Source organism: Musca vetustissima, unplaced genomic scaffold (genome assembly GCF_032173495.1).
Source record: "Musca vetustissima isolate MV318-11 ecotype Yass unplaced genomic scaffold, APGP_CSIRO_Mvet_v1 utg37208, whole genome shotgun sequence".
Classification (NCBI taxonomy): Eukaryota; Metazoa; Arthropoda; class Insecta; order Diptera; family Muscidae; genus Musca; species Musca vetustissima.
Window position 1 is genome coordinate 32,992 of NW_026880722.1, and position 72,089 is coordinate 105,080.

General features: G+C 35.5%; 1 pseudogene; it reads right to left on the reverse strand.

Moving 5' to 3' along the window:
* Positions 1-5,741: 5,741 nt before the first annotated feature.
* On the reverse strand, positions 5,742-40,991 carry LOC133326508 (atrial natriuretic peptide receptor 1-like; annotated as a pseudogene).
* Positions 40,992-72,089: the final 31,098 nt, after the last annotated feature.

The window sequence follows — 72,089 nt, forward strand, 5'->3', positions numbered from 1 at the left end:
AAGAAGGCCTTACTTACTTACTTAGCTGGCTTGTGACAGATCATTCGTTCCATAAGCCGAGCTTAGAAAAGATTTCCAGGCGCGTTTTTCCAATTTGAAAGACTATATTCGGCAATGTTGTCTTCGACTTGATCTTTCCATCGTATCCTTGGCCTTCTGCGGGAACCATCAGCTGTTTCGCTTTTATATGCCTTCTGGGCTGGGGAATCTTCATCCATTCTCACAACATGACCTAACCAACCTAGTCGCTACAGCTCAATACGTCTAACAATGTCGATGTCCAAGAATAGCTGGTACAACTCATGGTTCATTCGACGGCGATATTCACCGTCAACGCAGATCGGCCCATAGATCTTTCGGAGATTTTTTCTCTCAAACAATCTAAGAGCTGCCTCATCTGCTTGCGTAAGTACCCATGCTTCAGACCCATATAACAGCACGGGTAGTATCAGCGTCTTGTAGACTTTGAGTTTGGTCTGCCGGGAGGTGGCCGTGCTTTTGAGTTGTTGCTCAGACCATAGTAGCATCTGTTGGCAATCACTATCCTTCTCCGAATTTCAAAACTGATGTCATTCGTTTTGTTTTTGGCGGTACCAAGGTATATAAAATCTTTGTCTACCTCGAAGCTGTAGTTCTCAAGTTCCACAGTTGGTCCGAGTCTACTGGACGTGTTGCGCGTTGATACCATCAGCTTGGTCTTTTCGCCGTTTACTGCCAGACTCACTTTGGCAGACCCTTCTCGATTTGTTCAAAGATGGTTGTTACCGCTCTCAGTGTTCGTCCCATTATGTCGATGTCATCGGCGTAGGCGGGTAACATGTGTTGTTTGGTGTACACGACAAACTTTTACCTTATCTGAATCCTCGTTCGGTTTTAAAGGGCTCCTAGAAGTCCCTTCCGACTTGAATTGCTGATCTTGTGTAAGTTAATGTTATCCTGCATAGCCGAATTAATTTTGCAGGAATGCCAAACGCAGACATGGCCTCAAACACCTCTGAAAGAATAGGGCTGCCGAAAGCGGCTTTGTAGTCGACAAATAGGCCTTCAAATGTTCTAAAAAACGACTTTTTAGAAATTCTTCTCTACATAGAAAAAACCTTATAGGCGGTCACAATTTCTCGTTCAAAGGAATCAATTCTTGGCCTTTATAAAAAGAAATTTTTTCCATGAAGACTTCCTCGGGGTTTCTAAGAAGTCTTTCCGGTATTCTGGAAAAAGAAATGTTTCTCTTCTATTAGAATAAATTCTGTTATTCTATAAAGAACTAATTTTGGTATTCTATAAAAACCCTTTTGGTCATCTATGAAGAAAACATCCAGGTCTGATAAGAATAATACTTTCTGATGAAATGATGAAGAAATAGTTTTTGTCTTCTTCGGAAAAGGATCGTGTTCGAAAACGTGGATTTTGAAGGAAAAGGAAGGTACTGGGAAGCGTTGAGTTTTTAGAAAATTATTAATTATAGAAGGATTGAATTTTGAAGGAATATTTCATTCGACGACCTACAAGGCATGAGTTTTTATACCCTACACAACTATGTTCTAAGGGTACTATAGCTGTGTCTGGCCCCAAGGGTTTGTAACGCCGCGAAAAATTCGGCCGGTAGTAGAAAATAAAAAAAATCGCTGTTGCAAACATAGGTTTACTGTGAAAAAATTTCCGGGGGTAGACCACTTCCCACCCCCCCCCCTCCCTCTGCGTACGTCCCTGGAAAGCATGTACTTTAAAGAAATATTATTTCATGAATTTATAAGGTGTATTTTTTTGAGAAATATTTTCTGGAGAGTGGATTTTTAAGAAGTGTTTTTTTCGAGATTCAACAGGGTGTGGGTTTTTAAAGAATACTTTCTCGAGGTCCTGGAAAGCCTTGATTTTGAACTAATCAAGAACCTTTTCGAGGTCATATTTTTTACAAACTACATTTTTTTGAGAACATGGATGTCGTGGATTTAAAAAAAAAATATATATATTTTCTCGAGGTCCTAGAAGGTTTGGTTTTTAAAGTAATAATTTCTCGAAGTCCAAGAAGGTGTTGATTATCAAGGAATATTTTCTCGAGGTCCAAGAAGGTGTGGATTTATAAACTCGAGGTCCAAGAAGGCGTGGTTTTCTAAGGCATATTTCGAGGTCCTAGGAGGAATAGATATCCAAGGCATATTTTCTCGAGCTTCAAGAAGGAGTATATTCTCGAAGGAATATATTCTCGAAGTCCAGATTTTTAAAGAAATATTTTCTCGAGGTCCAAGAAGGCGTGGATTTTTAAAGAAATATTTTTTGTTGGACCTACAAGGTGTGGATTTATAAACTATAATTTTTTGGACGACCTACAATGTGTGTTTTTTATACCCTACACCACACTGTGGTACAGGGTATTATGTCTTTGTGCATATGTTTGTAACAGGCAAAAGGAAACGAGATAGGCATATTTGAGAATATGCATAGAATCACTTTCTGAGTCGATTTACGCATATCCGTCTGTCCGTCCGTCAAAGTATTTTTTAACAAAGTACAGGTCGCATTTATGATCCGATTTGGCATAGGTCACTTATTTGGCCAAAGGATCAAAAAATCGGTTCAGATTTAGATATAGCTCCCATATATATTTTCGTCCGATTTAATGTAAATGGTGCACCAAAGTTCCTATATACTCTCGATTTGCACGAAATTCGGCACAGCGTAATGAATTAGGTCTACAATGAAGTGTGTTAAGTTTCCTGAAAATCGGTTCAGATTTAGATATAGCTCTCATATATATTTTCGTCCGATTTAATGCAAATGGTGCACCAATGTCCCTATATATCGTTTGATTTGCACGAAATTTGGCACAGCGGCATACTACATTAAGTCTGAAGTGGTGCGTGTTAAGTTTCGTGAAAATCGGTTGAGATTTAGATATAGCTCCCATAAATGGTGCGCCAAAGTCCCTAAATATCTTTCGATCTGCACGAAATTTGGCACAACGTAATTAATTAGGTCTACAATGATGTGTGTTAAGTTTTCTGAAAATCGGTTCAGATTTAGATATAGCTCCCATATATATTTTCGTCCGATTTGAGGTAAATGGTGCATCAAAGTCCCTATATATCTTTCGATTTGCACGAAATTTGGCACAGCGTAATGAATTAGGTCTAGAATGATGTGTGTTAAGTTTTCTGAAAATCGGTTCAGATTTAGATATAGCTCCCATATATATTTTCGTTTTTAAATATTTTTTTTTCCGCGCTGCTAAAAGCAATATTTTTTGAGGGCCTTAAGGCCTTGTTTTTTGAGAAATATTTCTTCGAGAAACTAGAAATAGTAAATTTTACACCCTCTATAATAAGGTGAAGTATAAATTAATTTTATCATTCCGTTTGCAACACCTCGAAATATTCGTTGCGGACCCCATAAAGTATACGTATGAAGATCCCGTCCCATTTCCGTGATTTATAATATTTTAGACAAATTTTCCAACAGAAGAGCTTTTAATTTTACATTGTTTTTGCAAAATAGTCAGGCTGAATCCCAGTTTGTTGTTTTTATAAAAAAAAAACTATTTATTAGTGGGAAATGTATGGCATTGTTTGCCGAGGGGTAAGGCAGGGAAGACTATAGTTTTGGATCACGCCACTGATCCTCATCAGTTCCCTTAGTTTTTTGTTGGGATATTCTCCCCAGAAGCTATTGCTTCTATACAAAAAACCTTTCATACCCAAATGTCTCTTGTAACAAAGCGAAATACTTAGCTGACCAACGACATAAACTGCATGAGAATTTCGCTGGAGCCTCACTTCGAGGTTAACAAGGCATTTACAAACAATACCACACCTTTCCCACTGTTGTGTGTTGTCACATCGCGACAAATGCACACAACGACTTTGTTGGTGTTGCTAGTGTACAGCAACAAACCAAACAGTTTAACCGTGCCTGCGTCTACAACTTCAGTAGTGTTGGCGGTTTATTTGGGATACCATTTGTATTTTGTTTTTGCAAAATAGTCAGGCTGAATCCCAGTTTGTTGTTTTTATAAAAAAAAAAAAAGGTTCCGCCTCATTTTCAATATTTTGTATGTTTTAGAGGAAGTCTTTTTCAATCTAAAAAGAGATTAAATTTGACATTCCGTTTTTCTGGCTGGTTAAGAATTTCTTCACAGAAAATTGTCATCAATATACTGATATTGAAGTGGGCGCTTTATATAGTTCTCTATGTTGAAGGCCCGCCCAAATTTAGGTCCTAAGGCTATACTTCAACCGAAATGCCCTTATTTTGGCATTCGTGAAGGGTGAAATATTTTTGCAGGAAATGTCCAATATAAGTCTATGATTCCTATATACATACATATTTCTTATATACAGGTCAAGCGCCTAATTCCGGGTTCTTCTAGGATGAAACCTATTTTTTTCCGAAAATATATAAAGTTTTCCGTTTTCGGTATTTTGTAAATTTTAGTCATATTTTTTCAAAAATGGAATTTTAAATGGAAACCTTTCGTTATTGTTTTAGAGTATCTTCTGTTCTTTTATTATATTTCTAGGAAGAACCTAACCTTCAGCTCTTCTATAAAGAAGGAGACTTTAAGCTCTTCTATGAAGGACAAAAATTTATTAAAATTTTCTTTGAGCCAAAATAAGATCTTCAGATTTTCTATGAAGGCTTCTATCACTTCTATGACGATTACCTTTACATCTTTTGGGACAAAGACCTGCAGCCTTATGTTCTTCTAGGAAGAAAATCTATGATTCTATGAAGAAGACAATCTTCAGCTCTTCCATGCAGAAGACTTTCTGCTCTTCATTGAAGAAGAAGCAGGCCTTCGGCTCTTCTTTGTAGATACATACCTTCATCTTTTCTATTAAAAATAAAACTTTTAGTTATTTTATGAAGAAGCAGACATTCAGCTCTCATATGAAGAGGAACTTCCGCTCTTCAACAAAGCTCTTTCTATAAAGAAGCAGACCTTCAGCCCTTATATGAAGGAGTCGACCTTCAGCCCTTATATGAAGTAGCCGACCTTCAGCTTTTCTATGAAACGAAGAAGGCCCTCAGCTCTTGTATAAAGAAGACGAAGTCCTTCAGCCATTCTATGAAGACAAAAACGTTCTGTATATCTATAAAGAAGAAGACATTCAGCTCTTCGAAGAAGAAGAAGTCCTTTCAATGCAGAAATAGACCTTCAGCTCATCTATGACGTATCAAACCTTCAACTTTTCTATGAAGAATACCTCCAGAATGTTTCATATATAAGTAAACTTTTTAAATTTTTTATTTTAACTCTTAATTAAAACACTGAACTTGTTTTTCATGTTATACATTTAACATTAAGATTTATTTCAAAAAATATACATTCAAAAATTTTGCCATATAAAATTAAATTAGCCTCTCTCCGCTTGTCCGTCTTTTTTATTTTTGCATAAAAAATATGTCTTACAACTATCGATCTAACTGCACAGTGGATTAAAAGCATCCATTATCCACTTTGCATTTTTCGGCAATACATATAAAATCCTCTAGCCTAACATTTCAGTTTATTTGTCCGATTCCTACACTTACACTTATCGTAAACTTAGACGAATACTCAAACATATCACTTCGTAGTTTATTTGTGGAAGAGAATTCGTTCGAAATCGTTACTGAGCATTTTGTTTAACTATAATTGAACTACAGTGGGATAAAGCATTTTGTTTTCTTTTTTAGATTTTTTTGTATATAAGCAAACATAGAGGTTAGATAAATAAATATTTGTTTTTTGGTCCTCGGTTTTTTTATTTTCCAATAGCCGGAAATAGAATAGGAAAGGGGACGTCATCATTATTATTTTTGTGTGGTGTTGGTGGTCGCGGATCTGGTTCAGAGCAGCCAACAAGCCAATATGTCGTCACGGTACCCTTACCCTTAACTTCAACTTCACCGCGTAGCTCCATTTCGAAGGTACCGAATTTATCGAAAATCACCTTTGCCGCCGAAGAGACATGGATGCGCAAAGCTAAATTAAATAGAAGAAATGTAGAGGAGAAACGTTAGAAAATAAAAATAAAAGTTAGAAGATTATCATGTCTAATGAGGCTATATTTTTATTGGGAGATTTCCAGGACTTCTGGAGAAGTAGAGGACCTTCTATGAAGATGGAGACTTTCACCTCTTCTATGAGGCAGATTTTAAACTCTTCTCTGAAGAAAGACCTTAAGCTCTTCCATGAGAAAACCTTCAGCTTTTCTATGAAGAAGCTGACCTTCAGTTCTTCTATAAAGAAGAAGCTGACCTTCAGCTCTTCTATAAAGAATAAGCTGACCTTCAGCTCTTCTATAAAGAATAAGCTGACCTTCAGCTCTTCTATAAAGAAGAAGCTGACCTTCAGCTCTTCTATGAAGAAGAAGCTGACCTTCAGCTCTTCTATGAAGAAGAAGCTGACCTTCAGCTCTTCTATGAAGAAGAAGCTGACCTTCGGCTCTTCTATGAAGAAGAAGCTGACCTTCAGTTCTTCTATGAAGAAGAAGCTGACCTTCAGCTCTTCTATGAAGAAGAAGCTGACCTTCAGCTCTTCTATGAAGAAGAAGCTGACCTTCAGCTCTTCTATGAAGAAGAAGCTGACCTTCAGCTCTTCTATGAAGAAGAAGCTGACCTTCAGCTCTTCTATGAAGAAGAAGCTGACCTTCAGCTCTTCTATAAAGAAGAAGCTGACCTTCAGCTCTTCTATAAAGAAGAAGCTGACCTTCAGCTCTTCTATAAAGAAGAAGCTGACCTTCAGCTCTTCTATGAAGAAGAAGCTGACCTTCAGCTCTTCTATGAAGAAGAAGCTGACATTCAGCTCTTCTATGAAGAAGAAGCTGACCTTCAGCTCTTCTATGAAGAAGAAGCTGACCTTCAGCTCTTCTATGAAGAAGAAGTTGACCTTCAGCTCTTCTATGAAGAAGAAGCTGACCTTCAGCTCTTCTATGAAGAAGAAGCTGACCTTCAGCTCTTCTATGAAGAAGAAGCTGACCTTCAGCTCATCTATGAAGAAGGAGAAGACCTTCTATGAAGAAGAAGCTGACCTTCATCTCTTATGAAGAAGAAGCTGACATTCAGCTCTTCTATGAAGAAGAAGCTGACCTTCAGCTCTTCTATGAAGAAGAAGTTGACCTTCAGCTCTTCTATGAAGAAGAAGCTGACCTTCAGCTCTTCTATGAAGAAGAAGCTGACCTTCAGCTCTTCTATGAAGAAGAAGCTGAACTTCAGCTCTTCCATGAAGAAGAAGCTGACCTTCAGCTCTTTCATGAAGAAGAAGCTGACCTTCAGCTCTTCCATGAAGAAGAAGCTGACCTTCAGCTCTTCCATGAAGAAGGAGCTGACATTCAGCTCTTCTATGAAGAAGAAGCTGGCCTTCAGCTCTTCTATGAAGAAGAAGCTGACCTTCCGCTCTTCTATGAAGAAGAAGCTGACCTTCAGCTCTTCTATGAAGAAGAAGCTGACCTTCAGCTCTTCTATGAAGAAGAAGCTGACCTTCAGCTCTTCTATGAAGAAGAAGCTGACCTTCAGCTCTTCTATGAAGAAGAAGCTGACCTTCAGCTCTTCTATGAAGAAGAAGCTGACCTTCAGCTCTTCTACGAAGAAGCTGACCTTCAGCTCTTCTATGAAGAAGAAGCTGACCTTCAGCACGTCTATGAAGAAGAAGTTGACCTTCAGCTCTTCTATGAAGAAGAAGTTGACCTTCAGCTCTTCTATGAAGACGAAGACCACTAGCCCGTCTATTAGGAATACCTTCAGCTCTCCTAAAAAGAAGATGAAGACCTTCAGATTTTCTATGAAGAAGATGACATTCAGCTCTTATATGAACAAGGCCTTCTGATCTTCTAAGAAGAATCTGTTCGCCGAAGAAAATCAGCTATTTTATTAAATTAATTTTAAAGTGTACCCAACTTACGCATTCCAGTCGACTCCATACGCGATGCCGTATTAACCGTATCTCCAAACAGACAATAGTGTGGCATTTTTTGACCCACCACCCCGGCACACACAGGACCTGAATGTATACCAATTCGGATTTTCAATTGATATTCAGGTTTGTGTTTTATGCTAAAACTTTTCACCGCATCCAAAATGGCCAAAGCCATTAGACCAATTTCTCGGGCATGATTGTCCCCATTACGCTCGGGTAGGCCCGATACCACCATATATGCATCGCCTATTGTTTCCACCTGAATATAGATAATTATCATTAAGATTAATATAAATGAAGACCTTCTTCCATCCCTACCTTGTAGACATCATAGAAACCAATGATACGATCAAAAGTACTGTACAAATCGTTGAGAAAATCGACCACTTCCATGGGTCCACTTTGAGCGCAGAGGGCGGTAAAGCCAACAATATCACTAAAATAAATGGTTACACATTCGAATTGTTCGGGTTGTACCATTTCGCCGGCCAGCAATTGGGTGGCCACGGGTCGTGGCAGAACCTGATACAGTAGCTCTTCGGTACGTTTCTTTTCAATGCTCAGTTGTTCGGTTTTCTCCTCAACCAAACTTTCCAAATTGTTGGCATATTGTTCCATGCGTCGCAATAAGTCGTCCATGAGATTCTCACAGAAGCCTCTGAAAGAGAAAAATTAAAAAAGATTAAAATTAAAAGCTGAGCTGAATTCGACAGTCCATGTTGGACTTATTTCTTTCCATCAGGATGGGTGTATACACCAAACTTTAAGGCGTCCTAATGATTTCAAAAATACTCACTTCATAATCAGTCGCACTGTGGAACGAATCGCACCAAATGCTGGCCTATCATCCGGATGGTCAGCCCAACATTTTTCCATTAAATCCAACACATCGGGGGGACAATCACGCTGACCGACAAATGGACGAAACGGTGGACTTTCATGTGACTCTACACGATTCAATATAGTTTGGATATCCATAAATTGTCTTGCCGTTTCATAGGGACCACCTCGTACCACGATTTCCTCCAAAATAATGGCAAACGAATAGACATCACCCTTTTGGGTGGCGGGATTACCAGGAAACACGGTTAACGGCAGTAACTCAGGGGCAATCCACATGAATTCTACAATAAACCAAACTTTTTATTATTACATCTGATTTTCTCCCCCACTCACCCCCAGAGGTGCTAACACCCCTCCTTTCCATTCTACACTTACTATTAAAATAATTTTGATCCTTAACAAATTCCGAAGGCGTTGTCAATGTCCTCAAACCAAAATCGGAAATTTTCAATACAAATCGGCCGTCAATGAGACAATTACAGGAACGCAATTTACCATGGACCTGAACATCACTGTTATGCAAATACGCCATACCCTTGACAATATCGTGGATCAAAGACATTCGGAAATTCCAATCCAATTGTATGGCTTCATTTTCGAGTACATCTTTGAGGCTTCCCTTGGGACAATATTCGGTTAAAATCAACACAGTTGGCCTGGGTAAATCTATGCAGGCACCCACGAAGCGTACTGTATTCTCATGGCTAACATCACGAGCCTGTTTTATTTCCCACAAAAGGGTGGAGGTTATGTCCACTTTCTTTTTGTGGATTTTCTTAATCGCGACACGTTCACCTTTGAAGATGCCAATGGTGGTAAAGACCTGGGTCAAGGGCAGCGATGTACAGCTGGCAATTGAGGCTCGACCCGAATGTATGCCATATTGTTGCAAAGAGAAATTCTGCAAAGAGTAAAATAATAAATTAACTTCGAAAAAAATAACCATAAGTTCTCCTTACCTCTGCATTCAATTTCTGCAAGCCCACCTTACTGCCATACAAACGTCCCACTTCTAGAAGAACATCATCAGGTCGCACCCTCCACGACATGTTATTCAGTTCATTATTCAATTTCATTTGCCTGGAAGATAGAGATTTTTTTAAATAGCCATAAAGAAATGGGTCTTAGAGCTTCTTACTTGCACATAAGATATACGACCAAGAATGTAAACCCCAGGAAAATAATCAAGGCGAACATGGCATAGACGATAATTAATTCTGTATTTTAAATTTTAGTTTAATTCGATATATATATTTACTGAAAATTGTTGTTGTTTACTTACCATTACCATGACATTTTGGTGAGTTACCCAGAAATCCACATTTTGGTATGTCAGGTGGAGGACCCTCCTTACCACCAGGCCAATGGATTTTCTTGCCATGTACACCGGAATAATTTCTAAAATCGAGAAAAAGATAATATATTTGTATAAATATAGGCTACAATTATAACCCGAACATCACGAAATTTTACACAGTGAATGGATCCTGACCATACAATTAGCATGACTGTTTTAATGAAAATCTGTCAATATTTAGCGGGTCAAATAGACCCAGACTTTTATGTGAATAATGCTAAAATTTGCATACAATGGCTAATATATATTTACTCCTGAAGGACATAGACCCGAGAAGTTCATAATATATCCAAGAGGAGTGCTTGACCTTTACATTGATACCATTTATATTGTTGTATGTAAACGGATGTGGGAGTTATACTAAGAAAAACACAGGTCTTTACGTATTTTGATTTGATTATGAAATTGGCTATGAAATTATACACAAATTTCGGTGATGATTAGATGATATTTAGGAGATAGAATGGACCAACAACTTTTTCTGTATGGTTTCCTAGTCTCTTTAGAACCCACTTTTGTAAGCCCGGAAAACATTATTCGGAAAATATACGAGGGTAAGGAAAAGTACCTCCCGACCTCTCTATAATCGATTAAGAGGATGCAAATACCACGAAGTATCGCCCAGTCACGGAATTTGATGAATATGATATCTTATTGAAGGTCCTGCAGTATTGGATGTTTATACTTAATTTGATGATCTGAAGCATACGAAGTCTACTGCATATATATTTGGAACATTTAATAATAAACGTGGTTTCAATATTTTCCTAAGTATTCTTATAGTACGTTTACCTTTAACCGGATAAATCCTCAAATAGTAGGTTAACCCGGTAAAAAGTAATGTATATGCCGGTTTACGCATGATTTATAAACATTTTCATGCTTTGGGGTAGCCTGTAAATTTAGTTGACAGTAATTCAGTATTTGTGATTCTGATTAGGTGTAAAATCATCATGAATTACTGTTTTATTTCGGGCCCATATGTATAGATTCACACGATCTTATAAAAACCTTTAGAAGCTCAAAGATCAATTTTTTTCAAAATTTCTAAATACGAATATTTATTGAGCAATTGTCGAATTAGAACAGAACAATGCTACTCAATAATGGACACTAGTAATTCTGATTAGACACTCGTTCTCTGTGTTCTCATTTTTCTTATGTCTTTTTATATGGTGAATTCTTAGTAACTCTCACATACTTTTATTTTACGAGCACTCCTAAAATATTGAACGTATGCCAGCGGAAAAAATCTCAAGAATCCATCCTTGGGCATGACGTTCAATGTTATTTGACACAAGAGCCGTATTTGGATGTCTTTCATCGTAAATTCATAAAACCAATTTTACAAAGTGCTTCATTGCCATACAAAATTGAATGCTCACCGATGTCCTCTTGTAGTGAAATTCACGTCGGAAGTTGTGTAAAATCATCGAACGAACATATTCACGAATAATTTAATTTTTTTGGCAAATGAATTGTTCCAAAGCGCTTTAAATAATATAACACATCGTCGCATGTTAAACCGTATTGAAGATGTCTATTACGTAGGCAGGGAGATCAGTCTAAGCTGATCCACTAATATCGATATAAGCCTACCAAGTATTATCGGAATTTTAAAAAATTAAAAAATTTCGTAAAGTATGGATTTTCGGGAAAAAAAACCTATGCCATATTTATTCGGAAATGTATTTATATTTGACCGACCAAAACGTGAAATTGATGCGCCGAACAGAATATATTTCGTATAAGCCATCCAAATACAATTGGAATTTTAAAACCACTCTTTCGGGAAGTTTTGATTTTCTGAAATATAAATAATTTCGCTCTAAGGAGTTGCTTTGATGACTCCACCTCATGTCGTTAAGTTACTTCGGGAATCGTATATCACTTCAGTTTATAGAATAATTAAGGTTTTAGGTCTTTCTATAAAATATATCGTTGGTTTAACATTTAAGGGAAATAAGTCCACATTTTACAATTTTACAGGAGAGACAAAAAACAGCCGGCGACATGTGATAAATTCGACTTAGATAATTGTTGATTTTTAAATCGACATATTTTTACTTATTAAAATGTCATGTATAAAAATCTCAATTTCTAGAAATAGTGCACTTATTGCATTTTTGCATTAAACCAGCAATATGTGGATTTTTATAGGGTACTAGCATATACCCATATTCGTTAGCGAATGTTGGGAATTATTTAAACATGTTTTAAGGGGACCCCCCATTCTCGGGGTCAAACATTTTTTTGACTTAATTCGAATCTGCACTAATTCAAGAATGTCTCTACAAAATTTCAAGTAAAAATCTCAAGAACTCTTGAAGATATAGCCGATTTATTCTGTCAGCAGCAAGTGACGGCTGAAGGGCTTCACAAACTTTAAACGTGTTTTTCTTTAAACAAATGGCGGGCACGATAATTCAAAAACTAATAACCCAATCGATTCCAAATTTTTACACGTTTCTCTGTGTGTGTGTAGCTATCGTTTTCAAAGAAAACTGCATATGTACGACGTACTAATCAGCCTACACACCAATATCGACCATTATTAAAATTTACCATTGTTCTCTTATAGTCTTCTATCTACATATCTCAACAATTCACACCAATTCTGATCGCAACATCGATATCTATTCTTACTTTCAAAACTAATTACAAGTTTCATAATTCCAACTCTATTGGACACACAAAACCAAATTTAACAAATGTACTACCAATTAGTACACATTAATATGAATAAATTCCCATAAGTACCCATCTCAACAATCCAATAGAAATCATATTTCCCAATTTCATGATTCCAGCTCTATCGCTTTACCCAAATTCAAAACTACATTTAGTACTCATAAGTACAAATTTCCAAAACTACATTCGTGCCCCAATCTCAGACTCCAACTGTCATCTTAATTCCAAATTTCAGGATTCCAGCTCTATCGGATCTCCTAAATCCTAATTGTACTAAATTTAGTACCATTTATTATTCCAGCTCTATCGGTTCACGTAAATACAAATTGTACCAAATTTAGTACCCATAAGTACAAATTTCCTAAATTACATTTATAATCCCCACTCCAACTGTAATCTTAATTACAAATACCTGCATCATGCAATACGATTGAAATATTATTTCTCAGAATTTCAACCCTATCGGTTTACCCTAAATCAAATTAGTACAAAATTTAGTGCCATTTAGTACACATTGATAGAAATTTCCAAAACTTCCTACATACCACAATCCTACACCCCAACAGTGATTCCATATTTCGGTATTCGAGCTCTATCGGTTCATCCCAAATTTACCATCTAGTACACATAAGTACGAATAAGTAGTAATCTTATTTCCAAATTTCAGTGTTCCGGCTCTAACGGGTCATCCAAATCCAAATTGTACCAAATATAGTACAATATAATACTTTTCGTACACATAAGAACAAATTTCTAAAACAACCTATATATTCCAATTCTACACTCTGACGGACATATTAATTTCAGGATTCCAGCTCCACCCGTTCCTCCAAATTCAAATTGTACCAAATTTAGTATTCTTAAGTACTTTTCATACACATGAGTACACACTTCCAAAACCACCTCCTTATATCGATCTTACTTCTCAACCTTCATTCGCATTCCAAATTTCATTTTTTTAGCTCTATCCATTCACATGCTACGAAATTGTACAAAATTTAGTACATTTAGTAATTGGATACTTATAGTTAGAATTTATTTCCTTTGGTAAATCTATCCTACACTCTATTCCAGAAATCAAAAACAACCGAAAAAAGTCGATTTATGCTCGTACCTCGCCATATGGTCAATTCGCCATATAATTTATATCAAGTTGTGTGAATGCTGCGTGGTCAATAGGAGTATCATGTCTGGTGCCTTTCCACAAACCGTCAGGAAGTCACATATTCCCCCTTCTTTTATAAAATGATATAAGATTTTGTTTCCCGCCTTTTGAAGATTTCCAGTAAATTTGTTGCTATGTTGAATTAATTATTAAAAATAATGCTCTAACGGTAAATATGTGTTGAGAGATGAATTATACTCTTGCTAGTAAAAGAGACAATGAGAATTTGCCAGTTATTGGGCGCCAAAATAATTTTTTTGAGGGAGGGTGTACAAAATTGGGCGGTTAGAAGATTATATGAAATATGCGGCTTATGCTGCTTCTTTCTATCAAGGGCTTTTTCGTATTCTTCTTCTTTCCCTTATTTATAGTTATAATATTAAAACTTACCTATGCAAACCATAATAATGTGCCACAACGGCAAATTTTCCATTAATCGGATCCAAATCCAATATTGAATAATCTGCATCACGATCACCATTATCATCGATTCGGACATGTCCCGTTATGCCATGGAAATTACGATTCCACATACGACGTGTAATTGCCATGCCATCACGAATATCCTCTCCTTCGCTTAAGGTTTCATTCAGGGCCATACCCAACAAATAGACTCCATCGTAAAAGGCGCCAATGAAAAAGTTGACCTACGGAAGTGAGAAAAACAATTCATAAATTTTTAATTATCATCTGTTCTAGAATTCTGCAAGAAACTTCACCTAATCGTTTTCGAGTATGAAAACACACCATTATTTTTAAATAAATCGAATTTCAATTGCAATATAATTAAATTACCTCCTCTCCCTCTCCAAAGGTGTAATTGTAATTTTTCAATGCCATTTCTTTGACATTATCAGCAAATCCTTGATATTTTGGACTCGAGGGTTGCAGCAAAGAAACCCTTAATAGGGCCTCGTAGGCCTTGCGTGCTCGACCATCATCAGCATCACCCATTTCCCAATCATGATCACCCCAATAGGAACTCTTTATGAAAATATAACAATAAATAATGTTGCTTAGAGATTAATTTCCATGACAATCAAATGTTGTACTCACCTGAAAAATCTCCACGTCTAAGAAGACCCAATCACCGTTTGTCATACCCAAGGAATAGGCAGCCAGCATAAATTTTCTTACCAATGTGCCACGAACAGATAATATTACCACTGGCAGATTGGGAAAAGGAATATGCAAATTTCCCCCCCAAAAATTAAAATGAAAAAGAAACGATATATTAATCTTTCCCTAAGGACTCTTCACACACGAACACACTCTCCCCAACACACACACACACTTCAATTCCACTTAACACACAACTATGTCACAGAGAGACAGATTTTCGGTTGAACTTACCTCTGGCATACATGCTGGCATCCTTTAAATACAGCTCATATGGTTCCTGTTCATTGCCATTCAATTCACGTACAAAACTCAGGAGGCCCTCCTGCCGCAGACCGTATTCCAGATTTTTACCCACCGTCAGCGAAAACAAATCGGAACGATCCACCAGCAGGGCAACATGTTTCCAATTAAATTGACGAAAGACACTGGCGAAAACTAATTTCAAACGGCACTGGCAATACGACATGCGTGTCAATGTGGGATATTTGGTTTTATCCTTAAACATGCCCTGTTGTAATCAATGAGGATGATAGATGGAGGAAGAGGAGGTGGAGATGAAGATGGCAATAGAAAATAAAATATAAGAGATTAGAATTTAAGTGGTCAATAGAATTAATTTCTGTTGGCCTTGACGGGTCTTGATTATCGTGAATTTTATTTTGTGTTTGTATTATTGAAGCACTTGGAGAAATTCGATGGCTTTCTGCCACTTGACGGAGGCATGGTGGGTATATTTTTTCAAATTACATGTAATTTATTTGCAGGCATATATTTCATTATATAAATGCGAATCATAATTTGTATGAGATATACGATGGATAGTGGAAAAAATATAAAACATACAATCGCTAAGATTCAAAAAATGTTTTTTTAAAGATCATCATCGGTGACGAACTATAACTCTTCTACAATCCAAAGAAAAGACCGAAGTTCCATACTGTCCATAACAGAGCTATAGGACTTCTACTGAAAGTATACGATCTATAGGACTTCTACAATCCATATAGGAGCTATAGGACTTCTACTGCCTATAGAAGAGCTATAGGTCTTCTTCGCTTCATAGAAGAAGTATAAGTCTTCTAGGGTCCATATAATAGATATATGTCTTATACTGTCCATTGAAGAGCTGTATTTCTACTACTGTCTGTTCATAGAAGGGCTATAGGACTTATACTATACATAGAAGAGCTAGAGATTTTCTACTCTCCATGGACAATAGAGCAACAAGCATTCTACAGTTTATAGAAGAGATCTAGTTCTTCTATTGTCCATAGAATAGCTGTAAGTCTTCTACGGTCCATAGAAGAGCTACAGACTTTTTACTTTAAATAGAGGAGTGATATATATTTTACTGTCCATACTAGAACTATAGATATTCTATTATCTATCGAAGAGCTTCTGTCCACAGAAGAGATATATGTAGCATACGTTCCATAGAAGAGATATAAATCTCCTACGGTAGTTCGAAAGGCTATATGTCTTTTACGCCTTCTACTCTCCATAGAAGATCTTTGAGTCTTCTATTGTCCGTAGAAGAACTATAGAAATTCAGCTTATTTTAAAAGCTGGATATGTCGTAATTCTGTAGCCTCTATATCTGTCATATCATATATGCACATAAGAAGCATAAACTACATCGGCGGATAGACTTGACAACAAAAGATCTATATCAACTCTTTAGACCCCAGAAAACGTACAGATCATGTAAAACTCTTTCATAGAGAAATCAGTAAGGAAAGTAGTAAAGTCGGACTGGGTCGACTATACAATACCCTTCACCACTTTGGATAGATATTTAACATATGTATCCTAACAGGCGTCTCCTTTTCGAAAAATTAAAATGAAACCTGAAATTGGATAACAGGAGAGGTGTCGTGTTCCACCAGGACAACGCTAGGCCACATCAACAGTGACTTTCCAGAAACTTCGGGATTATCACCTTCTTCTTGATTTGCAAAAATTCTTAAATGATAACAAATTGGTATGTAGGAGGAGAGCAGGACTTCTATGAGGAACGCGTTATGAAGTTATCTTTAAAATGGCAACAAATCATAAAACAAAACGGTGCATATTTGGCCCAAATCGGACATTCCGAAGCATGTTAAATAGAGTCCTATAGTTCATAGAAAAATAATGGATTTATTTTTCCTCAACCTAATATACGGGAGCTATATCTAAACCTGAACCGATTTTCACGAAACTTAGCACACATCATTCTATACATAAGTCAGTGTGCTTTGCCAAATTTCGTACACTTCGAAAGAAATATACGGGCAATGGTATACTATTTACATAAAATCGGGCGAAAAAACATATATGGGAGCTATATCTAAATCTGAACCGATTATCACCGATTTCAATAGGATTAGTCCTTGGGCCAAATAAATGAGTTGTACCAAATTTCATCCAAATCGGACTAGTAATGCGACATGTGCCCTTGTTTACAATTTGACATCAACAGACGGATGGACCTCAATCCTACACTCCAATAGGAATCCTAACTCCAAATTTCAGGATTCTAGCTCTATCGATTCTCCCAAAATTCAAATTGTTACAAATTTAATACCATTTTGTACACATATGTACGAATTTACCAAACTACATACATACCTCTATTCTACACTCTAACAGTAATCTTATTTTCAAATTTTTACTATTCTAACTCTAAATACAAATTGTATCAAATTTAGTACCATTTAGTACCCATAAGTACAAATTTCAAAAACTACATCTATACCCTCAATCCTACACTCGAATAATAATCATATTTCCAAATTTCGGTATTCCAGCTCAACCGATTTATTTAAAACCAAATTGTAACTAATTTAGTAGGGGAGACTGGGGCACCTTCGGCATCGGGGCACCTTCGGCAATCGCGTTTTCGATATGAAGCTCTCACCGTACATCACTAGTTTCGATACATAGGTATCGAATTTCGAAATAAATAACTGACACAAAGTTTGAAATTTCTAGCTAATAAGCTTATTTAGATACATAGGTTTTTGTATTTTTATAGATGTTTCTGTAATATTTCAATTCCATTTCGTAAGTATTTCGTGTATAAAACTTTTAAAATTTTTAAGACAATATTATTAAAAAGTGGTTAACTACGATGTGTATTATTATACAAATATTTAAAAATATAATGTTTTTACAAATCTGATCGAAACAAACGAAAAAAACTATAAAAATACATTCGGGGTACATTCGGCATTTCAAAGTGGGGCACATTCGGCCATATACAGATTGTGCAATATTATTTCCTTAAAATGATTTTGAGTTTGTCTTTAAAACTAATCCTTAAATATGGCTCGAAATTGCATATATAAGATCAAACGTGCTTGTATTGACGAAAATGCGATAGAAAACCCCTATTTCTGATGGTATGTGCGACCTTGAGATGTAAACGTCCGCCGCTAGAAAATAAAGGCCTATAATTCAAACATTGTGTGGCGTATTAAAACCAAATAGAGCTTTTAGAGGATCAGAATTTCAACCAGACTGATAGCGATGACAATTACCCGGCTATGACTATGGTGCAGAATGTGCCCCATCAAATGCCGAAGCTACCCCGGGTTGGGGCACATTCGGCGAATTTGACTTTTTTTACAAAACTGTAAAATTTTTTAACTAATACTATTTTTTTATATCTTTTTGGTACTATTTTTTATAATTAAGTGTCAGAGGACAACAATCAGCCATAAAGTTGTTATATATGTTAAATAAGTTCTGAGATATAGAGCTCTAAAAAAAAGTGCCGAAGGTGCCCCAGTCTCCCCTACACATTAGTAGAAATTTCCAAAATTTCTTATTTTCAAATGCCAGTGTTCCAGCTCTACAGCTTCGCCTAAATCCAAATTGTAAATATTAGTAGAAATTTCAAAAAAACTTCCTACGTACTCCAATCCTACATTCAATGATCCTAACTAAAATTTCAGGATTCCAGCTCTATTGGCACAACCAAAATTCAAATTGTACTAAAATTAGTACATTTAAGTACGAATTTCCCAAACTACCAACATTCCTCAAATTCGACAATGCAGTAGTAATCTCATTTCTAAATTTGTATCGGTTCACCCAAATCCAAAATTATTCCAAAATTAATACGATTTAGTACTTTTCGTACACAGAAGTAAAAATTTACAAAACTACATACATATCTCAATCCTCAACTCCGACGGTAATGTTATGCCATGTTCTGACGGACATTCGAACAACGTAGTTCGCTCTCTGAATTATGTACATGAATTAACCCGTTCATAGAACACTATTCTTAATTCATGTCATCAGAGTTTTTTATTTCAAACTTTTTGTTTCATGTTTTACACCAAAATTGTAACATATTTGCTTGAATCTCATATGGATCTAAATCAGCTGTGCCCAAAATAGGTGCCATGGGCTGTCGGTGTGTGTCAAAACTCTCACTAATACAATTATAAAAGAGAAACAAAATTTATTTTATTTCAAATTTTACGTTCATTCTGCTTTGAAAAGCCAATGAGGAAGGTTCTGTTGTCGATGTGAATGATGAATTTTTGTGCGTACACTGAACGAAATGAATGGGGATATGGAATTTGAATTTTTTTTGCCGAAAATTATTTTGGAAAAATGGAATGTTTGGTTTGTCAGCGCACTATATCGCGATCAAAATTGTATTATCTTAAGAGGCATTTTGTGTCTTGTCACGGATATTACAATAATTTGTCTAACAACGAAAAGAATTCGCTAGTTTTACACCTACTAAAACATTTTTATGAAAGATTATGAGGAGGAGAGATATATTGAAAGCTCCAATATCAAATTACTCCAAATAAAAGCTTCCTATGCTGTGGCTGCGGCATTGGCAAAACAATGCCGCCCATTTGTTGACGGCATGTTTTTCAAAGAACTCTGTCTGGAAGTTTTGCATATATTTGGAGAAAAAACTCAGGAATGTTCTCATTTATTAAAAGACATTCCGTTGTCGCAAAATACCGTCAGTCGTAGGACAGAATCTATCAGTGACTTCATCTATACAAATATTAAAAATAGAATTTTGAAGTGCAAATATTTTTCTGTTTGTATAGATGAGACAACCGATATTGGCGACATTTCCCAACTCTTGATATGCGTTAGAACCGTAGACCAAGACCTTCTGTGCCACGAAGAAATACTGAGATTAGTATCCCTACATGGCCATGTACAAGGAATTGATGTTTATAATGCTGTTTATGAGGAAGTGTTTGAATTTGCTGAGAAATCTAAGTTTGTTTCTATTTGTTCTGATGGGGCGCATGTAATGACAGGAAAACAAGATGGACTTGTTGGACATTTACGAAGAAATGAATTTGATTTTATGAGTTTTCACTGCATTATTCACCAACAAGCTTTATTTGCAAAAATTTAAACATGTTGCGGACAATGGAAGTCGCAGTAAAAATTATAAACAAAATACGCGGTGGGCACAATGCCCTAAATCATCGCAAATTTAAGGAATTTTTAAAGGAAATCGATTCTGAATACGCTGACTTAAAAATGTATACGGAAGTCAGATGGCTAAGTAAAGGAAGTTGCCTTGAAAGGTTTTTCTATTTGCGCAATGAAGTTGTAGCATTTTTGGAGTCTATTAACGCAGAAGTCACCTACGAGCTAACGTGTATGAAGGATCCTTTGTTTTTATTGGACTTAGCCATTTTGACCGATATTACAGAACTCGTAAATCAGTTAAATTTACAGCTACAAGGGAAAAACAAACTGGTATTTGATTTAGTACTGTTGATCAAAAACTTCAAAAGAAAACTGAAGTTACTTTTGGAACAGTTACAAAGTAATGACTTAAGCAGTTTTGAAAGGACCCAAACTGTATTTATAAGTCATATGGGGGACAAGTTAGCTAAATATGCCGACTTAATCAATAATTTAATAAAAGAATGCGATGACCGGTTTACTGATTTTTCCAAAATACAGAATATTATTGATCTCTACAACAATCCCTTTTCCACTGATATATTGGACCAAAATGAAGAAATTCGGGAAGAACTAATTAACTTGAGGTTGGATCCTACGTTACCACTTAGTGTTGGCGTCGATTTTTGGCGAAATGTAGATATCGAGAAATATTCAACAATAAAAAGATACATAATGAAATTATTTTCAATGTTTGGTTCCACTTATTTATGCGAGTCCTCATTTTCATACCTAAAAATTATAAAAAGTAAATATAGAAACTCTCTTTCCGAGAACCACCTTGAAAATTTACTTCGTATTAAATGTTGTCCGTATGAATTAAATATTGATGAAATTATCGAAAGAGAAAATTAATTATAACTTAATAATATCATCCTTGTACTCACAATATTGAATTTTCGGCATTTTAATTCCTTTGTCAGTAATGGTATCCAAATTAATTTTGGTCTATTAACGATTACTCGGTCCATTATATTGAATTAAATGCATTTTGTCAATATTTTTGAATTCTTATTTTAATTTCTTCTCAAATATTTATATTTATTCTAGTTATTATTAATATTCTAAATGTTAAAGAGCAATTCTAATAATTGCATTCATGTTAATGAATTTGAAGGTTTATTGGATAAAAGAATCCACGCTTACTTGGTATGCAAGAAATTTCAACATCAACAATAAATGAGTTACTTTACACTTAAAAAAACAAAACGAAAAAAGAAAACAGAAAAAAATAAAACAATATTTCTCACAGTTTACTAGAAAACTTTGAAATGTGTGTATTTCGAAACAATCACAATCACAAAACATGAATGTATTAGTGTGGACAGCCCTCCTTTCAACTCCTTCTTTATACCCTTCACCACACTGTGGTACAGGGTATTATGTCTTTGTGCATATGTTTGTAACAGGCAAAAGGAAACGAGATAGACACATGGTTCCTTTTGAGAATATGCATAGAATCACTTTCTGAGTCGATTTATGCATGTCCGTCCGTCTGTCCATGTTAAATTGTAAACAAAGTACAGGTCGCATTTATGATCCGAATTGGATGAAATTTGGCATAGGTCACTTATTCGGCCCAAGGACGAACCCTATTGAAATTGGGAAAAATCGGTTCAGATTTAGATATAGCTCCCATATATATATTTAACCGATTTAATGTAAACGGTCCCTATATATCTTTCGATTTGCACGAAATTTGGTACAGCCTAATCATTTAGGCCTAGAGTGATGTATGCCAAGTTTGGAGAAAATCGGTCCAGATTTAGATATAGCTCCCATATATAGTTTCGTCCGATTTCATGTAAATGGTGCCCCAAAGTCCCTATATATCTTTCGATTTGCACGAAATTTGGTACAGCCTAATCATTTAGGTCTAGAATGATGTCTGCCAAGTTTCGTGAAAATCGGTCCAGATTTAGATATAGCTCCCATATATAGTTTCGTCCGATTTCATGTAAATATTGCCCAAAGTCCCTATATATCTTCTGATTTGCACGAAATTTGGCATAACGTACTGAATTAAGCCTAGAGGGATGTCTGCCAAGTTTGGAGAAAATCGGTCCAGATTTAGATATAGCTCCCATATATAGTTTCGTCCGATTTGATGTAAATGGTCCACCAAAGTCGCTAAATATCTTCCGATTTGCACGAATTTTGGCATAACGTACTGAATTGAGTCTAGAATGATGTCTGCCAAGTTTCGTGAAAATAGGTCCTGATTTAGATATAGCTCCCATATATAGTTTCGTCCGACTTCATGAAAATGGTGCACCAAAGTCCCTATATATCCTTCGATTTGCACGAAATTTGGCATAACGTACTTAATTGAGCCTAGAATGATGTCTGCCAAGTTTCGTGAAAATCGGTCCAGATTTAGATATAGCTCCCTTTTATTATAGATTGATTTTAAGTAATTGACGTACTAAGGAACCAATTGGAATAAAACGTTCTGAAAGTTGTATAACCTAACCAGTGACAAGTTTGTTTGAAATCGCTCAATATTTGGATAGAGCTTCCATATATATTTTCGCCCGATTTCTAGTAAATTGGGCATCAAACTCCTCATGTTAGTCAGATTGACATCAAATTTTGCACACCTTAAAAAATTGAGCATAGAATTACGTAGTTGCGTTTTCTAGAAGTGCAGACATAGCCCAACGGATGACCTATTTATATTTGTTTGAAGTCGATTGACATACTTTATGGATAGATCTAGGTAGATTCACATTTAGATAAATATCACATTTTTTTCATCCAATTTTATGTTATAGTCCTGCTTAATATACCCATAGTGGTGAAGGGTATCATATAGTCGGCCCCGTCCGACTTTACTACTTTCCTTACTGGTTTATAATTGTATTAGTGAGAGTTTTGACACACACCGACAGCCCATGGGACCTATTTTGGGCACAGCTGATGTAAATAAAAAATTGGAGAATTTTTGTTTGGGTTTCCCCACATTTGTTTCTTGTTTTGCACGCTAATTAGAACCAAAGGGAAAAAAATTCATATTGCATTACTAAGATAACAAAATTTACATCCTGCTGCACATATAAAAACTAGACAATTTGTTACTTTTCATTCATCATTTTCAATTTTACTGAAAAAGTTTGAAAATCTTATAAATATTTTCCAGCTGTCAAAATTAATTTATTTTCGATAAATGCTCTCAATTGTTAGGGATGGGACGAATTTCTTTGTTGTTTGGAGAGTGATTCGAATTGAACTACGTACAAAAATCGGTGTTCGCTCAGAAAAATTTGTATGGGGAACTAAGTAATTACTTCATAATTAAGGGTCGAACGACGAATGAGAGAGCGAACAACGCTCGTCTGTACATGGCATTAATTTAAAATTTCAGGATTTCAGCTCCATACATTTTTCCAAATTCAAATTGTACCAAATATAGTAACATATAGTACTTTTCGTGTACATGACTATACACTTCCAAAACTACTCCTCAACCTTGGTTCGCATTCCAAATTTCAAGTTTTTAGCTCTATCCGTTCACATGCTACGAAAATGCATAAAAATTAGTACATGTTAGTACTTTTCGGATACCTTTAGTTCGAATTTTCAAAAAACCTTTGGTACATCTATCCTACACTCAATCAATGACCCTCAATCCAAATTTCGCGAACTAGTTCATTGGAACTATTCAGATAAAGGAACGATCGGAACTAGTCCCAGCTCTGTGATTAATATAGTTCCTTTTTCTGATCTCGTTCCTTTTTGATCTCGTTCATTTTTCTTTTCTATTTTTTCTCGTTCTTTTTTTTCTGATCCCGTTCCTTTATTCCCATATTCTTCATTCGATCGTTTTTTGCAAAATTTAAAATTTTTGCATTTATTAAAAAAATCAACACGGAGCTATGTAAACGAAAAAAAAGAACGATGAAAGAGAGAGATTCAAAGGGACTATGTGAGTCGGAACTATATGGGTCAAAGGAACTATATGAGCAAAGGAACTATATATGGAAAAAACAAATTACTACATTAACGAAATAGTTCCTTTTTAAAAAAATGAACGAGAAAGATAGATCCGTTAGATGAACTAGATTGCCCAACTCTAAGCTGCACCGGTTCGCCAAATACTAATGGTACCACATTTAGTACTTTTCGTGCTGTTCTAGTACGAATTTCCAAAAACCCAGCCTTATCGGACACTTTTGGACCAAGAAGGACCCTCACGCCAAATTTCAAGATTCTAGCTTCAGCAGGTTCGCCAAACACTAATGGTACCACATTTAGTACTTTTCGTGCCGTTCTAGTACGAATTTCCAAAAATCCAGCCTTATTACACATCTTTTTTGACCAAGAGTGACCCTCACTCCAAATTTCAAGATTCTAGCTTCATCCCTTTCTTCTGGTCGTTGATGAATCGTTAATTTAGTCAATCACCTTACTCTCTTATTATTATAGATTGTTTCTTCTACTGTCCACAGAAGAGCTATAGTCCTTCTGCCGTCCCTATAAAATAACAATAAATCTAATGTCTGCTGCCTGCAGACGAGGCATGGGTTTTCTTCATGGAATATCTTCTGCCTATAGCTTCTTTTCCCTAGCGAATAGCCATGGGTTAAAGTATGCCTGTAAGATCCAAAAGCATTATTCTGCTTATAGAAAAGTCATGGGTGTCTTTACATCTATGGACAGTACAAGGGTGTTCATCTGCGTTTAGGCTTCCTGTAGAAGATCCATAGGTTTCTATATAACACCCAAGGAGGCTTCTCTGCCATGTGTCTTCTAATGTTTGCAAAAATAAAAGATAAATAATTTCCTCTGTTTATAGAGGAGGCATGAATCTTATTCAGAGACGTTCTTTCTATAAAAAGTATTGAGAAAAGCGATAATAATGCTTCGTACTATAGAAATGCTTATTTTTTATATAGAAGATCTATATATGTATTCTATTGTTCAATACTGATTTAAAAAATGCATATTAAAGGCATTCGCAGTTTTATTTTCAATTCTTCGATTATCTTAAAACCAATTTCGATATATCAAAAAACCACAACAACGCTATTATTTGCACTGTCTGACTCTACTTGCTCTCTCTCCCTCCCTCTCTCTTATTCGTTTTCGGATTTTCCTCTGCCACGACTTTACCGACCAATTCAATTAAAATGTTTTTCTTTGGCATTATTTTAAAATCGACACACGCATGCAGACACACATACACATTGTAAAGCAAACATAAGTTCATCCTCGAACATACACACACACATAGACATACACTTGCATATAAATTCACATATCCACTTATCTCTAGAAGATGGATTAATAACATTGAATGATTATGGGAGGCGGTAGGGGCGGGTTAATGGAAAGTCTATCAGGCCAAAGTTTAAGTCGGCAGGGATATGGGACCATCATTTTTAATTTGGCCTATAATTGTAAAATTTGGCCAATAAGAGGGCTAAGTAAATTATGTATTTATGCTTTGCTTTTAAAATGTGACCCTGGAGGAGAGTGTTTGACAGATTTGTTCATCTAATGATTTGACCCAAATAACTTCGTTTTCTGTACAGTAAACTAAATATTTCACTTTCGAAATAGGCCCTTTCTACAATCATCTCCTGTAAATTGTATAGCACTTTAAGCCATAGCCACATCCTGACAAATTGACCGGTCTATATGTCTGGCACATTATGTCGTGTACCCTGTCTTTGTGTGTTCCATGTACAGCTCATAGATTTTTATATGGGTCACACACTCTCTCTCAAAATCCTCATACATGTATCTACTTAATGCGTGTCACTGGGATATGTTTACTTTTTGTGCTGTCCTGCTTCTGTTGCTGTTGTTGTTGCTATTTGTGTTTATCCTGACATTGACATTGACTACTGATTTTTAACAACACACACATGCATAAGATGTTGTAGGGGCATGTATGTATGTGTGTTTTTATTTTACTGTAAACTACTTCATTGGTCACAGTGAGCAAATATTTTTTCATTTAAAACGTAATTTTATATTACATACACACATAAACACTTGTGTGTGTGTTATTAGATGTTAATATTTGTTTATTTACTTAAGAAATTATACAAGCTAAGTTCAGTGCATCGGACAAACTTGGGTCTTTAATTTGCAATTTAAATCGGAAGAAAATATATATGGGAGCTACATTTAAATCTGAACCGATTTTCATGAAACTTAGCACACATCATTCTAGACTTTATAATCGAAAGAAATCTAGGGACCTTGGTACATCATTTACATTAAATCGGACGAAAATATATATGGGAGCTATATCTAAATCTGATCCAATTTTTCCCAATTTCAATAGAGTTCATCCTTTGTCCAAATAAATGAGCTGTACCAAATTTCATCCAAATCGGATTATAAATGCGATCTGTACTTTCTTTACAATTTAACATCAAAAGACGGACGGACATGCATACATTGACTCAGAAAGTCATTCTATGCATATTCTCAAAATGAACCATGGGTCTATATCAGGCACGGGCAGAGCGTAAAAAATTCTGTTCCCACCCACTTGTCTTTGTGTTTGTGTCAATGGTTTTTCAATTGGTTTGTTTGAATGTATGTGAGAGAATAGTGATACTTACTCTCGCGAGAGTGTACGCGTGCGGTGGTTCGCCCGAATGTGGTCTATATTGATTCCTTTTGCCCTGTACCACAGTGTAGTGAAGGGTATAAAAAGTTATAGATTTTCTAACAAAATCTATAGCTCTTCAATACATAAAAGTAGGTCCATGGTTATTATACATACAGAACAAGACCCATGTTCTGTACAAACTAGAATTTGATGTTCTTTCATAAACATGATTATGTTGAGTATAGAGAAGTGAGTCCTCTATGTAAAGAAGTGGGCCTACTATTAAAACACCTCTAAAAATGGGCTTTAATGGGCGAATAATTCATCAAATCCAAGCTTTGACAGCTCATATTGTCGATTTTTTTTCGAAGACTGCAGGTAAACAAATAGTGGTGTACATTTGCTTGGCCTTTTTCACAGACAACTTTCGTTGGATTTGTTGGGTGGTATTTGTTTTATTTTATTCGCGCCAATAGACAAGAGTTTTTTATACCCTTCACACTGTGGTACAGGGTATTATGTCTTTGTGCATATGTTTGTAACAGGCAAAAATAATCGAGATAGACCCATGGTTCCTTTTGAGAATATGCATAGAATCACTTTCTGAGTCGATTTATGCGTGTCCGTCCCTCTGTTCGTCCGTCCGTCTGTCCGTCCATGTATTTTTGTTAACAAAATACAGATCGCATATATGATCCGATTTGGATGAAATTTGGCACAGGTCACTTAATTTGGCCCAAGGAAGAACGCTATTGGGAAAAATCTGTTCAGATTTAGATATAACTCCCATATATATTTTCGTCCGATTTATGGTAAATGGTGCACCAAAGGCTCTATATATCTTTCGACTTGCTCGAAATTTGGCACAGCGTAATGAATTAGGTATAGAATGATGTGTGTTAAGTTTCCTGAAAATCGGTTCAGATTTAGATAAAGCTCCTATATATATTTTCGTCCGATTTAAGGTAAGTGGTGTACCAAAGTCCCTATATATCTTTCGATTTGCACGAAATTTTACATAGGGTAATGAATTAGGTCTAGAATGAAGTGTGTAAAGTTTTGCGAAAATCGGTTCAGATTTCGATATAGGTCCCATATATAGTTTCGTCCGATTTTATGTGAATGGTGCACCAAACTGCCAATATTTGTCCGATTGAGACAAAATTTTGCACAGAGTACTGAATTAGGTCCAGATTAATGTCTGTGAAGTTTTGTTGGAATCGGTTCAGATTTAGATATAGCTCCCATATATAGTTTCGTCCGATTTTATGTGAATGATGCACCAAACTCCCAATATTTGCCCAATTGGGACAAAATTTTGCACAGAGAACTGAATTACGTCCAAACCGATTTCGATTTGTTAAAATCGGTTCAGATTAAGTATAGCTCTTATATATAGTTTCGTCCGATTTTTTGTGAATGATACAACAAACTCTCAATATTTGTCCGATTGAGACGAAATTTCGCTCAGAGAACTGAATTAGGTCCAAACCGATGTCTGCGAAGTTTTGTTAAAATCGGTTCAGATTTAGATATAGCTCCTATATATAGTTTCGTCCGATTTTTTGTGAATGATACCGCAAATTTGTCCGATTGAACAAAATTTTGCATAGCGAATGCAATTGAGGAAAAAATTATGTGTGATAAGGTTTATTGAAATCGGTTCAGATTTGGATATAGGTCTTATATATATTTTCGTTCGATTTTATGTGAATGGTACACCGAAGGGCCTACGTTTGTTCGATTTAGACGAAATTTGGCAGAGGGTATTTAATTGAATATTGAGTGATAACAAAAAAAATATATATGTATGCAACGGAACCCAAAGTGGTGAAGGGTATCATATAGTCGGCACCGTCCGACTTTTGACTTTCTTTTCTTTTTTGACGATTGACAAACAACCAATTTATGCAGTCAGGAGTTCAAGCTATATTCAATGTTTGTTGATGGAAAAATTTATCCAAGGATGTCCTTATCTCACGGTTTGGTACATGAAGATCTTCCATTATCAATGTTCAACGGCAGTTTTCAACGATCTCCCCTTTTAAGCGAGAATCGGACCTGATAGAGTGCATCATACTATTTTTTTTTTACAATGATAAAAAAGGTCCTTCATCGACACACAAAGATTTAATTTCATTAGGGCACTCTTTTCGTGAAACCCACATAGAAAGTTGTTGTCAAGGTCAGAAATATATAGCGACCCTCGTATGCGAGTAAAAGCTCTTCTTCAGCCAGAATATTTAATATATCTCTTCCATAGACAGAAGAAAATCCATAACTCGTACAGATAAATAATAGAACATTATTATTCCATTTACCAAAGCGGATCCATGGTTCTATGGAAAAATAAGATTTATAAATCTTCTATGGGGAGAAAAACACTTATTGCTCTTCTATTGAAAGAAGAAGATCTTCACAGACGGAGACGAAGCCTATCTATAGATCATTTATACTCTTCCTCCCTCTTCAATAAACATATAGGCGAGGCATGAAGCTAAGGTTTTCATCTGTCTATGATTGTACTTCTTCAGCCCACGATGAACAGAAAGCCGATTTCAAATGAATATAAATGGGAATTTTTGAGAAGAAGACCAAAGGGTTTTTTATAGAGGAATACTACCATACATCTTGCATAAGCTGTAAAATACTGTAAATATACATGCATACGAATTCTCTATTTGGCTATATTTTAGAAGACCGATCTGGCTTTAATTTTAAGCTCCTTTAAACCTCTACTGAAATCCAATTTTTTTGTTTTGTTTTTATACCCTTCACCACACTGTTGTACAGGGTATTATGTCTCTGTGCATATGTTTGTAACAGGCAAAAGGAAACGAGATAGACACATGGTTCCTTTTGAAAATATGCATAGAATCACTTTCGAAGTCGATTTATGCATGTCCGTCCGTCCGTCTGTCTGTCTGTCTGTGCATGTTAAATTGTAAACAAAGTACAAGTCGCATTTATGATCCGAATTTAATGAAATTTGGCATAGGTCACTTATTCGGCCCAAGGACGAACCCTATTGAAATTGGGAAAAGTCGGTTCAGATTTAGATATAGCTCCCACATATATATTTTACCGATTTAATGTAAGCGGTCCCTATATATCTTTCGATTTGCAGAAAATTTGGTACAGCCTAATCACTTAGGTCTAGAATGATGTCTGCCAAGTTTCGAGAAAATCGGTCCAGATTTAGATATAGCTCCCATATATAGTTTCGTCCGATTTCATGTAAATGGTGCCCCAAAGTCCCTATATATCTTTCGATTCGCACGAAATTTGGCACAACGTACTGAATTGAGCCTAGAATGATGTCTGCCAAGTTTCGTGAAAATCGGTCCTGATTGAGATATAGCTCCCATATATAGTTTCGTCCGATTTCATATAAATGGTGCACCAAAGTCCCTATATATCTTTCGATTCGCACGAAATTTGGCACAACGTACTGAATTGAGCCTAGAATGATGTCTGCCAAGATTCGTGAAAATCGGTCCAGATTTAGATATAGCTCCCATATATAGTTTCGTCCGATTTCATATAAATTGTGCACCAAAGTCCCTATATATCTTTCGATTTGCACGAAATTTGGCACAACGTACTGAATTGAGCCTAGAATGATGTCTGCCAAGATTCGTGAAAATCGGTCCAGATTTAGATATAGCTCCCATATATAGTTTCGTCCGATTTCATATAAATTGTGCACCAAAGTCCCTATATATCTTTCGATTTGCACGAAATTTGGCACAACGTACTGAATTGAGCCTAGAATGATGTCTGCCAAGTTTCGTGAAAATCGGTCCATATATAGTTTCGTCCGATTTCATATAAATGGTGCACCAAAGTCCCTATATATCCTTCGATTTGCACGAAATTTGGCATAACGTACTGAATTGAGCCTAGAGTGATGTCTGCCAAGTTTCGAGAAAATCGGTCCAGATTTCTATATAGCTCCCATATATAGTTTCGTCCGATTTCATGTAAATGGTACACCAAAGTCGCTATATATCTTTCGATTTGCACGAAATTTGGCATAACGTACTGAATTGAGCCTAGAGTGATGTCTGCCTTGTTTCGTGAAAATCGGTCCAGATTTAGATATAGCTCCCTTTTAATATAGATTTATTTTAAGTAATTGACGCACCAAGGAACCAATAGGCTGGTAGGAACGAAACGTTCTGAAATTAGTATAACCTAACCTGTGACAAGTTTGTTTGAAATCGCTTAATATTTGGATAGAGCTTCCATATATATTTTCGCCCGATTTCAAGTAAATTGTTAGTCAGTTTGATATCAATTTTTGCACAACTTACAAAATTGAGCATAGAATTACGCAGTTGCGTTTTCTAGAAGTCCAGACATAGCCCAACGGATGACCTATTTATATTTGTTTGAAGTCGATTTACATACTTTATGGATAGATCTAGGTAGATTCACATTTACGTAAATATCGCATATTTTATTTCATTCAATTTAATGTTAATAGTCCTGTTTAATATACCCAAAGTGGTGAAGGGTATCATATAGTCGGCCCCGTCCGACTTTACTTCTTTCCTTACTGTTTTTTTTAAGTTATTGGCCCGCCTCCCGATGGTCGAGTATTAACAGCGCCACCACCAAGAAATCCAATTTATTTCCTCTTAATAAGAGATTATCTTATTACCATTTTAGAAATTCCTACTATTTTTCATTATTACTTACCGTACTTTCATTTTTCCATTTGTGGATACGACCCAATATACCGGATGTCACCGTTAATTCACCTTCGGATGGAGGCTGCATTTTTTTAAAGAGAAACATAATAAAGTATTAGGAAAAACGAATAAAGAATAAATAACATCTTCAAAAAGAATTAAACAATTACACAAAACATTTGATTTATCCTCCCCCATATCCTATCCCGCACAAACACCAAACATCGCGTGAATACAACATCTAATAGATATTTGTCATGCAAAACAAAAGGAAAACGAAAAATCCTAATTAACTCCCGCAGCAGTTAATTAAAACGTAAGCACTTCTCGAAACAATGAAGAAGCAATTGCAATTCCTTATAACAAAAGGCCAGATGAACTGGCGTACATCTTACCTGATCACCCATACCAGTGATGATGGGTGAATTCCAATAGGCAGCCAAACGTGCCACCGGCTCCAGGGCAAAGGCACAGGCAGGACCGATAAAAGCAATCACATCGTTTTTAAAATGCATATCAGCTGCCAAACCGGGAGCTTTGGCACCGCTACAGGAGGGATAGCTGCAAAAAAAAAGAAAAGGGGGAAATGTGGGAGAGGTGATATCCATTTGTTAGACAATTGCTGGGTGTTATTTGTTCTTCTTGTCGTCGTAATTCTTCGACACAACTGGCAAAACAGACAAAAACACACAAATTCATTAAGTCGAAGTAATCATTGGCAAGCAAAGGAAGACCGAGTATTGAGTATTTATCACGACATGTCCGAACTTCAGTACGTTGTCCAAAATTGCACGCCAATCGGGCTAAATTTGATTCTTTGGTGCACCAATTGCTACAAATCGGACGAAAATATATATGGGAGCTATATCTAAATCTGAACCAATTTCAATAAAATTTGGCACACGTTAGGCTATCCTAACATTTATGATCCGATTTGGATGAAATTTCGCATAGGTCACTTATTTGTTCCAAGGACGAACTCTATTGAAATTGGGGAAAATCGATTCAGATTTAGATATAGCTCCCATATATATTTTCGTCCGATTTAATGTAAAAGGTGCAGCAAAGTCCCTATATATCTTTCGATTTGCACGAAATTTGGCACAGCGTAATGAATTAGGTCTAGAATGATGTGTTCTAAGTTTCCTGAAAATCGGTACAGATTTAGATATAGCTCCCATATATATGTTCGTCCGATTTAATGTAAACGGTCCACCAAAGTCCCTATATATCATTCGATTTGCTCGAAATTTGGCACAGCGTAATTAATTAGATATAGAGTGATGTGTGTTAAATCTGAAATCGGTTCAGATTTAGATATAGCTTCTATATCTGACCAAATGAAAAATTTAGTATCGGTTGCTTGCAGATTCGATTGCAGATTCCTTTTACTGGTCCTTTAAAAATGCGACGTCTCACAGTGGGTTGAGCGGTAGGCAAAATGGCGATTAATTCAAGAAAGTCGTAATTTTAAAATATTGTTATTTTTATTGATAGATATTAATAAATACATAAAAAAGCATAATTAGAAAAACAAAAAAATTAAAAAAAATTGTTTCAATATTTTATGGCCTTTTTTGTATTTTGGAAAAAGTGGTCTTATATAACAATTTTCGCTATAACTAATCAAAGAAAAATGATAAATTAGGAAATGCAATTAAAAATTAGAGCATACTTAAAGTGCTTTTAGGAAAAAGAATTATTCTTAAAAAATAAAAAATAATAAATATTTAATCTATATTTTTATACCCAAAATTTTAATGTAAAATCAGATTTTTTTCTTCAAATTCCATAATTCCACATATTAAAAAAAAGTTACATTAGAAAATACTATTATATCTTATTGATCAATATTCATAAACAAAAACCATAGTATAAAAATAAAACAAACAACCATTACAGGAAAAAATAACTAAAAAACTATAATTGTACGGTTTTTTATTTACTTCATTTCATTAATTTTAACATTATTATTAATTTCATAATCATCATTTACTTCACAACAATTATAAAATTAATTTACTTAATAATAATCATTTACTTGTTAGTCATCATACAATTCGTTAAAATAATCTTCATCTTCGTCACCATTATCATTTTCCTTTTGGGTAAGGATAAGTAAGTCCAAAGCAGTCTGAGGCATTTGCTGTATTTTCTTTTTACAACTCTTCCTCTTGCTCGAAATAAATGGATCTGAACTTAAAAGAAATCTATTAAAGACGTCTTCTATTGTATTTTCTCGACTGAATTTACTGGAAAAGTGTTCCCAAAGTGTTTTGAAGTCCTTATTTCTGGCTTCCTGAGATTCTTCATTTAGCTGGGTTATTTTACAAATTATTTAATAAGTCAAAAAATGCACCAAAGCGGCAAAAAGTTTTTCTGGAATTTATAAGGTTAAACTTCATATTTTAAGAAAATATAAGCAGTTTTACTAAGTTTCACTGATAATTCAGTTGAAATCCAATACAAACATCAAAAATACCTCAATTTTGGAGAATTTTCCTTATTATTTTTTATATTTCCAAAACATTTATCTAAACAAACAAATATTTTTCAAGCACCTGAAGTAGACGGCTCCATAATAAAATTTTCACTTTTAGAAGTCTTTATTAAAAAAATTATTACTGGAAATATGCAAATTTTCACGTTTAACCAATGCGCGCAAAAATAATAATAATTACTGAACTTTGAAGACACACTACAAATAATGTAAACAACTAAGAACTTTTATTTCGGCAATTAGTGATGTAGAATTTTATCTTCTTTCATTCGGTACCAAAAACGGTTATTAAAGTTAAAGTTCATTTTTTGAATTAATCGCCACTTTGCCTACCGCTCAACCCAGCGTGCGTCTCTTTACCAATAATATATTAAGTACGAAGATGGGACCACAAATCTTTACCAAGCCTAAATCAAGTCCGAAGATGGGAACCATTGGTCCACTTCTTAAATATTTGTAAATCCAATATCAGGCGAATGGAATGTCTGATATAAAGTAAACTTTTCACAATCTATTTTCTTTATCAAGAATATATTAAGTATGAAGATGGGGCTCATTGGTCAACTCCTTCTAGTACCTCTCCCACAAATGGTCAATATTTGTAAATCCAATATTAGGCGAATGGAATGTCCGATATGAACCAAACTTTGCACAAGCCATTATCTTTACGAAGTCTAGATTAAGTCCCCCACAAATGGTTAATATTTTATAAAATTTTATCAACATTAAATCCGAAACCTCTCTGATAAAATATTTCTTATATAAAGCTAATAATAAAATCTGTGTCTATTTACGAAGACCTCCGCAAACCATAGGCTGGGGGTATATATCTGTCCGCGAAACCAAGTGACACTTTTGTACTTGTTTTATTAAATGTTTAAAGGCAATTTTTAACGGCTATTTATACCATTCACCCTGTATTATGTATTTGTGCATATGTTTGTAACAGGCAAAAATAATCGAGATAGACCCATGGTTCCTTTTGAGAATATGCATAGAATCACTTTCAGAGTCGATTTATGCATGTCCGTCTGTCCGTCCATGTATTTTTGTTAACAAAGTACAGGTCGCATTTATGATCCGATCTGGATGAAATTTGGTACATGTCACTTAATTGGCCCAAGGACGAACCTTATTGAAATTGGAGAAAATCGGTCCACGTTTAGGCATAGCTCCCATATGAGGGTACTCCCTACTAAAAATTATAAATATAGGTCCATTTTTTTCGGGTAGCCCCCATATAAGGGTACCCCCAGTTTTCGGTATTTTGGGTTCTTGGGCTCGTTTTATAACTGAATTCTCTGTAATTTTGTACATTGGATTGTTATTGTGTACTAAATTACTTCACTAAAAATTATAAATATAGGTCCAGTTTTTCTGGTAGTCCCCATATAACGGTACTCCCAAATTTTTGGTATTTTGGGGGTTCTGATCGTATTTTTCGACCGAATTGACTGTAATTTAGTACGTCGAGTTCTTATTAGGTAGCAAATCTCTCCACTATAAATAATAAATATAGGTCCATTTTTTCGGGTAGCCCCCATATAAGGGTACCCCCAATTTTCGGTATATTGGGGTTTTTTCTTTGTAATTTGGTTTTTTGTAGTCGTATATGGTAACAAACCGCCCCCTTTTAGGGGTAATCCCCTTATAACCCCCTTTTTATACCCTTCACCACACTGTGGTACAGGGTATTGTGTCGTTGTGCATACAAACATATGCACAACGACCCATAGTTCCTTTTGAGAATATACATAGAATCACTTTCTGAGTCGATTTATGCATGTCCGTCTGTCCGTCCGTCCGTCCATGTATTTTTGTTAACAAAGTACAGGTCGTATTTATGATCCGATTTGGATGAAATTTGGCACAGGTCACATATTGGAGAAAATCGGTTCAGATTTAGATATAGCTCCCATATATATTTTCGTTCCATTTTAACTTATTGATGCATCAAACTCCCAATTTTGGTCCGATCGAGACAAAATATTGCGCAGAGTATTGAATTAGGTCTAGATAGTTATATGCCAAGGTTTGTTGAAATCGGTTCAGATATAGATAGAGCTCCGATGTATACTTCGTCCGATTTAATGTAAATAGTGCACCAAACTCCCAATAGTGGTCAGACTAAAGCAACATTTTGCACAGATTACTGAATTAGGTCCCGACTGATGTATGAGAAATTTTGTTGGAATCGGTTCAGATTTATATCTAAATATGCTATATATAGTTTCGTCCGATTTTATGTAAATGGAACAACATACTGTCAACATTTATCCGATTTAGACAAAATTTTGCACAGCCTACTTAATGAAGTTATGATTAATGAATGAGAAGTTTTGTTGAAATCGGGTCAGATTTAGATATAGCTCCCATATATAGTATCGTCCGATTTAATGTAAATAGTGCACCAAACTTCCAATATTGGTACGATTGAAGCATAATTTTGCACAGCGACTGATGAATGCGAAATTTTGTTGGAATCGGTTCAGATTTAGATATAGCTGCCATATATAGTTTCGTCCGATTTTATGTAAATGGAGCAACATACTGTCAATATTTATCCGATTGAGACAAAATTTTGCACAGCGTACTAAATTAGGTCATGATTAATGAATGCGAAGTTTTGTTGAAATCGGGTCAGATTTAGATATAGCTCCCATATATAGTATCGTCCGATTTAAAGTAAATTGTGCACCAAACTCCCAATATTGGTCCGATTGAGGCAAAATTTTGCCCAGCGTACTAGATTAGGTTCTGACTGATGTATGCGAAATTTCTATATCTACTGGATATTGTAGATATTAACATGTTTTGCATGTACCCATAGTGTTGACGGGTATCATATAGTCGGCCCCGTCCGACTTTTAAACTTTCCTTACTGGTTTTATATTATCACAATAACTTTTAATTTTATGAACAGTCACAAAATTCTTGACGGACCACATACCAAGGCGTCGATTGGTGCTTTAATCATTTATATATCCTCTGTTCTGAAACTCAATTTTTTTGGAAAAAAATTATAATTATGAATTTTATATGCGATTTTTTTATTTTTATCTTCAAATTACTGATAATTCTTCCTCCCTTCAGTTTAATTGTTCCTCATTTTTCAAATGTAAATTACATTCACAAAAAAAATTAATTTTGGAATTTGACCTCATGGTATTTGTAAACCCTGACCCACAATGTTATAAAATTTTACAAGTGTAAAGCTCAAATTCCACACATTTCAAATATATAACGTTTTATTGGCTCTACCTGAAATGGATTTTTTGCCAAAAAATCCACTCCATATTCCATAATTTTACAATTTGCTTCACAAATTATATAACTTAGTCCTAGGGGTATATATAACCGTAAATACTTTATAATCTCTATTTACATACAAACGACAATGGATCCTGGTTTATAACTTCCAGGGTAACCAAAATAAACACTTTTGTAATGACCGTTAATTTAAATATTCAAATATCAGAAAAATGACAGTTTGTCAAAACCCTTTTATAGACAATACTGTGGCGGAGATAAGAAGCCTCGCCGTTTCCGTCATGGTAGATATTTTTATAAAAGTTCACTAAGTTCTCAAAGTCTTCTTATAGTAGACCAATAGGTATTCTCATAGAATTGGTCCTCTTCTTATAGAAATTCACTATGTTTCGTACTGAAGACAATAAATATAAATTTTATACGACACTAATAAAATTTCAATAATTTAATGTTGAATAATAATAAAAAAGTTATTGCCCTGCCGGTTAAACAAACATTTAAAAATAGAATATTACCGGTTTTAACCTTGCGGTTTTTCAATTGGCCAAACAGACTTAACTAATTTCTAATGAATTTAATTCAATTAAAAATAAGGATTAATATTTAAGGACTACAAATGCAATTGCCTTCCTTTACTGCCAAACATTTAAATATCCAATTTTGCAAACCAAAAATCCCTACTTCCGTTTACAATAAAATTATAAACAATTTTTACAATTCATTCGAATATCCTTTAATGCCACTCGTGTTGTATCTTCCCCTTTCCCAATTCTCCCCTCCTTCGAATACCTACCTTGCTTGAACCTTTCGCAACGTAATGTTATGAGGTCTCAGAAACTCCTTATTAATGACATCCAATGCCAAATCCACGGCCGGACCGCAACGTTCCAAGTCAAAAGGTGAATCTGTTATAAATAAGAAAGGATAATAAGAACAAAAAAGAAAGAAAATAAAAACTTAATAGCGTTAACAAGGAATAAAAGATGGTAAGAATATATTTCAAGGGCCAACTGAGGCGTGGATTTATTAAAGAATATTTTTCAAGGGCCAACTGAGGCGTGGATTTATTAAAGAATATATTTCAAGGGCCAACTGAGGCGTGGATTTATTAAAGAATATATTTCAAGGGCCAACTGAGGGCCAACTGAGGCGTGGATTTATTAAAGAATATTTTTCAAGGGCCAACTGAGGCGTGGATTTATTAAAGAATATTTTCAAGGGCCAACTGAGGCGTGGATTTATAAAAGAATAATTTTCAAGGGCCAACTGAGGCGTGGATTTATTAAAGAATATTTTTCAAGGGCCAACTGAGGCGTGGATTTATTAAAGAATATTTTTCAAGGGCCAACTGAGGCGTGGATTTATTAAAGAATATTTTTCAAGGGCCAACTGAGGCGTGGATTTATTAAAGAATATTTTTCAAGGGCCAACTGAGGCGTGGATTTATTAAAGAATATTTTTCAAGGGCCAACTGAGGCGTGGATTTATTAAAGAATATTTTTCAAGGGCCAACTGAGGCGTGGATTTATTAAAGAATATTTTTCAAGGGCCAACTGAGGCGTGGATTTATTAAAGAATATTTTTCAAGGGCCAACTGAGGCGTGGATTTATTAAAGAATATTTTTCAAGGGCCAACTGAGGCGTGGATTTATTAAAGAATATTTTTCAAGGGCCAACTGAGGCGTGGATTTATTAAAGAATATTTTTCAAGGGCCAACTGAGGCGTGGATTTATTAAAGAATATTTTTCAAGGGCCAACTGAGGCGTGGATTTATTAAAGAATATTTTCAAGGGCCAACTGAGGCGTGGATTTATTAAAGAATATTTTTCAAGGGCCAACTGAGGCGTGGATTTATTAAAGAATATTTTTCAAGGGCCAACTGAGGCGTGGATTTATTAAAGAATATTTTTCAAGGGCCAACTGAGGCGTGGATTTATTAAAGAATATTTTTCAAGGGCCAACTGAGGCGTGGATTTATTAAAGAATATTTTTCAAGGGCCAACTGAGGCGTGGATTTATTAAAGAATATTTTTCAAGGGCCAACTGAGGCGTGGATTTATTAAAGAATATTTTTCAAGGGCCAACTGAGGCGTGGATTTATTAAAGAATATTTTTCAAGGGCCAACTGAGGCGTGGATTTATTAAAGAATATTTTTCAAGGGCCAACTGAGGCGTGGATTTATTAAAGAATATTTTTCAAGGGCCAACTGAGGCGTGGATTTATTAAAGAATATTTTTCAAGGGCCAACTGAGGCGTGGATTTATTAAAGAATATTTTTCAAGGGCCAACTGAGGCGTGGATTTATTAAAGAATATTTTTCAAGGGCCAACTGAGGCGTGGATTTATTAAAGAATATTTTTCAAGGGCCAACTGAGGCGTGGATTTATTAAAGAATATTTTTCAAGGGCCAACTGAGGCGTGGATTTATTAAAGAATATTTTTCAAGGGCCAACTGAGGCGTGGATTTATTAAAGAATATATTTCAAGGGCCAACTGAGGCGTGGATTTATTAAAGAATATATTTCAAGGGCCAACTGAGGCGTGGATTTATTAAAGAATATTTTTCAAGGGCCAACTGAGGCGTGGATTTATTAAAGAATATTTTTCAAGGGCCAACTGAGGCGTGGATTTATTAAAGAATATTTTTCAAGGGCCAACTGAGGCGTGGATTTATTAAAGAATATTTTTCAAGGGCCAACTGAGGCGTGGATTTATTAAAGAATATTTTTCAAGGGCCAACTGAGGCGTGGATTTATTAAAGAATATTTTTCAAGGGCCAACTGAGGCGTGGATTTATTAAAGAATATTTTTCAAGGGCCAACTGAGGCGTGGATTTATTAAAGAATATTTTTCAAGGGCCAACTGAGGCGTGGATTTATTAAAGAATATTTTTCAAGGGCCAACTGAGGCGTGGATTTATTAAAGAATATTTTTCAAGGGCCAACTGAGGCGTGGATTTATTAAAGAATATTTTTCAAGGGCCAACTGAGGCGTGGATTTATTAAAGAATATTTTTCAAGGGCCAACTGAGGCGTGGATTTATTAAAGATTTATTAAAGAATATTTTTCAAGGGCCAACTGAGGCGTGGATTTATTAAAGAATATTTTTCAAGGGCCAACTGAGGCGTGGATTTATTAAAGTATTTATTAAAGAATATTTTTCAAGAGCCAACTGAGGCGTGGATTTATTAAAGAATATTTTTCAAGGGCCAAATGAGGCGTGGATTTATTAAAGAATATATTTCAATAAGTCTTTTCGTTTCGTAGACAATGGCCAACGTGGTAATGATTAGGACAAGACAGCATCCGCAAGCGAGTATTAGATTGGCGGTATTACTTTTGAGTCTTCGCATGGAAGATGAGGAAGTGGAGGAGGAGGAGGTGGAAGCAGCGATGCTATAGTTACTGTTTTTCTTGGCATTGATTTTGTAACGCATTGTTGTGTTTTTTTTCTGGGGATGTTGTTGTTTTTATTATTTTTATGTGTGTGTGTGTGTGTGTGTCTGGAATGGGCACGTGCTCGTTGACCGAAAAATAAACGTGCAAAACAAATCCTTGTCGATGTCCTGTAACTGCCGCCGCTGTTGTCCTTATGAATAATTTTCAACGTTTATATGGCTCATTGTGCAGCAATTCCATTAGCATTCATAATTTGGTTTTAATTATTTTAACCAGAAACCTTTTAAATGGAGAACAAAAGAAGAAGAGGATGAAGAAATTAAAAAAAAAAAAATGTTGAAAAATGCTATGGAAAATATTTGAAAATTCATTTGAGATGGAAAAAGGAATCTTTTGATTTTATTTTGTGACATTGGAATAAATTAAAAAAAAAAATAAAAGCTATTATAATATTGCTATTAATTGTAGATTTTTTTAAATGATAAATTTCAAGGACTATCACATCCATGAGTTTGGAATGTTTTAATGGATATTTTCGAAGGACGCGTGGATTATATAAAGAATATGCTTCAAAGGCTACTATAGGCGTAGTTATTTACAGAATATATTTCAAGGGCTATTACAGACGTGGACTATTTACAGAATATGTTTCAAGAATTATTAAAGGCGAGGATTATTTAAAGAATATTTTTGAAGGACTATTATAGACATTGATTCTTTAAGGAATATATTTCAAGGACTATTATAGGTGTGGATTATTTAAAGAATATTTTTTCAAGGACTTTTATATGCGTGGATTATTTATAGAATATTTTGTCAATATTTTAAAGAATATTTTGCTGACGACGTTTTATAGAATATATTTCAAGAACAATCAGCGCTATAAGCTTGTTTTTTATACTCTTCACCACAATGTGGTACAGGGTATTATGTCTTTGTGCACATGTTTGTAAGAGGCAAAAGGTAACGAGATAGACACATGGTTCCTTTTGAGAATATGCATAGAATCACTTTCTGAGTCGATTTACGCATGTCCGTCTGTCCGTCCGTCCGTCCGTCCATGTATTTTTGTGAACAAAGTACAGGTCGCATTTATTATCTGATCTGGATGAAATTTGGCATAGGTCACTTATTTGGCCCAAGGACGAACCCTATTGAAATTGGGAAAAATCGATTCAGATTTAAATATAGCTCCCATATATAGTTTCGTCCGAAATTTGGCAGAGCGTTCTGTATTAGGTGCAGAATGATGTGTGCTGAGTTTGGTGAAAATCGTTTCAGATTTAGATATATCTCCCATAAATATTTTCGCCCGATTTAATGTAAATGGTGCACCAAAGTCCCTATATATCATTCGATTTGCACGAAATTTGGCACAGCGTAATGAATTAGGCCTAGAATGCTGTGTGCTGAGTTTGATTAAAATCGGTGCAGATTTAGATATAGCTCTCATATATAGTTTCGTCCGATTTTATGTAAATGGTGCACCAATGTTCCTATATATCTTTCGATTTGCACGAAATTTTGCATATCGTATTCAATTAAGTCTAGAATGATGTGTGTTAAGTTTCCTGAAAATCGGTTCAAATTTAGATATAGCTCCCATATATATTTTCGTCCGATTTAATGTAAATGGTCCACCAAAGTCCCTATATATCTTTCGATTTGCACGAAATTTTGCATATCGTATTCAATTAAGTCTAGAATGATGTGTGCTAAGTTTCATGAAAATCAGTTCAGATTTCGATATAGCTCCCATATATATTTTCATCCGATTTAAGGTAAATGGTGAACCACAGTCCCTATATATCCTTCGATTTGCACGAAATTTGGCATAACGTACTGTATTAAGTATAGAACGATGTGTGTTAAATTTCGTAGAAATCGCTTCAGATTTAGATATAGCTTCCATATATATTTTCGTCGGATTTTAGGCAAATAGTAACCCAAAGTCCTTATATATCATTCGATTTGCACGAAATTTGGCACAGCGTAATGAATTAGGTCTAAAATGATGTGTGTTAAATTTCCTGTAATCATTGAAATCGGTTAAGATTTAGATATAGCTTCTATATCTGACCAAATGAAAAAAAAAAATTAGTATAGGTTGCAGAATGACATGTTTAGGATCCAATTTCATTTTGATGGTCCTTTTAAAATGCGACGTCTGTTAGGATTCATCTGTTGAATATACCCAAATTGGTGAAGGGTATCATATAGTCGGCCCCGTCCGACTTTACTACTTTCCTTACTGGTCTTAAAGAATATTTTTCCTGTCCAAACTATAAGTGTGGATTTTTTTTTTTAAATATATTTTTGAAGGTATTTTTTGTGAGTTCGGAAGAGTTGTTCAAACAATTTTTTGTAAATAAGTATTTTTTGTTATACCCTCCACCATATTATGGAGGATATATTAATTTTGTCATTCCGTTTGTAACTAAACGAAATATTCATTTCCTACCTTATAAAGTAGATATATTCTTGATCAGGGTAAAATTCTAAGACGATCTAGCCATGTCCGTCCATCTGTTGTAATTACGCAATCTTCTCAAGGTGTTGATATATGGTGCTGAAATTTTGCATAGGGTTGTCTTTTTCTACAGGCAGGTCAAATTTGAAGATGGGATATATCGGTCCACGTTTAGGCACAGCTCCCATATAAGGGTACCCCCAATTTTCGGTATTTTGGGGTTCTTGAGCGCGTTTTTCAAACGAAGTTGCTGAAATTTGGTACATTCACAAAAAATTATAAATATAGGTCCACTTTTACTGGTAGCCCCCAATATAACGGTATCCCCCAATTTTCATTATTTTGGGGGTTTTGATCGTATTTTTCCACTGAATTGGCTGTAATTTAGTATTTTGAATTCTGAATGGGTACCAAATCTCTACCAAATCTGATTTTTTTCCGCGTTTTGGGTTATCGAGATAAAAAACTAGAACGAAAGGTTCGATAATGAACTTTATATGAACTATAGCCCGCATTTAGGCCTAGTCCTCATATATTGATACCTACCGATTTCGGTATTTTTAATATTTAGCGTTAAGAAATGTATTCTGATGCAAAAATATTAGTTTTGAAATAGAGCTATATTTGTCCTCAATTAGGCATATCACCTCATGTAATGATAACTACAAATGTTCGCTAATTCCTACACGATGTAATCAACATTGGTCCCAGTTGAGGTATAGCCTCCAGGGAAGTATTCATACAAACTTTTTTTCTGCAATATCAATTTTCATATTAAAGCAGCAGCTTCAACTCAACCTCCCGAAATAAACCCTAGGTACGTTGGTGATAGCCTCATATAACTGTGTACTCTAAATTGCAGTCGCCAATATCGGCCAACTTTTTGATGTAATGAAATAAAAAAGTTTCAGTCAACGTTGCCGACAGATATATAGCCTTACCCTATGGTTTGCGGAGATCTTCGGAGTTACACACAGGTTTTATTGTTCGTTTTACATATACAATATATCTGGAGCTACCAGAAGAGAGGGAGATCGGTCCCAACTTCGGACTTGATCTAGACTTCGTAAAGATAATAGGTTGGGCAAAGTTTGGTTTAAATCGGACATTCCATTCGCCTGATATTGGAATTATAAATATTGATAATTTTGACTCTTTGTGGGGGAGGTACCAGAAGGAGTGAACCAATGGATCCCATCTGCAAACTTGATCTAGGCTTAGTAAAGATAATAGGTTGTGCAAAGTTTGGTTTAAATCGGACATTCCATTCGCTAGATATTGGGTTTATAAATATTAAAACTTTTTGACCCTTTGTGGACCGATATTCCCCATCTTCGAACATTAACAAATTTTAGAAGTAATACTAAGATGTGCAAAGTTTGGATGAAATCCAAAATTTCTGAAACGGGTTTGGTCCAAAGAAACATGGGGTCTGAACCAATATTTCGATGAGGCACATTTTCACCTCACCGTATCTAAGTGTATACAGCCGTATTAGCCATAAGGCTGAGGGTATAAATATCCATTAAAAATTGCTGAAGTTTGTATTTGATGTACATTATTGTAATCATTGAGTTAAAAATATCCCCAACAAATGATCAATATTTTTTTCCAAAAAAAAATTATGTGACCACGTTCTCAATTTGTCAGTCAATTCATAAAATATGAATATCCAGAAATAATTCGACTACGCTTCTTTAAAATACATAACACTAATACAGTATAATAGGCAACGCCAAACCACATTACCAACTTGTAAAGGACCCTTTTAAAGATGAATAGAATAAACGTTGACATAAAAACCGCTTACAAAATAGATAACAAAAATAACTAACAAAAAGATTTTGTTTTGTTTTTTTTTTTTTTTTTTTTTTTGTTTGGGAACAAAAGCAAGCCAAATGTTTAGCCGGAAAACCATAAACATTTTATGACTACAGAGTTGATACGAAAAAAGTTTGTTTGCTCCTAAATCATAAACACACACACAAAAATATTTATTGTAAATAAACAACATAACGGGATAATATTTAAGGAATTTAATACATTTGAAATATTTTTTTAGAAGCAAGCTTTAAAGATTTCCTACTTTTTAAGGCGCATAAGTGTTATACTATAAATATACAAATATGTCACACATACGCTCTATGGTACATTTGTATGTGTGAAATTGAAAATTACCAAATTGTAGTAAATACAATCCTTAAAATACACAACAAAAGAAATTTGTTGTTTGATGTGAATGATTTACAAAGATTTAGAAGGACTAAAGATTTTTATTATGTTCGTTTGAAGTAGATTCCGAGAATCATGAATTTCTTTATATTTAGAATATACACTTTTTTGCCCTCCACCATAGTATGGAGGGTATATTAATTTTTTCATTCCGTTTGTAACTCACCGAAATATTCATTTCCGACCCTATAAAGTATATATAAAAGTAAAGTATATATGAGTCCGTCCGTCCGTCTGTTGTAATCACGCTATCTTCCGAAAGAATTTAGATAGGGTTGAAATTTTGCATAAGGTTGTCTTTTGTCTGCAGGCAGGTCAAGTTCGAAGATGGGATATATCGGTCCACGTTTAGGCATAGCTCCCATATAAGGGTACCCCCAAATTTTCAGTATTTTGGGGTGCTTGAGCGCGTTTTTCAACCGAATTCGCTGAAATTTGGTACATTGGGTTCTTATTGGGTACTAACTGTCGAATTGGCTGTAATTTAGTACTTTGAGTTCTAAATAGGTTCCAAATCACTCCACAAAAAATTATGAATATAGATCCATTTTTTCTGGTAGCCCCCCATATAAAAGTACCCCCAATTTTCGGTATTTTGGGGATCTTGAACGCGTTTTTCAACCGAATTCGCTGAAATTTGGTACATTGGGCTCTTATTGGGTACCAAATATATCCACTAAAAATTATAAATATAAATTCATTTTTTCTGCTAGCCCCCCATATAAGGGCACCTCCAATTTTCGGTATTTTGGCGTTCTTGAGCGCGTTTTTCAACCGAATTCGCTGAAATTTGGTATATTGGGTTCTTATTGGGTACCAAATATCTTCACTAAAAATTATAAATATAAGTCAATTTTTTTCTGGTAGCCCCCATATAAAGGTACCCCCAAATTTCGGAATTTGGAGGTTGTTGAGCCCGTTTTTCAACCGAAATCACTGAAGTTTGGTATTTTGTAGCCGTATATGGAAACAAATCTCCCTACCAAAAATTATTAATAGTCAATCCCTTTTAGGCGTAGTCCCCATATAACCCCATTTTTTATATTAATATAATTATCCGATTTCCCCGCGTTTTGCGTTTGGTTCCAACACTCTGTTCTAATCATTTCACCTGCGAAGGATATCGAGATAAAAAACTAGAACGTACGGTTCGATTATGAACTATATGTGAACTATAGCCCGCATTTAGACTTAGCCGTAGCCCCTGTGTGGGAGGTACCAGAAGGCATGGACCGATATTCCCCAAATTGGGACTTGAACTAAGTTTGGAAGACATAATAAGATGGGATGAAATCAATCATGGGGTCTAGAATCAATATTTCGATGAGGCACATTTTCACCTTGTGAAAGTGTATACACACTAATTAGCCACGAGGCTGAGGGTATAATTTTCTATTAAAAATTATTTTTTACATAATCGGATTGTAGAAATATCGGTATAGGTCCATTTTTTGGTGTGTTCCCTATATTTTCATTTCAAGTACCTGTAAGTATATCGGCCCGGCCGAACTTAACGCTTTTTCACTTGTTAATTCTTAAAGAGTTTATATTTAAGGGGTGAATGTATATGTAAATATGATATGATGCATAGATCCACAAGTATGTATTACTAATTTATTGAATAACATTGATATTCGTGGATGAAACGTATAATACTATTAAAAAGGGTTTAATTAAAAACTATAGGATTTGAAAGAAGTTAAATATTCTAACGGATTTAATGTTTGGAGATATTTGCTCGCTTGGGACAAATGGTGGATATTTATTAGACTTATTAATGACAACAACACATGGAATTTATTTAAATTTCCATAGATTGCTTCAATGATGCTGCTTGAAATATAAATAGGGTTCCCCCACCCCTATTTATATCATATCTTACTTCGAGTACAGTAGATCAAAAAAGATTTGAATACGAAGCAGGGACATAGAAAATGTCTTTGAAGCATTTGTTTTTAATAATATCTAGGAAGATATATATGTATGCCCTTCACCACACTGTGGTACAGGGCATTATGTCTTTGTGCATATGTTTGTAACAGGCAAAAGGAAAAGAGATAGACACATGGTTCCTTTTGAGAATAAGCATAGACTCACTTTTTGAGTCGATTTACGCGAGTCCGTCTGTCCGTCCATCCGCCCATGTATTTTTTGAACAAAGTACAGGTCGCATTTACGATCCGATTTGGCATAGGTCACTTATTTGGCCCAAGGACGAACCCTATTGAAATTGGGAAAAAATCGGTTCAGACTTAGATATAGCTTCCATATATATTTTCGTCCGATTTAATGTATTTGGTGCACCAAAGTCCCTATATATCTTTCAATTTGCACGAAATTTGACTCAGCGTAATGAATTACGTATAGAATGATGTATGTTAAGTTTCCTGAAAATCGGTTCAAATTTAGATATAGCTCCCATATATATTTTTGTCCGATTTCTGATAAAAAGTGCACCAAAGTCCCTATATATCTCTCGATTTGCACGAAATTGGCACAGCGTAATGAATTAGGTATAGGATGATGATGTGTTAAGTTTCCTGAAAATCGGTTCAGATTTCGATATAGCTTCTAATTTAGTATCGGTTGCAGAATGAAATGTTTATTGATCCAATTTCATTTTACTGGTCTTTTAAAAATGCGATGTCTGTTAGGATCCACCGGTTAATATATCTAAAGTGGTGAAGGGTATCATATAGTCGGCCCCGTCCGACTTTACTACTTTCCTTACTGTTTTTGTTTTAAGGGAACCCCCATTCTCGATTTTAATTTTTCAAGATTTTCAATGGGCTGGTATATCAATACCAATGCTTGTTAAGGTTTGTAACTTTGCACATATACATATATTTGAAGATTTAAAAGAGAAGAAAAATAATTTTTGTTGTTTTTTGTAATTAAAGAAAAGGCCTTAATTTTGATGGCGGGCATGATAACTCCTCACTGGAACATCGGAATTCGAAAATTCCAACGGTGTTAGAACTAGGATTATGAACTAGGATTATTGCTCTAAAATTAACAAAATGGGGGACCTTTGAAAAAATATTTTTGGAAAATCGCCGATTTTTGACCACAAACTAAGTTAACAAATAAGGAAGATCTTCACCGATTGGCTTTATCCTAGTTCATACGATAGCTATACACTCACAGAGAAACGTGTCAAAATTTGAAATCGATTGGGTTATTAGTTTTTGAGTTATCGTGCCCGCCATTCGTAAAAGAGAAAAACGCGTTTTAAGTTTGAGAAGCCCTTTAGCCGTCACTTGATGCTGACAGAATAAATCGGCTATATCTTCAAGAGTTCTTGGGACATTCTTGAATTAGTGTAGATTCGAATTAAACCAAAAAAAATTTTGACCCCGAGATGGGGGGGTCTCCTTAATTCCAGTCTTTCAAAAATTTTTTATTTTTATTTTTTTTTTGTTTTGTATTTTAATAATTTATCGTTTTTGATATTGCTTGTCAAAAGCCCCTTTTTCCACAAATCATTGAACATTTGTTAAACATTGCAATTATCAATTTTTTATTAGCTTTAATTAAGGTTTTATCCCATTAGCTATATGTTCTATGAAAACAATTTATTTTAAACTAAAAAAAATAATAATTTTAATTCCGTCGAAATGTTACTAAAAATTATTTTAGATTTTTCAAGAAATTTTGTCAAAAAATAGTAATGCGGAGTTTTAGAATATTGCCAAGGATATATTCGTGTTATTTAGTAATGTTTTTATACCCTTCACCACTCTGTGGTACAGGGTATTATGTCTTTGTGCATATGTTTGTAACAGGCAAAAGGAAACGAGATAGACACATGATTCCTTTTGAGAATATGCATAGAATCACTTTCTGAGTCGATTTATGCATATCCGTCCGTCCGTCTGTCCGTCTGTAGATGTTAAATTGTAAACAAAGTACAGGTCGCATTTATGATCCGATTTGAATGAAATTTGGCACAGGTCACGTATTTGGCCCAAGGACGAACCCTATTGAAATCGGGAAAAATCGGTTCAGATTTAGATATAGCTCCCATATATATATTTAACCGATTTAATGTAAACGGTCCCTATATATCTTTCGATTTGCACGAAATTTGGTACAGCCTAATCATTTAGGTCTAGAATGATGTGTGCCAAGTTTCGTGAAAATCGGTCCAGATTTAGATATAGCTCCCATATATAGTTTCGTCCGATTTCATGTAAATGATGCACCAAAGTCGCTATATATCTTTCGATTTGCACGAAATTTGGCATAACGTACTGAATTGAGCCTAAAATGATGTCTGCCAAGTTTCGAGAAAATCGGTCCAGATTTAGATATAGCTCCCATATATAGTTTCGTCCGATTTCATGTAAATGGTGCACCAAAGTCGCTATATATCTTTCGATTTGCACGAAATTTGGCATAACGTACTGAATTGAGCCTAAAATGATGTCTGCCAAGTTTCGTGAAAATCGGTCAAGATTTAGATATAGCTCCCATGTATAGTTTCGTCCGATTTCATGTAAATGGTGCACCAAAGTCCCTATATATCTTTCGATTTGGACGAAATTTGGCATAACGTACTGAATTGAGCCTAGAAAGATGTCTGCCAAGTTTCGAGCAAATCGGTCCAGATTTCTATATAGCTCCCATATATAGTTTCGTCCGATTTCATGTAAATGGTTCACCAAAGTCTCTATATACCTTTCGATTTGCACGTAATTTGGCATAACGTACTGAAAATCGGTTCAGATTTAGATATAGTTCCCTTTTATTATAGATTGATTATAAGTAATTGACGCACCAAGGATCCAATAGGCTGATAGGAACAAAACGTTCTGAAATTAGTATAACCTAACCTGTGACAAGTTTGTTTGAAATCGCTTAATATTTGAATAGAGCTTCCATATATATTTTCGCCCGATTTCAAGTAAATTGGGCATCAAACTCCTCATGTTAGTCAGATTGACATCATATTTTACAAAACTTACAAAATTGAGCATAGAATTACGTAGTTGCGTTTTCTAGAAGTACACACATAGCCCAACGGATGACCGATTTATATTTGTTTGAAGTCGATTTACATACTTTATGGATAGATCTAGGTAGATTCGCATCTAGATAAATATCACATATTTTATTTCATCCAATTTTATGTTAATAGCCCTGTTTAATATACCCATAGTGGTGAAGGGTTTCATATAGTCAGCTCCGTCCGACTTTACTACTTTCCTTACTGGTTTAATTTTAAACTTTTTGGAATGTGTTGGTCTGAAGTCACCCATTTTTTCTGTTTTTATATAATTCTTGTAGGGATTTAATAAATATGAGAGTGGATTTATGAGAGTGGATTTTAATTAGATATCGAAGCCACAATAATTATTTTTAGTTCCATTGAATTTAATTGTGATTTTATCTCATATTAAATTTCACATAATAAAATTGATCTTTTATTTTTTTGAAATAATTCAATCTTTGCTAACCATTTTTTTTACAAAATAATTGAAAATTTCAACACACATTTTAAAACCGACGCCTCCGAACCATAGTATGCTAAGTCGACTTAGCATGTTTTAAAGTTCTTTACGTTTTTAGATACTACGGTCCTTAATTTAAATTCTCTGAAATTTTGGTAATCATCGGCTAATCCAAACCAAAGTTATAAGCAAAAATGTACTTAGCATGGCACGTAAGATTTAAGAAACTTCCATACTTTGAGAGCTTCTGCTGAAAAACTCACTTTTCAGACATAGCATACTATTCTTCGGAGGCGTCGAAATATATTATCTACATTTTAATTTTTTAATTAAATAAAGATAGAATTTATTTAATTCGAACATACTCTTCGAGATCAGACATTAATTATACGTATTATATCAACGATTTCTTTTGAACCAATTTAAAATTTCACCAAAAATTACATTGGAAATACCACAAACATTTTATTTTTTTACAAAATTTCAAAAATTCTTGCTCCAGTAAATTGAAACCAAAAAACATTATGCGTATTATTGTTCTCAGAAACTGTGTGTGTAAATTATACGCCTGCATGAACAAACATTTTACGCACCATTGATAATTCCTTGAATTAAATGCCGCCGTTAACACTTCTGTTTTTTTTTTAATTTTTTTGTTTCTTGTTTAAATTTATTTTTATTTCAACAAACACTTTCAACACTTTGTAATTTTCCTTAGTAATTTGAATTTCATTCATAAACTGCTATTTGTCTTCCTTTCAGATTCACTTCATTAATTCACACTCCGAACAAAAGCAATTGTTTGAGATTCAGACGAAGAAGAAAAATGAAACATTTCCTTTCAATTATAAATTCCAATGTTTGACCATTTCTAACATATCACCATATTTGTTATGGCTTTTATCTTAAGATTCAAATAACTCTGCACGAATGAATAAAATAAAAACGCATTTCGTTACACTTGATAGCCGTTCACTTAATTTTTAAACGAGGTCTCACCAACTCTCTTGCAAGTTGTTTTTTTATTCCTTTTTTTAATTTTTCCGACACTTTAACTGTTTAATTTTTTCTTTAAATTCACTTATTTTTTATAATTTCTTTTCTTGAAATAAATTTCACAATTTCAAATTCATAATCCTTGCCCCAATAGTCCTTTAAGTATTTAACTTTTGAGCGCCTTAATAAGATAATCCTTTTTCTAACAAAATCCCAGAGTATTCCAAAGGAGCCGCGCGTTCCAACCGATTCGAGTGATGATAAACGAATGAAACTGTTGCATATCCTGATGCGGCTTTTATAGCAAAAAATTGTTCACCAGGATCAAAGGAAAGACCATACGTACAACAGCTTCGGCATAAAACGACAGTAAAAGTCGTAAGTGTGTCTAAGGATGTCTTTTGCCCAGAGTGTGTGTCTCCGTTGGTGTGTGTATGTGTGTGTTAGGCAAGCATGTTGTCTTGGCCATAACAATTATGCAAAATAGCTAAAGAAGTCAACACAACAGAGGCAACGTAGCATTTGTTTGGCAAACACACTCTCTCACGGCCAAGCACATGCACACACAAACGCACTCTCTCATGCACAACAGCCCGCGTTTACATATGCCAAAACAAACATCAACTACTTGTTGTTGTTGTTGTCGTCGTCGTCGTTTAACATTAAAGTCATTCGGCATCTTCGGTTTGTTTTGTACACGAACTTTGATACTTTCCCAAGCACAGTAACAGATACGCACACACACACACACATACATACCCAAGCATTGTTACATATTCGGATCCATCATTGCTAGATTATAGCGAAGTATTAACGAAGACATCACATCACAGCATACTTACAGTCGGTCGTCTTGGATGATTTACCAGTTGTTGTTTTGTTTACAACTGCTGGCTTGATGGTGTTGTTGTTTTTTTGTTTTCTTTCACAGCCTGTTGCTTAGTTTCGGATATAATTTGAATGTGAGGTGGGGAAATACAGTTTTGGGAAATTAATCAAATAAGGAAATTAGGAGATAGAGAAGGAGACGGCTATATAAAAAAGACTTTCTGTCTTCTATAAAAAGAAAAGATATTCTATGTATAGAAGAGGTCTTCTATGTATAGAAGAGGTCTTCTATATATATAAGAGGTCTATGTATAGAAGAGGTCTTCTATATATAGAAGAGGTCTTCTATGTATAGAAGAGGTCTTCTATGTATAGAAGAGGTCTTCTATATATAGAAGAGGTCTTCTATATATAGGTCTTCTATATAAGAGGTCTTCTATATATAGAAGAGGTCTTCTATATATAGAAGAGGTCTTCTATATATATAAGAGGTCTTCTATATATAGAAGAGGTCTTCTATATATAGAAGAGGTCTTCTATATATAGAAGAGGTCTTCTATATATAGAAGAGGTCTTCTATATATAGAAGAGGTCTTCTATATATAGAAGAGGTCTTCTATATATAGAAGAGGTCTTCTATATATAGAAGAGGTCTTCTATATATAGAAGAGGTCTTCTATATATAGAAGAGACCTTCTATATATAGAAGAGACCTTCTATATATAGAAGAGACCTTCTATATATAGAAGAGACATTCTATATATAGAAGAGACCTTCTATATACAGAAGAGACCTTCTATATATAGAAGAGGTCTTCTATATATAGAAGAGGTCTTCTATATATAGAAGAGGTCTTCTATATATAGAAGAGATCTTCTATGTACACATACATACCCACACACACATACATACCCAAGCATTGTTACATATTCGGATCCATCATTGCTAGATTATAGCGAAGTATTAACGAAGACATCACATCACAGCATACTTACAGTCGGTCGTCTTGGATGATTTACCAGTTGTTGTTTTGTTTACAACTGCTGGCTTGATGGTGTTGTTGTTTTTTTGTTTTCTTTCACAGCCTGTTGCTTAGTTTCGGATATAATTTGAATGTGAGGTGGGGAAATACAGTTTTGGGAAATTAATCAAATAAGGAAATTAGGAGATAGAGAAGGAGACGGCTATATAAAAAAGACTTTCTGTCTTCTATAAAAAGAAAAGATATTCTATGTATAGAAGAGGTCTTCTATGTATAGAAGAGGTCTTCTATATATAGAAGAGGTCTTCTATGTATAGAAGAGGTCTTCTATATATAGAAGAGGTCTTCTATGTATAGAAGAGGTCTTCTATATATAGAAGAGGTCTTCTATGTATAGAAGAGGTCTTCTATATATAGAAGAGGTCTTCTATATATAGAAGAGGTCTTCTATATATAGAAGAGGTCTTCTATATATCTTCTATATATAGAAGAGACCTTCTATATACAGAAGAGACCTTCTATATATAGAAGAGACCTTCTATATATAGAAGAGACCTTTTATATATAGAATTGGCCTTCTATATATAGAAGAGATCTTCTATGTATAGAAGAGATCTTCTATGTATAGAAGAGATCTTCTATGTATAGAAGAGGTATTCTATGTATAGAAGAGGTTTTCTATGTATAGAAGAGGTCTTCTATGTATAGAAGAGGTCTTCTATGTATAGAAGAGGTCTTCTATGTATAGAAGAGGTATTCTATGTATAGAAGAGATCTTCTATGTATAGAAGAGATCTTCTATGTATAGAAGAGATCTTCTAGAGGAGGTCTTCTATGTATAGAAGAGGTCTTCTATGTATAGAAGATCATTTCTGTCCACTTTTGCCTCTCGTATGACCTTTTCCAGCAGGATATTAAACAGGTCACACGACAATCTGTCACCTTGTCTGAATCCTCGTTCGGTTTAAAAGGGCTCCGAGAGGTCCCTTCCGACTTTAATTGCTGATCTATGGTGGATTTGGCAGGACTGAGGCCACATTCGTATGGTCCAATAATGTCATTGACCATTGACTTCTGTCGTTCACACAGCAACTGTGGATAGTAATATATATGCGATAGGAAGGAGACAAATTCCTCTATAGTTTGCACATATCGTCTTGTCCATTAGACAATCTATTTATTTTTCAATTATTCCCAACCACCCTCGTATCGTTAGTCATTTGCGCGGTCTCATTCATTTATGTTGTCCAAAATTTGTCATAATATATTTACCAGTAACAACAACAAAAATAATGTTCATCAATGTCATAGTCTCGTGGCAAAGACATTTTGTTTGTGTAGGTGTGTCACTGTCATTCAGACAATATACAAAAGTGTGTGAATGTATGTGTAAGTGTGTGTGTGCTGTCACACACATTTGGGTATCCTTTCGATTTTCATGAATGATTTTCATCACTTCATTTGTTTACAACCGTAACAATTGCTGAAGTGGTGGATGGGGTGAGATGGGGAGTAATGGGTAAATCTTTGAATACAACAACAACAACAGCACTGTCAGTGTGGTTAGTTGAGCCAGGCATCAGTGTCGAAGTCATAGGTCGAAGATCTTGTATTAATGATGCTGCTGCTGTTGTTGCCGCTTTGATTGTTACTGATGCTGCATAATTAAAATCTCACTCTCTCTCTCTCTTGTCCCGGTTTCCTTTTGAGATTTGTTTCCATTGGTGTTTAATGTGTCGCTGTGTGTGCGTGTGTTTGCTATTTTGATTTTTGTTATTTAATGTCCTTTTGTCAGGCATTCCTACTTTTTTTTGGTTAGTGTGATTGTCGTCTGGCTTCTTATTGATATATTTGTGTTTGTGTGTGTATGTGTATGTGTACCAAAACACATTCGTTTTTTATGAAAAATTGTATTTTCTTCAATTTCTTTATTGAGGGAATGGTGGTAACCGTTACAATTCAATAGAAAACAAATCTCCTCCCGAAAAAAGGTCAAATTATTTTTTTCTTATTGGCAAGAAATTACATTTGTTGGTGTAAATGGCAACAAAAGGACTGAGGTTTGAGGATATTTTCATACACCAGGGAATTATTTGGGATTTTTGATGATTACTATTTTTTTTCTTTTTTTGTAATAATAATAAAATTCATCAATATCTAGATTATTGAGTCAATTCCGATTGATGATATTCAGCAAATATGACAAGTGGCTTAATCGTTACAGTTAATAATTCTTAATTTGTTGATAATTATTTTTTATACCCTAGACAACTATGTTGTCAGGGTATTATGGCTTTGTGCAGCCCCAAGAGTTTGTAACGCCGCGAAATATTGGTCCTAGCCCCACCATTAAGTATGCCGATCGTCTTATCTCGACTAGCTGAGTCGACCTAGACATGTGTGTCCGTCCCACCGTCCGTCCGTCTGTCCATTATAATTTGTAAACACGATACAGACCACAGTTATGGACCAATCTTCACGAAATTTTGCATGTGGGAAGGGTTTTGGCCACTGAAGACCCCTATTTAATTTTTAGTCGTTTTTTTTTGGTCGCTCGAGAGGCCGCAAATATGACCCCGAGAGGCCGCAAATATGGCCCCGAGAGGCCGCAAATATTTTACATGGAGAAGAGGATTGGGCCAGAGAATATGCATGCCTGCTTACGTATTCAGATATTATTTAGTAACCCATTACCACATTAGAGGGCGGAAATATAGCGCTGATCCCATTAAAAATTTCCAAGAAGTTCCAATAATTTTCGACGCCTATAATTTTCGATGATGATCAGATTAAAATTTTTGATGAAGTGGACCGAAAACTTAATTTTTTGTGTGTTTTCTAGTCGAACATCACAACACAACCCAGTGTGAAGAGAATCGGAATAAACATCCGAGTTCCGTGGTAGTTGTGTGGCTCCGCTCACTGGTTTAGACATTTTTATGAGGTCTAGACGATTACTTTATTAAATAAAACTCTAAATTATAGATGACCAGCTTAACATTGTGGGTCACCAAAATTAAATTTGATTCATAATAGAATCTCGTGGGCTGTTATCTATATTTCTAGCCTAGTAACAAGCCACAGAGGTTATAAATTCGAGGCAGTCAACATTTTAATACACCACTTTTTATTAAAAAAACAGCTAGGACAGTTCAAAAGTCGGACGGCGCCGACTATATGATACACTTCACCACTTTGTGTACATATCCTGTTGATAGAAGCCACATAGCATCCTTGGATGACCAAATGTGATCTACATACATAGATATTTGAACCAATAAAAAACCATACACATACCACACTGAATTCTATAAAAAAATTGCATGTCAATCGGGCAGAATCTGAACCGATTTCACCTTCACACACACAACAAACTGGGCTTAATTCTGTATGTTGTGCAAAATTGTTTCTATAACGGACCAATATTGGGTGTTTGGTGCACCATTTACATAAAATCGGACGAGACTATATATGGGAGCTATATCTCAATCTGAACCAAATTCAACAGAACTTCGCATACATCAATCTAGACCTAATTCAATACTCAGTGCAAAATTTTGTGCGAATCGGTCTAAATTTGACTCTTTGGTGTTCCATTTAAATAAAATCGGACGAAACTATATATGGGAGATATATCTAAATCTGAACCAATTCAAACAAAACTTCGCATACATGAATCTGGGCATAATTCAGTAATCTGGGCAAATTTTTGTCCAATCGGGCAAATATTTCCAGTTTGGTGCACCATTTACCTAAAATCGGGCACTATATCTATATGGGAGCTATATCTAAATCTTAATCAATCTAGACCTATTTCAGTACTCAGTGCAAAATTTTGTGCGAATTGGCCAAAATTTGACTCTTTGGTGCTACATTTAGATAAAATCGGACGAAACTATATATAGGAGCTATATCTAAATCTGAACCGATTCCAACAAAACATCGTATACATCAATCTGGGTATAATTCAGTACTCTGTGCAAAATTTTGTCTAAATCAAACCAATATTGGCAGTATGGTGCTCCATTTACATAAAATCGGACAAAACTATATATGGGAGCTGTCCTAGGGGAGTTGCCAATCTCCTACTAGGCGCGTCTTCCCGGGTGGCGGATGGGAAGGGGGTCTCCATGAAGTGCAGAGAGAAACTGACCTAGGTCTCCTAGATCAACTTTTCTCTGTACCTTGTGGAAACCCTGGGGATCTTCGGATCCCCCGTGGACCAAAATGGATCGGGGTAGTGCCCTTAAATAAATCAACTAAGATGGGAAAACGTAGTAAAAAGAATAAAGTTACGGTGCAGGGAGTTAATAACCCAGTACCGGCGGCAATCGTTGGTGAGGTCACAAGCCACGTGTCGTCGAGATCAAGCGATTGTGATCCGGCTGTTCTAGGTGTGGATGCCTTGGCACCTACAGCTGTACCTGCTACAAGTGCATCAACTTCAAAACAAAACGTTGACGAACCGGCAATTCTTTTGGCTAATGATAATGTCAAGGCTGATGAAAATCAGTCCTTGGCTGACAGGACTGCAGTTCTGGGAGGGGACGACCTACACGGGACTCTACGCGCTATCCGCGATAGTCTAGAGGAACAAAGTAAGGAACTCTTCGACCAGTTAGACAAACTGGTACCGGAAGAGCAATGTGGGGACACGCTTCCGGAGGAACTGCTATTAAATCTTACCCTAACTGATGATGAGCTGGACACCACGGTGATCCCAGCCAAGTCTACACAGGGGGATGGCCATAGCAGCAACGAAGGAATTGTGGACCCTATTGTCCAACCGACCTCCAGTCTGTCTTCAACAGGTCCTGTGTCGGCACCTGCCGACAAACTTCAGAGGCAATCTGCAACAGAGGTGATGTCCGACGATGGGGAATCTGTTGATCCCCCGGAAACGGACAGTGGCTCAAAGGTTGGGAAGGCCCGAGAAGTGACCGATGCGAAGCATTACAAACGTGCTGTTTCGTATCTTCGCAAATTCGTGGGGCGAGACGCGAATTTGATCTCGGAGAGGGAGGTTCACCTCATCAAGGGTAAGATGAGATATGTGAGGAAATTCGAGAGAATTTATCCTCACGCTCTCCATCGCGAACTCGAGATGGACAAGATCTCCCTCCCGAATCTCACTGCTCGCACAAAAGTAGTAGAATCGGCGAAGCCCACTGTCTCTGACAAAGGTGCTAAGCCGATTTCTGACCCGAAGCCCAGTTCTGATCCGAACCCGAGTAAGAAAGCACAGGAAAAGGCAATTGAGGGTATCCCAAAGCAGGATGGCACCCATAAGGGTGATCAACATGCGAAGGGCACTGTCTCAAAGCCTGATTCTGCGCCTAGTGACAAGGGTGAGGAAAAAGCTCTGGGTGGACCAAAAAGTGGTCGAAACAGGAAGAAGGGGAAGTCAGTAAAGGAACCATCATCTCCTGGGGGAGCAGATGTCGCCCCACAGAATAAATCTGTGAAGCGCATCCGCTCTTCAGAAGGTCCGCAACCCTCACCCAAGAAGACGATGACTTCTCGTCTGGTAGACCCTTCTACCTCTTATGCGGCTTGCGTTGGACAACAAACTGAGGGGAAACGACTAAGTACGGAGAAGGCTTCAACCTCCTCTGGAAAGGCGACCTCCAAGGTTCGTAGTCAACGACAGCGTAAGCCGTATGATAGACCAACAAAGGTAGCCACTGAAGAAGACCTTCTTGTGGCGATCATTGACAAAGCTGATCCTCAGGGCAGAATCAGTGAAAGTCATTGGTTGCTATTTGAAGGAGCCCTTCGGTCGGCTATCGTCTGCGGGACGGACCAAGGGGACCGACAGTTTGGTAGTGCCTTCATGCAGAAGGGTGCCAAAGTCATTAACTGTCTAAACAAGAAATCCAAGGATTTCCTTGTGGAAACAGTTAGTGGCTTTGGCGCGCTCTGGGAAGGAGCAGACCTTGCAGCGGTCTCCCTAGCGGAAATCCCAACCAGACGGGTCCTTTCAGCCTGGGTTCCCCCACCTTCTGTGGATAAGGAGCTCCTGCTGAAGATGCTGGCGCTGCAAAACCCCAGCCTCACTACATCGAGTTGGACTGTGGTCAGTCTAACTCCCTGTAACGAGGATGGTGGTATGGTGGCGAGAGTTGCGGTTGACCCACCGGGGGAGAAATATCTCAGAGATCGTGAGGGGAAATTGAACTTCGGTTCAGGATGGGTTCGGTTTCGACTGAACACATCCACCGAAACTCAGTAGGAGTGGGGAAGCGGCGTAGGCTGCGCATAATGCAGATCAATCTGCATAATTGCAAGGCCGCTGCCGCCGAACTACTCCTGTCCCTCACGAACTCGGAAGTGGACATTGCCTTAGTCCAGGAGCCATATATTTATAAAAATATGGTTTCTGGACTAAGGAATGCCAACTTTGATATTTTCACCGCGTCCATGGGGGACAAGGGGACAAGAAGAGCTTAAATATAATCTTTCTATCTAATTACAGCAATGGTGACATGTGCACTGTAAGGCTGGAGCACAAGACGGGGGGAAGTCTATATGCCATTTGAGGAGATGGACCCACCAGCCAACTGTGTACGAAAGATGCTCGATGAGATGACGAGCACTTGCAACGTTATATTGGGATGCGACGCAAATGCTCACCATTTTCAATGGGGTAGCAAGGACACAAACAAACGAGGTGAGTCCGTTTTCGATTTCATCTTATCCTATAATTTACGTATATGTAATAGGGGTAGTGATCCGACCTTTAAAGTTAGGGATAGAGAGGAGGTCATTGACTTAACCCTCTCAAATCTAGATGACTCCGTCATCAGAAATTGGAGAGTATCTGATGAATGTTCCTTCTCAGATCATTTAAAGATTCTCTTCGAGTACTCTTTTGATGGAGATAGACAACAGCCTTATCGGAATCCAAGGAGAACAAACTGGGAGAAATTCACGGAGCTAACGAACTCTCAGCTGACTCTTAACACAAACCTAGGAACAGCTGTGGAACTCAACGGGGCCGTGAAAAATCTAACGGATGTTCTCCTTGGTTGCCATAAGGAATCCTGTCCGCTTACACACCCTGGGAAGAAATCTCGGCCAGTGTGGTGGAACAAGGAACTTGGTGAGCTCAGGAAAGCGACCAGACGACTGTATAACAGGGCGCATAAGTCTAAACTCGACACTGATTGGAACTCCTATAGAGTTAGTTTCAATAAATACAAGAGTGAGATAAAACGCGCGAAGAAAAAGTCTTGGGTAAATTTCTGTGAGTCTATAGAAGGAGTCAACGACGCTGCTAGGTTTCGAAAACTACTATCCAAGGACCCGAAGTCCATCGGTAGTATTAAGAAGCAGGATGGAGCGTGGACGGACTCAGGTTCTGAGACTCTAAATCTCCTAGCCGAGACTCATTTTCCGGGTTGCAAAGACATGGGTACCATCGACGGTGATCGTGATGACACTCGGCCTTTCGTCACTCCGGATCTGGATCTCATTAGCAAGGTGATTAACAGAAATAAGATACGATGGGCGGTCAACACATTCAAGCCGTATAAATCGCCAGGACCGGATGGTATCATACCGGCGATGCTTCAATATGCCTCGCCAAGTATTTATCTGATTCTTGAGAAGATTTACACTGCGTGTCTGACTCTCTCGTATGTTCCGGATCTATGGAACGAGGTAAAGGTTACTTATATTCCCAAAGCAGGGAAACCAAGCCACTCTGCACCAAAAGACTATAGACCCATTAGCCTATCATCCTTTCTCCTCAAGACTCTCGAAAGACTGATCGATCTGGAGATAAGGAGTCGTATAGACACCACCTCCCTTAGCAATTCACAGCACGCATACATAAAGGGCAAGTCTGTGGAATCTGCACTGCACGAAGTGGTAGGCTACATTGAGAGGAACATGGAGAATTCAAATTTTACGCTGGCTGCCTTCTTAGATATAGAGGGAGCCTTTAAAAACGTTAAACTTGAATCCATAAACCACTCACTTGGCATTCCTGATACCCTGACATATTGAATAGATAAAATGCTTAACAGCAGGATTATAAATTCAAGTGTGGGGATGCAAAAATCAGGAAAACGGTAACTAGAGGCACACGTCAAGGAGGGGTGCTTTCGCCGTTACTATGGCTACTGGTTATTAATATCATATTGAGGGAATTGGACGGGATAGGTATCAAAGTTATAGCTTATGCGGACGACGTGGTGTTATTGATCTCCGGAAAATTTCCGTCTACGATCTCTGAGCTTATGCAAAGAGCCTTACTGACGCTGTCACGCTGGGCCAGGGCAAATGGTCTTGGTGTAAATCCAACGAAGACGGAACTGGTAATGTTTACTAGGAAGCGTAAGCTCGGCGTTCCACCAACATTGGATGGAGTGCAACTTCACCTATCCCCCGAAGCAAAGTACCTCGGCACAATCCTGGACTGTCAACTACGATGGAAAAAAAACGCTGAGGAGCGAGCGAAGAGAGGAATGATTGCACTCTATGCATGCAAGAACTCCATTGGGAAAAGCTGGGGGCTAAAACCATCGACTATACACTGGATGTATAACACTGTGGTGAAGCCCATCTTGTCCTATGGCTCTCTTGTTTGGTGGAACTGTCTGAGCCTCAAGTCGACATCTAGTAAATTAGACAAGGTACAAAGAGCCGCCGCGATTTTAGTTACAGGAGCCAGAAGGAGTACGCCACAAGCAGCTTTGAACGCAATGCTGGATTTCAAGCCATTGGGCCTAAGCATTAAGTGTCAAGCTGCGCGTAGCGCCCTACGGCTGCATGAACAAAAACTCTGGCGGAACTGTACCTTTGGGCATAGTAGTGTTCTGAATGAACCAGGTATAGCTTTTGACCAACGCATTAAACTAAGCGACTATATGTCACCAATCCTTAGATTTGTCGATGTAGATGTCGTAATTCCTAGTAGAGACGACTGGAAACGAAGTACCCCTCCTCTGGACGGTCTGGCTTTCTATACAGACGGATCCAAGATGAAAGAAGGCACTGGGGCAGGCGTCTAATGTGAAAGGTTTGGCCTTGAGTTAACCTACAAGCTGGATAGCAACTGCAGTGTTTTCCAAGCTGAAATCTTCGCGATCTGGAAGGCAGCGGAATTGATAAAAAGTCTGGATGCTGAGGTCGTTGAACCGGTGACTATCTTTGTGGATAGTCAAGCGGCCCTTAAAGCCATCAAATCTTGTCACATTAAATCCGAAGCCGTCCTCAAGTGTAGAGCAGCTCTGGAAGAACTTAACCGTAGCTATCGGTTGTGTTGGGTACCAGGACATTGTGACATTTTGGATAATGAAAGAGCGAACGAACTAGCTAGACGAGGATCTCAATCCACCGATCTAGAAACTGATAAATCAATCAAACCACCCATATGTCTTTTCTATAGGAATGGCCAGTGCCCAGCCCTGGCTTACAGGCGGCACAGACTAATGGGTGCTCATTTTCTACCTAGTCTCAGCCTCTTCTCAACAACCGAACCTGCTCTAATCTACAGCATAATTAGAAACATAAAGTGGTTAGGAGCATACAACCTTGGCACGTAACACTTTTCTGTCTGACTCATAGGACCATCGACCTTCACTCTTAACTCCTTTAATTCACAAATCTTCTCTCCCCTACAGATCTATCTCTTGTCTCTTCACTTCGCTGTATATCTTCTTGTGGATGATCACAACGGACCTAACCGGTCTCAGAGTGTTGCAGTCATACACGTGAATGCACATCCCCAAACCTAACTCTAACCTAACCTAAGGGGTAAATATTATTCATATGCACATGATTTAAGAATACATGCTGGAACCCCGTCGGGACCTGGAGTTTTGAAGTTTTTTAAAGACTTTAGTCCATGAAAAACCCCTTGCTCCGTGAGAAAAAAATGCTGAAAGTGGTTTACTTTTTCGAAAACATAATAGTAGGGAGAGTTGTGTGAAAATTTAGAATAAGTGCTTTCAAAATTATAAAAGTTTTTAGGATTATTTTTAAGACTATTTTTCATTCTAGTTAAATAGTTCGAATGACTTCGGAAGTTTTCGATATTATAGATATTCCTCGCCTTTAAGTAGTCAGCATAATTTAACGAGGAGTTACATTTTTTATACTTTTTATACAGCCTACTTTTAGCATTTCGCAGTTCTTTCAGGTATTGAGTAGACCATGAATTTTTTTTATTATTTAAAGTGACATTTTGCAGTTGATTATGTTCTAATTCAATGCTTAATGTAGGATAATATTTATCTTCCGGCTCTGCAAAAGGCAAACATCTAGCTAATAAAATATTTGTAGTTGTCGTAAAAACTAGATCCAAAATTTTATTTTTACAATTTCGGATATTATTTATTTGAACTAAACATAAATCATAAATACATTAGATGCTATTGGCACATAGTCAATAGCATTTTTACCACGGACCCAAGAAATGTTGGGTAGATTAAAATCTCCAAGACAAATCAATTCTAAGTTTCTTAAATATGAAGACGAAATATCTTTAATTAGTTCAATATGTTTTAGATAAATATTTAAATCAGAATTTGGAGCAATATAGGAGAACGTTGAAGTTAATGAAATATTTGATAATTTTAATTTTAAGCCTCTAACATTTTGATAGTTCTATACTCAACGCATGCCTAGCGCAAACCATTGTTACGATTAGTAATTTTGTCAAAATGTCTACCATTAAAACCAGCACACTTGAAATGGGCATGCTTATCACATAACCAACAAGTTATAAGACGCTCATTTGTGTTTGTTATAGTACAACCATCGTATAAACAGGTCATTATTCATTTTTAAAGTAATACGTTACAGTTACAGTCACAACTCAAATAAAAAAGGATTAGGTTCAAAAATTCGTTCGCGAATGATTAAAAACACATTATTTTCGTTTTGTGCTAATTTTACAAATGAATTAATGGCGATAAATTCTTTACCAACCGAGCATTCCCCAAAGAATGTTCGCGCACACATAACAAACGAGTGAGAGCACACAACTACGATCGTTCATTTCGTTTGGTGGTTGAAATTCTTTCTGACATTCTCTCACGAATGAAAACGCGAATGTTGAAAACAACAAAAACAATAACAACACACGTTCGTGAACTCAATAGTTGTTGGACATGTGTTTTGTTATACCAGCTACACTAGGGGTGTACAAAGAGAAAATGCTCGGAGAGTAAATGAGAAACCGCCATATGAGATGACTTAATAAAAGAGAACGCAGAGAACGAACTTATTGATACATGTAAACAAGGACACCAGTTCCAATGCTTGCACCAGCGTGACCGCTGAAATTTTTAGAAAAGTATCACAGAAAGTATAATTTTTGAAAAAAGTGGCATAAATCTTTTGAAAAGGTGGCACAAAAAGTGGCACACTATTTTGCTACATATTAACATGGATCTGATGAAAGTATATATCTGTATCCTAAGAAAACACTCTATTCGATACCCAAAGGAAAATTTCGGAGCTATACCTATATCTTAATCGATTCTCAACAATTTGGATAGGCTAAACAAATGATACGTACTAAATTGCATCATATTGGGGTAATTAATGTTACCTTCATTTGGGTTACAAAAATACTTTCCGTATGTCATGCACAATAACAATTCCTTGTACCACAGGATGTAAAAATTCTAATAGACAATTTAAATAAAATCAATTGAAAAACGGTCCACATGAATATTTCCATAGTAAATATCTTCGAGTACGAGCATTTTAAAACAAAGTGCCAAAATATAGGAAGAAGTTGCACAAAATTTCAAAAAGTGACACATTTGGTATCAAAATAAAAAAAGTGGCACAAGAGTGGCAAGGCCGACAAAAAGTATCAAAATTGCTACTTTAGTGGCACAACAAAATGTTCTTAAGCAAAAAATGCTCACAAAAAACGAATCGACGCCGTTTGCAGCGAAATTTTATCGTTCGTGAATTTATCGTACAATGCGAACATTTGCGAGAAATTGCAAATGCTTGTTCATTCATTGTAACTTTATCATTCGCGATAAATTGAAAACATTCGAATTCTCGCCGTGAGCATTCTTGAGAAGGAGCGTATTTTAATCATTCTTCGTACCCTGATAAAACAACAGTTAATCCTAGTTTTTAACATCCCAAGCAACCAAAATAAATACTTTTATAATAACCGTTAATTTAAATATTCAAAGATTTTCACATCAGAAAAATTTACCCATTTTTTGAAAACTACTTGACTATCAATACCAAATATTTATTCTACTTGGAGTGTTTTCTATCAATTCTCATCAAAATTTGTCCTCCGAGGAAGCTGGTTTTGACCATTTTTGGCCGCGGTCGTGACACTGTGTGACGTCGTAGAGAGTCGTCTTTTGCAAATTCATATTCCCTATGTCGTTGTCGACATTTATCGATAACCATTGAAACATTTTTGGTAAAAACGGGTGTATATTAAATCTTGGACCTAAATAGAGATTTTTTGCAAAAATGTGTCTTACCCCCCAATATACCGGAATGACATATTACAGCTTCTACAATGGGAATGGAGATATATTTGTTTTTGGTAGAACGATTTGACACCACTTGAGTAATTGTATGGGGATACCATTATATGGGTGCTACCCGGAAACTTTAACCAATATTGATAATTTTTTGTAATGATGATTTACTCAATGATGATTTAAAATATAAAATTACAGCCAATTTGGTGGAGGGTATGAAAAGCTAACTTAATATTGGGCTAAAAGCTAACTTAATATTACTAAGATCTGTACACTCTACTTTATGGTGGAGGGTTTAAAAACAAATCTAAAATTCCGAAAATTATAAATCAACAATATTGCTAGACAAGACAACGTTTGCCGGGCCCGCTAGTTATATATTAAATAAAAACCTTCAGCAAGTATTAAACATTGTCTTTGTTCGAAAAAAAAATTAAATTATCATAATCGCGATTTTGCATTCTGTCATATAATTTATAAAATTTCAATGAGCAACACAGAACTCGAAAAATGTTCGCGTTTTATTCTTGCTAAGCAATCATATTCAAGGGGCTTAGTCTTCATTGTAAGCTTTTGTTGTTAGTCGCATTATCAATTTGTAGTTGTTCAGTGCTATTTTGTATTTGCTAACAATATCAAGAAATTTGTGCCAAATTTTGCCGTATTTTTTTTCGAAATTCGAAAAACTGACAAAGATATTCGTAACATATTTTTTTTTTTTTTGAAAAAATTTCACAGAAATGCAATTTTTGAATTTCTAAAAAATAAAGTTGTGCAGAATTAGGCTCAATTTGTAACGTTTTCGAAATAATCAATATTTTCGAACGTATGGCAGAATTGCAATTTTCGAATTTGAAAAAATTAAAATTGTGCTGAATTGTGCGCTCTGATACAATTGTGCCATTTAAAGTTTTTCATATGTCTTACCATTTTCGAAAAAATACGATTCAAAGAAATAAAAAATAATTGAGTCGTTTACATTTTTTCAATGTCTTTAACCGTATTCATGTTATTGCAATTTCTAATATATTATGTATAAAACCAGTATTTTTTACGAAAAATCTTTGTTAATATGATAAAAATGCAAATATAAAACTGGGCTAAATTGTACTTGACTAGTACAAGTTTTTGTCCATACATTAGAAATTGGTATTAATATTCGTTACTCGGTAAAATTGAAAAATTCCTATATATATATAACTTTTACCAAACTCTATATGCTTATTTACGTAAAAAAAGTTTTATTTTCTGACGGAGAGTTTTATTTATTTTCATACATATTAATCTAATTATGGACAAAAGAAGTGTTAGAAATTAACTACATACATATTTAGCTGGCTTCTGTTCTTCCTTTTCGTTGCTTTTTCGTAGTAGGAGGAGGTGCCAAGATAATCTTACGCCATTAACGAAAGATCAATTAAAGTTCAAAATGATCAGATAATTCGCAAAATATTCCCATGATTAGCAATAATGTCTAAAGTCATGTAAATTTGAAGTAGGGTAAATTTGTGACTCAAAAGATAAAAACCGGAGCTTCTAAATTTGTTTACCACTGATAGTACTCCTAAAGTACTACAAAAATGTATTAAGAATGAATTGAAAAAAATTTGCGTTTGATTTATTTAACATTTAAAGTTTTATTTTGCCTCCGAAAGTCATGTAAGTGACCGCGGAAGTGCCCATATACCAAAGGCCGACGGGTGTTTGTTTGCTCAATATATTATGCCTTCACTGGAATAATTGTATTACTAACAAATATCACAAAGGGCTCAACGATTCGCTGCGATCCACGTTCACTTTAAAAGAGACGGCATTCAAGGTTGTCTTTTACGAAAAAAGCAATTCAATAAGCCAGCAAACATTTTCTTATTAAATAAAACTGATCCACTAGTGCTTTTATTTATTTCTTCTTCTCCCTTAACGCTTTACACAAACGGTATTCAGTCATAATTTCTTCTCTTTATGGCTTATAAGTTTTTCTAAATATTTAACAACGTTTTTTTTTTTGTAGTGTTCTCTTTCAGCTTGAATTGTTGTTTTTAATATCAAAATGATTTGAATATCAAAACGTATACTGGTATGAACAATTGGATCTATGGGTACATTTTTTGATATAATAATTTTTGCTAAGGAGATTTACAGCCGATTTTGTTGAAATACGGAATATTGTGGGTACCGTTCAAACCTCCTAAAGCATCGAATAATGTGGAGTATCATTATATGGGGTCTATTCGGAAGCATTGGTGAATATTGTTAGGTACATTTTCAACACAATTATCATCCAAAATATAACATTACTGCGAAATACGAATTCAATTAAAAGGTAAAACCAGTAAGGATAGTCGGAAGGGGCCGACTATATGGTATTCCTAACAGACGTCGCTTTTTCGAAAGAACATTGTCATGAAATTGAACGAACTTGAATATGTGGACTTTATGCCTTTCTGGAACTTACGCTAAATTTTATTTCATTCGGGCAAGTTTAGAGTAGTTTGCGTAAAATGGGACAAATTTAATTAAATCGATGAAGAGCAAATTTGATACAAGCTATTCGGTAGGTCACACTCTTCAAAATTTAATCTCAATTAGACACTCGTTTGAAATATATATTAAAGCTGTGACTGCATCTGCGATAATTTCAATAACACGTAATAACGTCATTCTAGAGTCAATTTGATAAGTTGTGCAAAATTTCGTGTCACTCGGTACACCATTTAAACGAAACTTGCCAGAGATTTATATTAACTTCAGTACATTGTACAAAATTGTGGATCAATTGTACAAATGCACAATTGACATGAAATCGGAAGAAAATATATATAGGAGCTATATATAAATCTGAACCGAATTTCACGAAATTTAGCACATATCATTCTAGACTCAGGGAAGGGAAACAACGTTTGCGGTTCGACAATCACACCACATATAACTCAAGAACATAAATCGTAAAATAAATGAATTTATTTTCTATAAAACCATAAACATAAAATAGTATAAACATAAAATAGTATATATGTCATACAAACGATGTGTTTTAGAGCCAACACCGATAGACCCGAAACCACTGAACAGATGTTAATGAGATTTTCACAGTATGTCGCGACATGCCCTGAATGTAACATAGGCTAAAAAAAACTTCTCAAAACTTCGTCCGGATGGGCGATAACTTCGCGCGGAGTTATAGCATCAATAGTAAACATACATATGGCTAAAAAAACTTCTCAAAACATCGCGCGGAGTTATAGCATCAATAGTAAACATACATCAAAATTTCTGAACATGTAATATGCGTATATCTTAAGAACGGCTACAGATAACGTCTTCAAAATTTGTCTGTATATCGTAGGTGTAAATACACATTATTCATAAAAATATGAGCGAGATACGATCAGTGGAAATGCACTCTCCGTTGCACTTAAATAATCTATATGTAGGAAATAAAAAAGCTTGGTTTCTAGAGTCAAACCCGTTAAACAGATTTTACTGAGATTTTTACCGCACATCATGCCATCCGAGGGAAATAATATAGGCTATATAAACTTTCAAAATTTCGCGTGGATGTGGAGAACTAATATTCATTTTCTAAGCGTATATCTTATGAAGGGTTACAAATTCCCATTTCAAAATTTGTCTGAGTAACTTGGTTGCAAATACGCATCATCCCTATAAAAAAATGATAAAAACCACCAGTTCAGTAATTCCGCAAACGTCTGCTGTTTTTCGTTTCTTCATTATCCACATATTGGAATAAAATTTGTGTAAAATGAAAAATTATTGACATTCTAATTTTTACGTTTTGTCAATTTGTGAAAAAAAAATAAAATTTTGATTTTTTTTAATTTTAAAAATTTAACCACCATTGAAGAAAAAGACTATGAATTCAATTTGGAAGATATCCAAAAGCAAAATGCTGATTGTGGAATAAAAGGTATAAAAAATCCGAAATGTGTTCTTTATCATAATAACTGATACACGACACATGAATAGGACAACACATATATTTTTTTAAGAGACTGCTGGTTTTTACAAAAGATAGGTACAATTGTATATTATTTGTTATTGTTTTTTCTTATTGATTATAGCTCATTAATTGAGTGTAATTTAATGTGCCGAAAATGTACCGTTATGAGATTTTTTCTATTTTGTTTTGGAACTGTGGTAAAAGTACAGTATTTTTTCGCGGCACTTGAATAAAACGCTGCTTTAAATTACAGTTTTTTCGTACAAGGTAAAACGTGAAGGACAATAATTTTAATTTTCACCGTAATTAATGTAATTTAAATTACAATTCGTGAATAATGGGACGAGGAAAATCATTGAATGTTGAAGAAGAACTAAAAATTAAAATTTACAAATAATCTGGTTTATTTATTAACCAAATCGCAAAAACAAAATTGGCAGAAGCCGGAATGTAGTATCCAATCGTCTTCTCTGAAAAAAAATAATTTCGAGGGGCCAGATGGTTTTTATTATTATTTCCACGATATTCGAAAAGAAAATCATTATTTGGATCGCTTGCATAGCAGTTTGGGCGGTGTAATGGTGTATATTTCGAGGATGTATAGAGGAAATGACTAACTCAAATGGCACTAATTCTATCCTTTTGGCAATTAAACAATTACAAATTCAATCTTAAAAAGATTATACGTCAGGTACCTAAGTGATATAAATCGGAGTGAGATTGGGATCCCATATCATGGGGAAATAGTTGAGAATACAGACATAAAAAATTGTTGTAATGTAAATGAAGCCTTGTAGTGGTCTTGGAACGAAACATGTAAATATTGGAGAAAATATATATATTTGTGTATGGTACTATTACAAATGATTGGAAAAAGTCAAGCTAAATTTTTTGTTAATATTACCACCGTTATTCAAAGACTTATACATATATCGGCTGCTACGAAATTATTACTGATAGTACGCTACGAAATACCTACTATCAAACAGTAATGTTCGAATTTGGGTCTACTAAAAAAAAAACACTCAAATATTTTTCCCACAGCTATTACAAACAACAAAAAGAAAATTTGACTCAGCTGTTCTCAATTCATAAGTGACTATACATTTTTACGCCATATATATATATATATATATATATATATTACAACTATATTTTATTGGGTTCATATAGTTTTTACACATTGGGTTACAATACAGATAAAATAATAAAAAAATTAATGCAATTTTTGACGTTTTAATTGATATTGTATAATGACGAATAACGGTAATTTTAGTTATAATTCTTATTATAATAAGTAACACAAAAAAAATAAAAATGTAAACAAATTAATATACCCTGAACTTACCGAACTTCGTGTTTCAGTAAAGTTGCTTAAATCGGGAGTTGTTACTGTTCGTCCTCTTTTCCCTCTACCTTTAGGAGTTCTGGAATCCAATTCCTCAGATGGCGAGTCGCAAAATCTACAAGAAATAAAAATATTTACTATCAAAGAAGAGCAGAAACACAGGAAAAGCAATTGATATACTGAAAAAGCAACAGTGACACTTGGAAAGATAATTACACGTTATGTCTATATCGATATATATATATATATATGTTTGTATGTCAGTTACAGTTACTTACTGGGAAAATGAGGGTAATACCTTAAAAATTACGAAAATTGCTTAGTACCATTATATATATATATATATATATATATGTTTGTATGTCAGTTACAGTTACTTACTGGGAA